The following is a 72,089-nucleotide window of genomic DNA, read 5'->3' as shown; positions in this document are numbered from 1 at the left end:
TCATTTCCCTACAGAGTGGGCTAAGGTGGGATTTATAGTGTCTCTTCTATCGGACAGGGCGTTGCAGTGGGCTACGCCGCTATGGGAGCGTAGCGATCATGTGGTGCAGAGTGCTCCGTTGTTTCTGAGCACTCTGAAACAGGTCTTTTTAGGACCTCGTGTCACCCATAATACGGCGCTCCAATTGTTGGCATTGACTCAGGGCTCGTCCTTGGTCAGTCATTTTGCCGCCCACTTCCGCACCTTAGCATCTGAGCTGGAGTGGTCGGATAAAGCCCTCATTCCAATATTTTGGAGGGGGCTGGCTGACCACGTTAAGGACGCCCTGGCCACTAGGGAGATTCCCACCACACTGGAGGAATTAATAACTTTATCCACTCGTATTGATCTCCGTTTTCACGAGCGGAGGTTAGAGCGAGCCCAGTGTAGGCAGAGGTTTCGGCTGGCTCCCACCTTCGCCAAACCTTTGGAATCTCCAGACCAGGCTCCTGAGCCCCATGAGCCTGTGGTAGAGTCACGAGCGGGATTTAAGTCCCGGACCGCTCGTGCACTCCAGATTTGTCATCTTTGCCAACAGACAGGACATCTTGCCTCCAGATGTCTCCAGCGGTCGAGGAAACGTCAGCGTCTAGTGGTAGTTGGTGGAGGTGCACTAGACACGGCGACGTTTGCCTCCAAATTGACCTTTAAGGGGACAATAACATTGGGCTCATCCTCTCACTCGGTAGAACTCTGCGTGGATTCTGGGGCGGAGGGCAATTTTATGTCTTCAGCCTTCGCCCAACGTCACGCAATTCCTCTGGTCATGCTATCTCAACCAATAACGGTACGAGTGGTGAATGGGTCGACACTGCCCGCACAGATTACACATCAAATTATCCCTTTTACTCTGTCCATGTCACCATCTCATCAGGAGATTATATCTCTACTCGTCATTCCTGAGGGAATTGATGAGGTTCTCTTGGGGATACCTTGGTTATGGTACCACTCTCCTCACATCGAGTGGTCCTCAGGCAGAATTCTGGGATGGGGTGAATCTTGTGGGAACAGGTGTCATCGAGAGTGCGTTCAGGTTGCTACTACAGAGGTACCCGCAGATCTATCCTCTCTCCCCAAGCAATATTGGTCTTATGCAGACGTGTTCTCCAAAAAGGCGGCGGAGACCCTTCCGCCCCTTCGCCCCTATGACTGTCCTATTGATCTCTTGGCTGGTGCTGAGCCTCCCCGGGGTCGAGTCTATCCATTATCTCTCCCGGAAACGGAGGCAATGTCTCAGTATATTCAAGAGAATCTGGCAAGAGGGTTCATCAGGAAGTCAGTGTCACCTGCTGGGGAAGGGTTCTCTTTCGTGCAGAAGAAGAATGGAGAACTACGTCCATGCATAGACTACAGGGGTCTTAATGCTATCACAGTTAAGAACAAGTACCCTTTGCCTTTGATATCTGAGCTTTTCGATAGGCTTCGGGGAACTAGAGTGTTTACTAAACTAGATCTGCGGGGTGCTTATAACCTGATTCGCATCCGTGAGGGGGACGAATGGAAAACAGCATTTAATCCTGTGGTCTATCGTTTGGCCCTTCCGCCACGCCTGGGTATCACCGACACCTTTCATGTGACCCTCTTGAAACCCGTGTATATGTCCCGGTTTTCCGAGTCATCTGCTGGGACATCGGGTTCGTCTACGGACGATTATGAGGTGAACGCTATTTTGGGGTTCAAGGTGGTACGTGGAAAAAAATTTTATTTGGTAGACTGGAAGCGTTATGGCCCCGAGGACAGGTCCTGGGAGCCTGTTGAGCACATTCGGGCCCCGCAGCTCATTGCTGCCTTCGAACGTAGCGAGGCCCAAGGAGGGGGGGCCTATTAGGGGGGGTAATGTTAGGAGTCGAGTTTCCTCTGCTGCACAGGGGGAATCTCGATCCGTCTCTGCTGTGGTCTCCCATTCTTCTCCAGCCGCAGTGGAGTCTGCTCAGCAGGGACGTCGATCCCAGCGTCTCGCTCAGTCTGACTCTGTGCGAAGAGTTACTGCTGCTTTTCCTGCTTCTGCCATTGAAGCCAGTGCTGGGCAGCGGCGAGTGGACGTTTCTGGATCTAAGTCCTGCTTTTCTTTGTCTGAGCATGCCCAGGGCAGGATCTCCCGTTGGAGATCGAGGGTCACATGCTCAGGTACTGCAGCACATCCCATTGGTCCTTTTGGCAGGTCCTGAAAGGGCAAAACTTCTGTAGCTGTTTCCTGTGCTGCAGCTATATAAACTGCGCATGACCGCACGGCCATGCGCTAGTATTGTCTTGTAAATATGTGTGTGTGTTGTGAGTGAAAGTCGCTCTTTAAATAACCCTCCCTATTGAATGATTGTTCGCGGAAAGTGTATGTTTGCTATCTAGCGCCCGACTTATCCAACAGCACGTAACACACATTACAGCTACCTATTGCTGTGTCCGCCTGTACGGCGCCTTGCGCTTGCTCTGCGCTTTCCTGACCCAAGCCTGGGTGCTTAGTGGCGTCCGTCAGGGCGGCACCGCACGCACTCTTGTGCCTTTATATTATTATTTAGTTTCCTTACACACCCAGTTGCGGTGTTCTGCCAGCAAGTGTCTAATCGGACTTCAATCCTAGTTGGGGTTGAGTTCGCTGACTTCTTGCTCGCGCTCTATGTGCGGTACCGCGGTCCTGTGACGCAACAGGATCGCTTCCTTCACGCAGGGTGAAGTTAACCCGTGCGTGTATACTTATAGTACCGCCATATAGTCCGTCTTACTAGCAGCAGGGTTTTTACCTGCACAGTGGACCTCGGACTGCGAACGCACCTAGTTCCATTTCATCTTGTACTTGGTGTGTTCCGCCAGTCCTTAACAATATGTTAGTGGTTTTTCATGTTTTGGTATATTTGAGGTGGTTCCCTCCAACTGGTGGCATATTTTGCAATAATTTTGAGAGGCCTACCTCGAACATTCTTTGAAATATACTGTATGTACTGTATACCCCCCAGGGGTAAATGTTTTTCAGCGCATGCACAAGTCTTGGATACCCACTCATTAATAATGGGAAAAAAATGTTTTCGGAGGCCCCTCCTCTACATCTCTTCAAAGGGGTATTGGAGTGTGACCTCCTAATTTTTGGCCTCCCTTGAACTTATTAAATACGCTTTACCAGTCTAGGAAATCCACCCCTTAGTAATTGGAAAAAAATCTTTTATGAGGCTCCACCTTCTAGTTGAGGGAACATTTTAAGAAACCAAAAGTGCCAGTGGGTTCTATTAGTATATGATCCAGTGCCTTGTTTTGGGCTGTCAAGTGGTCATCATAGCATATGGACAAGAGCCTTTGTACAGTAAGTAAAGAAGATCCTGGTCTCCTGCATTTTAGGCTGAGTAGACACGAAATGCTCCACTATATCCATAGGGTTGATGAAATAACAGTCCTTGATGCTGCTACATTAGACTAATAGCTTTTTTTCCAGGGCTAATTAAAATAGATTATATTCTCTAATAAAACTGCTCACCAGCAAATTCGTGTAGAGCGAGCTGTTGCAGTAAGGATACCGTATTACAGGCATCTAGTCATGGATTATAGCCTTATAAATTATAATTTTTACTGCTGTAAACAAAACAAATTAAGGCAACAACTATTCTATTCCCTATTAACACCACTGTTTGCTGTGTTTAGTATAGGGATAGGTGCTTGGTATTATCTGCTGGAAATTAGTGTATGGCAATGAGAGTTCATCCTTGTTCTCAGTTTCTGCCCTGTCTCCCCTACATACAGACTCCCAGTTGGACATTTAGTACATATAATTAGGTACACCACATTAGAAGTGACGCAGCTGAAAGTACCTGGTATCTTGTAGTCCTGATGTGAATTGGGGATCTTTATCTTGTCCGTGGTCATTATAAATGGACAGGTTTTACATTTTTTCTGGTTGCAAAGAAAGGTTCCTGCAGCTGTTGGAGAGGACAGTGAGCTTCTGTCAATGATGCTTCTTAGATTTGGGGGCTGCCTAAAACACAGTAGTGGGGGGTCTGGAAAAATGGATTGTAATCGGGGATCTTTTTGTAGTAAAGCTTGTAATTTCCTACAGATACCAGGTACTTTCTGCTGCGTCACTTCTAATTTGGTGTGCTTCATTATTTGTGCTAAATGTCCAACTGGGGGTCTATATTTAGGGGAGACAGGGCAGAAACTGAGAACAAGGATGAACTCTCATTCCCATACAACAAGAGAAAAAAGAATACATTTTTGTCTCCCCAATCATAGCATTATGGACATGAAATTACTTGTATTAAAAGGTAGCTTCAAATCTCAGAGACGCAGAAGAGTATGGGAATATAAGCTGATGATGACCTTTGACACTTTCAGTGCAGGAATGAATGTGTCGCATGGATTTATGTATTTTTACATTAACTAAGGAATTTGCTCCTCAGACCATGTGGGGTTATCATAACAGAACTAGACCCCAATCAGAGGCCAATAAAACATTTCTTATCTATAAACTCTTCCAATATTTATGGACATAACTGTTTATAACTCACATAATGGTAATTCTGCTTCACGTCAACTGTCTTATCTATGGCATTTTTCTGTGCTGTGTTGTGCAGAAATATGTGATTCTTCAGAATGTCTTTTAGTCTATGCCTGATGAAGAGACCTGAGTAGTTTCGAAAGCTTGCAATTTGTTACCATCTTTTCAGTTGGCCATTAAAAGGTATCAACCACAGAGGACTCTCAATTCTACGTATTTTTCTACCCACTGGCTAACACGGTACCAAGATTTATATCTTTCCTGTTACAGGCATCTAGTTAGGGATTGCTGCCTTATAAATTATAATCCTTGCTGATGCAACCTAAAAACGATTATCAAGGTAACTTGTATTGTATTCCTAATTAATACCGAAGTTACCTGCATTTAGTATAGCAATAGGCACTAGGTATCATCTGCTGGAAATGAGTGTTCATTCTGATCACACACATCTCTTTCACAGTCTATAGATTGATTGCTTTTTTCCCATACACTCATTGATGATTCATGTTTTCTATTGTGATCTGTACTCAGAAATTCATCAAAGCAAGCAAATTTAACTGATTTAACCCCTTTAACCCCAAGAGTGGTTTGCACGTTAATGATGGGCCAATTTTTACAATTCTGACCACTGTCCCTTTATGAAGCTATAACTCTGGAACGTTTCAACGGATCCTAGTAATTTTGACAATGTTTTTTTGTAACATATTGCACTTCATGATAGTGGTAACATTTCTTTGATATTACCTGCGTTTATTTGTGAAAAAAACAGAAATTTGGAAAAAAAAATTGAAAGTTTCGCAATTTTCCAACTTTGAATTTTTATGCCCTTAAATCACAGAGATATGTCACACAAAATAATAAGTAACATTTCCCACATGTCTACTTTACATCAGCACAATTTTGGAACCAAAATTTTTTTGTTAGGGAGTTATAAGGGTTAAAAGTTGACCAGCAATTTCTCATTTTTACAACACCATTTTTTTAGGGACCACATCACATTTGAAGTCACTTTGATGTGTCTATATGATAGAAAATACCCAAGTGTGACAACATTCTAAAAACTGCACCCCTCAAGATGCTCAAAAGCATATTCAATAAGATTATTAACCCTTCTGGTATTTCACAGGAATTTTTGGAATGTTTAAAAAAAAGTGAACATTTAACTTTTTTCACAAAAAATTTACTTTAGCTCCAATTTGTTTTATTTTAGCAAGAGTAACAGGAGAAATTGGACCCAAAAGTTGTTGGACAATTTGTTCTGAGTATGCGGATACCCCATATGTGGGGGTAAACTACTGTTTGAGCGCATGGCAGAACTCGGAAGGGAAGGCGTGCCATTTGACTTTCCAATGCAAAATTGACGGGAATTGAGATGGGACGCCACGTCGCGATTGAAGAGCCCCTGATGTGCCTAAAGATTGAAACCTCCCAAGTAGACCCCTAAGGAACTTATCTAGATGTGTGGTGAGCACTTTAAAGCCCAGGTGTTTACCTGCAGTTTCCCTGCAGAGCCGTGAAAATAAAAAAAAATTTTTTTCCTCAAAAATTATTTTTAAGCTCCCAGTATTTTCCCAAGAGTAACAAGAGACTCCAAAAGTTGTTGTCCAATTTGTCCTGTGTATGCTGATACCCCATATGTGGGAGAAAACCACTGTTTGGTCGCATGGCAGAGCTTGGAAAGGAAGGAGCGCCGTTTGGAATGCAGACTTAGATCGAATGGTCTGCAGGCGTCACATTGCATTTGCAGAGCTACCTAAACAGTAGAAACCCCCCACAAGTGACCCTATATTGTAAACTAGACCCCCCAAGGAACTAATCTAGATGTGTTGTGAGAACTTTGAACCCCCAAATGTTTCACTGCAGTTTATAACGCAGAGCCGTGAAAATAAAAAATAATTTTTTTCCCACAAAAATTATTTTTTAGCCCCCCAAATTTTTATTTTCCCAAGGGTAACCAGAGAAATTGCACCCCAAATGTTGTCCAATTTGTTCTGAGTACGCTAATACTCCATATGTGCCTAAACAGTGGAAACCCCCAATTCTAACTGAAACCCTAGCCCAAACACACCCCTAACCCTAATCATACCCCTAACCCGAACATGCCCCTAACCCTAATCCCAACCACATCCCTAACCCCAACATACCCCTATCCCTAATCCCAACCCTAACCACACCCCTAACTCCAACACACCCCTAACCCCAACCATAACCCTAACCACACCCCTAACCCTGACACACCCCTAACCCTTATCCCAACCCTAACCACACCCCTAGCTCCAACACACCCTTAACCCCAACCATAACCCTAACCACAAACCTAACCCTGACACACCCTAATCCCAACCGTAAATGTAATCCAAACCTTAACCCTAACTTTAGCCCCAACCCTTACCCTAACTGTAGCCCTAACCCTAACCCTAATGGGAAAATGGAAATAAATCATTTGTTTAATTTTATTATTTTTCCCTAACTAAGGGGGTGATGAAGGGGGGTTTGATTTACTTTTATAGCGGATTTTTTAGCTGATTATTATGATTGGCAGCTGTCACACACTAAAAGATACTTTTTATTGCAAAAAATAGTTTTTGCGTCTCCACATTTTGAGAGCTATAATTTTTCCATATTTTGGTCCACAGAGTCATGTGAGGTCTTGTTTTTTGCAGAACGAGTTGGCATTTTTATTGATACCAATTTCGGGAATGTGACTTTTTTTGATTGCTTTTTATTCTGATTTTTGTGAGGCAGAATGAACAAAAATCAGCAATTTGTGAATTTCTTTTTGGGGGGCGTTTATACCGCTCCGTGTTTGATAAAATTGATAAAGCAATTTTATTCTTCGGGTTAGTTAGATTACAGCGATACCTAATTTTTATCATTTTGTTATGTTTTGGCACTTTTATACGCTAAAATCTATTTTTCATAAAAATTAATTATTTTTGCATAGCTTTATTCTGAGGACTATAACTTTATTATTTTTTCACTGATGATGCTATATGGTGGCTCGTTTTTTTGCGAGACAAGATGACGTTTTCAGCGGTACCATGCTTTATTATATGCCTCTTTTTGATCGCGTGTTATTCCACTTTTTGTTCGGCAGTATGATAATGAAGCGTTTTTTGCCTCGATTTTTTCTTACGGTGATCACTGAAGGGGTTAACTAGTGGGACAGTTTTATAGGTCGGGTCGTTACGGACGCGGCGTTGCTAAATATGTGTACTATTATTGTTTTTTTTTTATTTAGACAAAGAAATGTATTTATTGGAACAATATATTTCTTTCTTTATTTTTTTTGTAACTTTTTTACATTGCCCCAGGGGGGACATCATACTATAGTGTCAGTTTGCTGATCTGACACTTTGCAGTGCACTGTGTCAGATCAGCGATCACACAGGCACTGAAGGACGCTTACCGGCGCCAGCTCTGAGCAGGCGCTTGCAAGCCACCTCCCTGCAGGACCCGGAAGGCCCCCATGGCCATTTTGGATCCGGGCCTGCAGGGAGGAGGTAGGAGACATCGCGTTGCTCCGAGGGTCTCAGGGAAGCACGCAGAGAGCCCCCTCCCTGTGCGATGCTTCCCTGTGCTACCGGAACGCTGTGGTCCTGTTTGATCGTGGTGTCCAGGGGGTTAATGTGCCGGGAGCAGTCCGTGACCTCTCCTGGCACATAGTGCCGGATATCAGCTGCGATAGTCAGCCGTGAGTGCGGCTGATCGGTGATGATGTACTATCCCATTGGTGGTCATACAGGCCCATACCACCTCGACGGGATAGTACATCAGATGTCAGAAAGGGGTTAATGTGTCTATTTGCAGTTTCTCTGAAGCATCTATATGTAAAAGGTAGTGGTGGGAGACTACGTTACTGGAGCGGGACTTACCACTTCTGAACTCTCCAGTGCTTTGTTTCCATCCATTTCTGCTCATTTCTTGAAGTACGTTTGGGGTCATTGTCCTACTGTAAGAACCATGACCTAGGATACAAACCCAGCTTTCTGACCCCGGGCACTCCATTGCGACCCAAAACCCTTTGTGAATCTTCACATTTCATGATGCCTTGCACAGAGTCAAGGCACTCAGTGCCAGAGGCTGCAAACAACCCCAAAATATCTTTGAACCGCTGCCATATTTGACTGTAATTACTGTGTTCTTTTATTTGTAGGCCTCATTCCATTCATAGTAAACTGTGAATGAAAGTGGCGTAATACTCTGATAACATTGTTCCCACCTTGGATTCAGAGATGCTTCCCATGCTGTTCCCATGCCATTTCTATCGATTTGAGCAATTTTTAGACCCCTCCAGACCTCTAGAGTGGGACGGGGCGCTGGAAGAATGCTCAAGTTTCCCATTGACTTCCATTATACTCGCTACTCGGGTTGAGCACCCGATCATTATGATTTGCTCCACTCGAGTAACGAGCACTCGAGCATTTTAGTAACATGAAACACATTGATGTCACAGAGAGTTCAGAGAAAATAAACACATTGATGTCATAGTACAGAGACAAAAAACAGTGATGTCACAGTACAGAGATAAAAACAGTGATGTCATGGTACAGACATAATAAATACAGTGACATAATAGTATATAAACAGTGATGTAAAAGTGCAGGTTTAATAAACAGTAAAGTAACGGTGGTACAGTAATGTCATAGTACAGAAAAAAACAAAGTGATTTCAAGGTAGAAGATAGTATTCTGCTACAGATGGATCTGGATAAGTTGGAAACTTGGGCTGAAAGGTGGCAGATGAGGTTTAACAATGATAAATGTAAGGTTATACACATGGGAAGAAGGAATCAATATCACCATTACACACTGAACGGGAAACCACTGGGTAAATCTGACAGGGAGAAGGACTTGGGGATCCTAGTTAATGATAAACTTACCTGGAGCAGCCAGTGCCAGGCAGCAGCTGCCAAGGCAAACAGGATCATGGGGTGCATTAAAAGAGGTCTGGATACACATGATGAGAGCATTATACTGCCTCTGTACAAATCCCTAGTTAGACCGCACATGGAGTACTGTGTCTAGTTTTGGGCACCGGTGCTCAGGAAGGATATAATGGAACTAGAGAGAGTACAAAGGAGGGCAACAAAATTAATAAAGGGGATGGGAGAACTACAATACCCAGATAGATTAGCGAAATTAGGATTATTTAGTCTAGAAAAAAGACGACTGAGGGGCGATCTAATAACCATGTATAAGTATATAAGGGGACAATACAAATATCTCGCTGAGGATCTGTTTATACCAAGGAAGGTGACGGGCACAAGGGGGCATTCTTTGCGTCTGGAGGAGAGAAGGTTTTTCCACCAACATAGAAGAGGATTCTTTACTGTTAGGGCAGTGAGAATCTGGAATTGCTTGCCTGAGGAGGTGGTGATGGCGAACTCAGTCGAGGGGTTCAAGAGAGGCCTGGATGTCTTCCTGGAGCAGAACAATATTGTATCATACAATTATTAGGTTCTGTAGAAGGACGTAGATCTGGGGATTTATTATGATGGAATATAGGCTGAACTGGATGGACAAATGTCTTTTTTCAGCCTTACTAACTATGTTACTATGTTAAGGTACAAAAATAATAAACACTGATGTCACAATACAGGGATAAGAAACACAGTGATATCATAGCACAGAGATAATACAAACAGTGATATCACAGTACTGGGGTAAAATACAGTGATGTCACAGTATAAGCACAGTTATTTCAGTGCACAAGAAGCCTAAACACAGTGATGTCACACTACAAGGTGTTGTGCAGCTGTGTTCACACTGTGCGACAGATAGGCAGAGACCCCAGAAAATTCAACACAAAATGTCTTCATTCCAGAAAACTCACAAAAAAACAGCTAAGCGATATCCTCCGATTCGCAGCCGGATCCTCAAAACGTGTCCATACCCCGCCGTATCCCTTGGGTGCGTCAGCCGTTTTGAAGTCCCTGGCTTTGTATAAGGCCGGGATCACATATGCATGAAATACAGCCGAGTCTCGCATGTTAATACCCGGTACTGCCGCTGGCACTTGGGAGGGGAGCGTGCGGCTGCATGTACTGCTATGCAGCCGCACACTCCACTCCTGAATGCCGACGGCAGTACCAGGTATTAACATGCGAGACTCGTCCGTATTTCTCGCATGTGTGATCACGGCCTTAACTTCACACTTGCCTGGGTTGCACAGAGCCTTCTGCTCTGCAGATTGCAAAACAAAACTGACACACCCAAGACAAGGGAGAGAGTCTAAATGGGAGTCGTGGACATAGAGCCACTCCCAAAACTCGTAGTGGAGGGAGGGATTTGCCCCACTAGCAAACGTTGCAAATCCCTCCAAAAATGAAAGCCCCTGTCGGGGTTTCCTAAAATCTAACTTTGTCAACTGCTTCGACGAAGTCCAAATGGACTTTTACTCTGCCTTAGGGCTCATTTCCACTTGTGTGAGAAAAAAACGGTCCGATTTACGGACCGAAAAAACGGATATAACGTGTGCGATTGTCATGCGAGTGTAATGTGATTTTTAATCGCATCATCCGTTTTTTACATCCGTATGCAATCCATTTTTTTTCTCTGCAACTATTTTTATACAGTCATTTACAGGACTATTTACAGTGTTCTGTGCCACAGAATGGTAAGGTATCCGTAAAAAACGGATGGAATACGGATGGTCCGTATTCCATGCGTTTTTTTTCTCGCACCCATTGACTTGCATTGGCGAGTCTCGTCCGAGACTCGCAGCAAATCGCAGCATGCTGCGATTTTTTTCTCAGCTGACACAGAGTTTTCTCAGTCCGATTTCGGCTGATAAAAAAATCGCAAATGGAATGTCACCTATTGATTAACATTGGTCCGAGTGCAATCCGATTTTTTATCGGATTGCACTTGTCCGTTTTTCTCACAAGTGGAAAGGGGCCCTTATAATCACAAGACATTCTGCTGAAATCACAATGTGCTCCAGCGGCCGTCGTATATGATCCCCTTCGCTGCCTTACAAAGGACAATAAACAGTGATGTCACTGTACAGAGATAATTAACACAGCAATATTGTAGAATATGGATAAAACTCACAGTGATATCATAGAACAGTGACCTCACAATGTTGGAATAACAAATATCCTGATATCACAGCTCAAGAATTAGGTATACAATGAAGTTACAGTAAGAAAGCACATAAAATGTAGTATTATACTGTACGTATTGGCCTTCTATTTTATGTGCATCTCCTCCCACATTCCTTCCTCTCTGAATATATGGCAGAAAGGACAAAGTTCTTCCTATAAAAACAAAGCAGCCATTAGATTGGACAAGAAGAAAGATTAAGGAGCTCATAACAATGAGATGTTTGATTTCTAGTCTAACGATCAGCAGAAGTCATCTGTGGACCACGTCACATCGTGCTGCGGATATAAAACCGCACACAGGATTACCAGTGCCTAAGGTAAGAAAAAAATACACAGAAAACTATATCACCCCACAATATTGTACAGTATAGTAATTTCATTTGAAAGTATCATATGTATCATGTCATCTGCAATACTGTCAGCCAAGCTGAGTATCTAAGACTATCATGTATGATACAATCTGTGAATCTTTTGTATCTAAGCCTATCATGTGTGATACTATCTATGAATCTGGTGTATCTAAGCCTATCATGTATAATATTGTTTGTGGAGCTCAGTATCTAATCCTATCATGTGTGATACTGTTGTGGAGCTGAGTATCTAAGCATATAATGGGTGATACAGTTGTGGAGCTGAGTATCTAAGCATACAATGTGTGATACTGTTGTGGAGCTGAGTATCTAAGCATACAATGTGAGATACTGTTGTTGAGCTGAGTATCTAAGCATATAATGTGTGATACTGTCTGCTGATCTGTGTATCTTAGGCTGGTTTCACATTTGCAGTTGTGTCCGCAGCGTTTGTGCCGCAATTTTTCGCATGCGTCGTGTATTCCTATCTTTAACATTAGGGACGCAGGTGTCTGCGATTGGTTGCGTTTTGCCTCGTTTGACAACGCATGCATCGTTTCGTTGTCTGTGGCTTGGCGCGGTAAACACTACATGTAGTAAATTTAGAGGCGTCAATTTGCCGCCTAGAAACGTATGCGGTTGTTAGCACAAGCAATGCGGCAAAAAACGCATTACTGTCTATGGGAACGCATGTGTACACATGTCTTTGTGTACGCATGCGTTTGATGCGCTTGCGTACTTCGGACGCAATGGTATATGCTTCTGCTTCCCACTGATCATCAAGTTTGTGCGTTCTCCTTTTTACGCTTTAACACTTGTTCACCTGGTGACAAGGGAACTGCGGGAGCACGTTGGTTCTAGTCTCTCTCTTGTTTTTGTCTGGCTTGAGATAGACTTCTTTCAACACATTCTTGTACTTGACGGTACTTTTGCTGTCTTTCTGCATCCCAATCCACATCTGGTGAGGTATTTTCTGGGGTTAGGACCCCCATGTCTAGATCAACAGGCAGTTTAATGGATCTTCCTCTCATCAAGTATGCTGGAGTACAGTTGGTGGAATTCACTGGAATGTGATTGTACAAATCTACCAAGTCTGGCAACTTTTCTGGCAATAAGTTCCTTTCCTGTATAGGTAAGGTCTTCAGTAGGTCAATCACTACTTGGTTCATCTTTTCACACATTCCGTTGGTTTGTGGGGTGGTACGGTGTTGTTCTGATCTTTTTGCATCCGTACAGGTTACAGAACTCTTGAAACACTTCCGCTTCAAAGGCTGGACCTTAATCAGTAAGGACCTTCTCTGGGTATCTGTGTGGTCTACAGAAGTGCTGTTGGAAGGCCTTGGCTGCTGTTCTTGCCATCCGATCATTGACAGGTACAACTACCAGGAATCTTGAGTAGTGATGCACGATGGTCAGAGCGTAGACATAGCCTGACCTGCTTGGTGTTAGCTTTACGTGGTCTAAGGCCACCAGTTCAAGCGGCTGTTTGGTGACTATGGGCTGTAGGGGAGCCCTCTGACTGTCACGGTCCCTCCTGCGTAGGCTACATGGGCCACACTCCCGGATGGCTTTTCTCATGCCAACCCAATAGAACCTTCCACGAAGTAGACTCTCCAACTTCTTCCATCCGAAGTGTCCTGCTCCATCGTGGTACGCTTTCAGAACCATTGGCGCATCTTGTCTTCGGACCACTATCTGCCAAACTAACTCATGAGTGCGTGGGTCGATGTTTCTCTGGCACAGCTTACCATCGTAGATCATAATAGTTTGCCTTTCTCCCTCCACAGTTGTTCCGTCTCTTGTGGATCATCTGGACCAGGATGTGCACCTGCCTGCGTCAGGAGTTCTTTCACCAGACGGACCGCGGGGTCACTGTCCTGGGTCTCTGCCCATCCATGGCGGGGCAGGGGATTCAGCGTGGCTTCTGGCTTGTTTCTGTGCCGGTTCCTCACATGATGAGAATACTGAGTTGCCTTGGGGTGATGGAAAGCTGGCAATTCTATTTCTTCGACTGTTTCTGAATCTTCTCCCATCTCTGACAAGTTGGGCATTCTGGACAATGCACCAGCATTCGCATTCTTGTGCCCTGCGCGGTACTTAATGGTGAAATCATAATTGGACAACCGGGTCATCCACCATTGCTCCAGGGCACCAAGTTTTGCTGTGTCATTGGATTGTTATCCGTGAAGATGGTGAATCTTGCCAAGGCTAGGTAGTGCTTGAATCTCTCCGTCACTGCCCAGACGATGGCGAGGAACTCCAGCTTAACGGAACTGTAGTTTTCAGGGTTCCTTTCAGTGTGACGAAGTTTCCTGCTGGCGTAGGCGATTACCCTTTCTTTGCCTATCTGGACCCGGGACAACACGGCTCCTAGTCCCATGTTACTGGCGTCCGTGTACAGCACAAACGGTTGGTCACATTCAGGGTAAACCAGCACCTCATCTCCCATCAGAGCCAACTTCAAATGAGTGAAGGATCTCTCCAGCCCGTCGTCCCAGTCAAATGGGGTATTCTTACACTTGGTTTTCTTGGATTGGCCCACTAACAGGTCTTGTAGTGGCGCGGCTTTCTTGGTGAAGTCTTTGATAAATCTTCGGTAGTAGCCGACCAACCCGAGGAACTGTCGGACTTCATGGAGGTTGCTGAGCTTCGGCCAGTCTCTGATCACAGTTACCTTGTCAGGGTCTTGGGCCACTCCTTCGGCACTCACTACATGGCCCAGGTACTGCACTTTGGGCTTTAACAGATGGCATTTGGATGGTTTTACCTTTAGGCTAAAGTTGGACTGGGCTTCGAACACCTCTGCCAGGTGCTTCCGGTGGTCCTCATAAATCTTGGAGAAGACGATGACATCGTCTAGATACAGCAGGACGGTTTCAAAATTCTTGTGTCCAAGACAGCACTCCATCATCCTCTGAAACGTTCCTGGGGCGTTGCACAGTCTGAACAGCATGTAGTTGAATTCACAGAGACCCATCGGTGTGGTGAAGGCCGTCTTTTCCTTATCCGCCTTTGCTACGGGAACCTGCCAGTACCCACTGGTGAGATCCAAGGTAGAGAAGTAGTTAGCAGATTTTAAAGCAGCTAATGACTCTTCTATTCTGGGCAGTGGGTATGCATCTTTGTGTGTAATGCGGTTTATCTGCCTATAATCAACACACATTCTCATTGTGCCGTCCTTTTTCCTGATGAGGACTAATGGAGCTGCCCAGGGGCTACAACTGTCTCTAACTACCCCAGCCTCCTTCATCTCTCACAACATGTCCTTGGCACACTGATAATGAGCTGGAGGTACAGGACGGTATCTCTCTTTAATGGGCGGATGATCTCCCGTGGGGATATGCTGTGTAATCCTTTTTACCTGCCCAAAATTTAGTGCGTGTTTGCTGAATACTCTCTTATACTAATGGACCACCCTGTAAGCCCCTTGTTTTTGGTGTGATGGTGTAGAATCAGTGCCCACGTGTAATTTCTGACACCAATCTTCCATTTGCCCTGCAGAGCCATTGTCCTCCGCCTGGTTGGATGGGACCAAGGGTTCTGTTGCCTGTATCACATTATTATCAACAGTAAACAGTTTGGCAAGTGTGGCATATTTGGTTAGGTGGACCTCTTTCTCTCCACAGTTAAGGACACGTACTGGCACCCTCCCCTTAGGGACTTCAACCACCCCTCTGGCTGTCAGGATTGTGGGCCTACTATCTGAATACACAGGTTATACCAGGGCTTGGTAGTCTTTACCTCTGAGGCCTATTGCTGCCTGACACCATATTAACATTTCGCTCCTGGGGGGTATTGCAATGGGGATTGAATCACTCACTGTGGCATGGCCAATTTCTCCACCAGATAGTTTTACCTGCTGTCTCTGTACCAGAGCTCTGATTTCTTTCTGCAAAACACGTTGCTCACTGGAACCAGCAGTTTCGCCCACCTGTTGTAATAAGACAATAACCTCAGCAAGACAATTTTCTATGACATTAGTACCAATGGTCATCATAGCGTTACATTCACGGCGATCAATATCAACAACCACTATCCCTTGGGATTTCAACTCTACCCGCCCCACTTTAATGGTGACCTCTTTGTATCCCACTTGTGGTAATGGCTGACCGTTACTGGCTACTATGGTGAAATCATCATCAGGGCTACGAGTAATATCTGTGTCAGCCCAATAACGTTTATAAAGGATGTAAATGCAAGTGGAGGAGGTGCGGAGACACCATCACGTGTTTCTCAACGCAGGCAGTGAATAGCCAGGCCTTTCCCCGGGAAGGAACAACCAAGGGAAGGGCAGCATCCAATAAAGGAAAACATCCAATAAAGGAAAACCACCTATGCCAAGCATGGTATCCATCCACAGACAGCTGTTTCTTTTTTTTCTTTTTCCCCTCAGATGGGAAAATCCACAGTCCAGAAATCCAAGACCAAAGAAAAATCCCAAACAGCTGCGTCAAATCCAAAACACAAAAGCTGTTCCCATCATCATCGGAAAATTTCAGTTTAATACAACATCAGAAAAAGCAAGTCAAGACATATTTACAAGGTATCTCCACTTCTTCACCTTCCAAATCCCTTCGGCATCCACCTCCCCCCTTCTTCTTTTATCCCATAGAAAACACACATACATCTTCCCCAAAATCACTTTTAGACTATTCTTTACTACAATTTCCTTTCTCTTAAAAACATACACATTCCTCACATCCCATAATACTTCTTTTATACATGCAACTATTAACCACAACACTCTCTCCTTCACTCCATCACACATTCCCAAGCCAAACATGAACAACTCGAATGATGACAAGCTCACACCACACAATTCTTTACACAATGGTCCCATTCTTCCAATCACCTCCCTAGCATAATGACAATTCCAAAACACATGTATTACACTTTCCCTTCCACCACACCCACCTCTCGGACACATATCATTTCTCCCCAACCCACGATTCTTCTGAAATTCCCTAACTGGTAACACTCCATGCAAAGACTGCCACACAATCTCACTCTGCCTATTCGTCATACCGTCTAACCGCACTTTCTTCCATACTTTTTCTATATCATTCCCTCTTACCATGTTTATTCCACACTCTGTCTCTCTACATTCAATCATCCTATATACAGCCTTCTTATTACTCAACAACCTAACATCCACATCACATAGCTCATACTTCACCAAAAATTTATAAACCCACACATACCATCTAGGCACGTCAAAAGCAACCGGATACCTCAGATCCCTCTCTCGCCACTTCAAACGAAATAAATACGCCCCAAACAAAAACCTACACAGACAAGAAAACTTGCCATCCATCCTAATCACCCTCAACACAAAAACCACAATATTTACACCAAAAAACACCTCAAGGTTTGGAAAACCCAACCCACCTTTTTCTAAACGTTTCACCAAAACCTCCCTCCTAGCCCTCTCCATTCTAGAATTCCACAAAAACACAAACAGAATCCTATTTAACCCCCTCATACACATATACCCCGGCGGAAAGACCACTGCAATATATAAGAAAATAGGCAAAATCACACTTTTAATAACTAAGATTTTTCCAAAAAACGAAAGACTTCTCATCTTCCAAAAACATAACTTCCGCTCAACCTTTCCTTTTGCATCATCCCAACTTTCTTTCCCATCCAAACTCTCTGAAAATTTCACACCCAAAACCTTAATAGACCCAGTCACCTCATTCACTCCTACATCCTTACTTAAAACCCCTCCCCCAAAAACCTTACACTCACTCTTCTCCCAATTCACCTTAAATGCTGACGCACCACAAAAAATAGACGCTAATAACTTCACCCGCCTCACAGAATACTCTGAATCACACAACACACACACGTCGTCCATATAAGCACTAACCTTCCATTCCCTCCCTCCACCTCCTGGCACTTGTACTCCTCTAATCACTTTATCTTTCCTCAACATACAAAGCAACGGTTCAATCGCACAAATAAAAACCACAGGAGACAAAGGACAACCTTGTCGCACACCTGAAAAAACATTCACTCTTCTACCCACAGAACCATTCATCAAAACATAACTATAAATGTCTTTATATAAGCTCCTCACCCTCCAAACAAAATCAGGCGGAAACCCCATTCTCAATAATACCCGGAACAAAAAACTATGTGATAACCGATCATACGCCTTCTCAAAGTCCAAACTCAAAACAAATACACTCTTCTTCCGACTCATACAGTCCCACAAACAATCTCTCAACATACACACACACTCATGTATACGTCTCCCAGGCACCGCACAACACTGTTCATCCCCAATCACACTCTCTATCACATCACGCATCCTATTCGCCATTACTTTCGCATAGATCTTATAATCGCAATTCAACAACGTTATCGGTCTCCAATTTTTTAAACTCTTCAAATCTCCATTTTTAGGTATTAACACAACCATCCCTGCACGCATACTCTCAGCCACCTCCATACTAGACCACATATACTTACACACATCCACAAAATCCTTACCAATCACATGCCACATCACCCTATAAAACTCTATAGGAAGTCCATCCTCTCCTGGAGTCTTATTTAACGCCATGCTATTCATTACCTTCCATACCTCATCACCTGTCACCTCACCCATCACTCTCTCTCTCTCTCCATCTCACTCAATTTATTTTCTAATACACTTAGTACATCCTCCTCCAAAGCCTCATCCCTCCACTTCACTGCATACAGCTCCTCATAAAACTTAGCCACATGTTCACACATATCCTCCCCACTTACCTCTCTTCCATCCTCTGCATTCAAAACACCCATACTCTGCTTTTTCCCAAAAACCTTTTTAAAGAAAAACCTCGAACACCTTTCATCTTGCTCCATTCTATCAATTTTTGCCCTAAAAATAATACTCTTCCCTTTCTCTTCCAAAAACTCTTTAATTTCTTTTTTAACCTTTTTTATCCCCTCCTCCACCTCCATTCCTCCTTCCCTCAATTTATACAATAAACATAAATGGGCATTCAACTTAACAAACTTTTCCCTCTTAATTGCCGCAAATTCATACCCTACACTTTTAAAAAACTTTTTTGTCTGCCTCTTAGCCCAATCCCACCACTCACAAACATTCCCAAAACTTTCCTTACTTTTACACCACTGTTCATACTTTCTCACATACTCCTTCCTCACAGCTTCATTTTCCAACAATTTCACATTTAATTTCCACAAACCCTTTCCAAACACACCACTAACATTAATATCTAACTCGCACAACACACAAACATGGTCCGAAAAAACGACCCTATCCTGCTTATATCCAACAGGAATAATATTTTTAGAAATAAAACAATAATCCAACCTGGACTGTGCTCTTCCACTATCAGAAAAAAAGGTATCTAACAAAGGGTTAACCTTACACACACGCTGCATATCACTCAAATCAAAGTCAGTAACTAACTCCAGCAAAACTTTTCCAGACACATCCACATTCACTCCCCCCACATCACAATTCATATCACCCACAATCACCACAGGCACTCTTCCTGGAACAAAAAGCTTCACTTTTTCAAATAATAACTTACGCTCATTTTTTTCTACTGGCGCATAAATATTGATAACACAAAACTTAGCATTTTTATATTCAAAATTTGCTAAGATACACCTCCCCACCTCCACCACCAAATAATTATTCAAAACAACCTCCTGCCCCTTAACTAAAATACCCACACCATCATTTCTATTATTTGCACTACCAGACCATACAGACGCACCATAAGACCACTCATCCCCTTTCACACCATCCACAATCCCACATTCTTGCAAACAAAAAATAGATGCACTCTGCATAGCTAAAAAATCCAAAATTGCTGCTCTCCTCCTCGCTTTCTTAAAAACTCTCACATTTTGAGAAACTATAGAAAAACCCATACTATAAAAACAAAAAACAATGCAAAAATTACCACAAAACTACACACATTACACAAAAAGCCCTTGACAAAGGTCAAGACTCACAGAAAGGAGAGAAAAAAAAACAACAGATCCACTGAGCTTTCATTTTACCCAGTATCACCATTGTCCTCCTCTGCCATTTGGACTGAACAGCAAGTCTCTGAACCACTAACCCCTTCGTGCTCACTCCATTTTTTTTTAGCTGGCCCAATTTTCCTCTTAGGCATACTACTGCATGCCTCATCACTTTCCCCATCCTCCTCCCTCTGACACTTATTCGCACCCCTGTCCTGATCTGAAGAAAGCCCTCTAATATTCTGAGGATCTGAGGGGTGCACAGGGCTCTCAGCTTCAGAAATACGCACGTCTTCCTCCGTTGCATCCATTGCTTCCTCAAAAGAAAACATTTCAGGCACAGTAGAGTCATCATCTTCTTCCTCATCTTCTTCCTGATCTTCCTTATTAAACCCCTTCTCTACTTTTTTTGCCGCCAACCAAAACTCCTTATCTTCCTTCTGTGCATCACTCATAGCACCACGGGGTGCTAGCACAATGTCATCTGGAGTCACAGAGCGTCTTTCCCTCTCCCTCTCCCTCCTTTCCTCTCTCTCCATTCTTTCAGTTTCCTTCCTGATAGTCGCCAACCTCCTCCTTCTCTCCTCCTCCTCTCTCCATTCACTCTCTGAGCGTCTAGGCGCCCTCCACGGACAATCCTTATACATGTGGTCACTACTACCACACACGTCACAGGTCTTAGCCATTGGGCAATCACCAGCCATATGCCCCTCCTTCTTGCAGTTTCGGCAACACTGCCCCTTCTGGCAGTCTGCCTGGACATGTCCAAAAGAGAAACATCTCCTGCAAAACAGAGGCTGCCCAGGGTACGTGAGGAAACCCCTATGCCCTGCCACAGAGAAGTTCGCCGGAGGGTGTCTGAACCCACCCACACTGCCAGGATCTCTTCTGAACCTTACACGATATTTGTATCGACAATTGAAGATTCCTAAACAGTTCACTTGCTTCTCTCCCTTTGAAACAAAGTCACAATACTGTGAGAGGAAGCTCTCCAACAATGCAGGTTCAGTAAAGGGGTTATAGACAGTGATAGTCACCTGCCTTTCCTGAAGACCAAACAGTGGTTCACATTTGACTCCCTTCAAACAGGGATCTCCGGCATGATTCCGAAACCACTCATAGACATTCAGGCAATAATGCTCCGACATAAAAGTAACATCGTAGTTACCTTGATTAGGGAACTCATTGATGCTATAGATGTTCTCCCGCTTTCCTCCAGCCTTTTCCTCAATAAGGTCACGTACAATAAAGACCACGCTGTTCCTTGCCCGGATAGATGGCTCCAACGTCACTCGGATGGTGTTCTTCACATAACTCATCTTCAAAGCTGTCGGTACAAACGACCACAGAAAAAAACAGAATTCTCTGCAAAAGGGTCTGGATTGCTCCAGAAAACCTCACTCCAGACAGCTGTTTTGGGGTTTTTGCCCCTCATCAGTGTGGAGTAGGAAACTGGCTATCAGGAGCAGTGCCTAGTAGAAAGTCTATAAAGGCACGGATGATTGACCTCGTGGAGACCAAAACATCCAACACCTTGGAGACACCATCATATCTTTCTCAACGCAGTGATCCAGAACACTGCCCCCAAATATGCAAATGCAAGTAAAGGAGCTGCGGAGACACCATCACGTGTTTCTCAACGCAGGCAGTGAATAGCCAGGCCTTTCCCCGGGAAGGAACAACCAAGGGAAGGGCAGCATCCAATAAAGGAAAACATCCAATAAAGGAAAACCAGCTATGCCAAGCATGGTATCCATCCACAGACAGCTGTTTCGGGGTTTTTGCCCCTCATCAGTGTGGCAGTGGCGGCAGTGTTCTGGATCACTGCGTTGAGAAACACGTGATGGTGTCTCCGCGGTGTTGGAAGTTTTGGTCTCCACGAGGTCAATCATCCGTGCCTTTATAGACTTTCTACTAGGCACTACTCCTGATAGCCAGTTTCCTACTCCACACTGATGAGGGGCAAATACCCCGAAACAGCTGTCTGTGGATGGATACCATGCTTGGCATAGGTGGTTTTCCTTTATTGGATGTTTTCCTTTATTGGATGCTGCCCTTCCCTTGGTTGTTCCTTCCCGGGGAAAGGCCTGGCTATTCACTGCCTGCGTTGAGAAACACGTGATGGTGTCTCCGCAGCTCCTCTACTTGCATTTGCATATTTGGGGGCAGTGTTCTGGATCACTGCGTTGAGAAACACGTGATGGTGTCTCCGTGGTGTTGGATGTTTTGGTCTCCACGAGGTCAATCATCCGTGCCTTTATATAAAGGATGTAAGGCATAGTTGTCACCTGAGAACCGGTGTCCAACAGAGCGTTCATGGGGATATGGTCGTCCTCCAATGTACTTGGCTCTCCAGTTTTGTGGGCCTGGTCGTCCTACTCCTGGGGATTGGCCCTCTGCCCCAGAAGTCACTCGTTTAAATGACTGTACCTTGCAATGTGGCCTGCCTGATTACAGCGGCGGCAGATGGGTCGTCCGTCCTGATGATAGCGATCGTCGTCTCTTCCTCTGGTCGGCGGGATCCTCTTCTGTCGTCACCAGGGAACATCCTCCGGTCTGGAAGCCAGCTTGATCTTCTCCTTGAGGGCCTCCTGTAGGGACTGCATGGTCCAGGCTAGCACAGCAAAGTTCTTGGTCAGCTCCTGCAGCTGGAAGCGTAGTCCTGCGGGAGAATCATCTTCAAGGATCTGGGCATCGGCCTCAGCAGGGACTTGAGGATCTGATGCCACCTCCTGGTGGTACATATGTGAGGGCTTGACGCCTAGGGGGTACTGCATGGCTGGGCTTCCATTCCTGTAGCACCTGGATGGCCTTGTCCTTGAATTGCGCAAAGGCTAGGTCCAGGTTCTGCATGGCCAGGAGGTGCAGTTGGGCCCTTTGGTTATTACACAGGAGTCTCTCAATGAACCGCTCTTTTAAGAGTTTGTCTTCATCTTGTACGCTGTTAGGATCAACCTGCCTGTTTGCCTGAAGTGCTTCCTGGAGATTAAGGGCTTAGTCCCATAGGCTATCCTGCGGCCTCTGCTTGCACCCATAAAACTTTAATTTGATTTCTGTAGCGGTGCGGGTGTCAAAGGTGGCTTTAAGCTTAGCAAAGATCTGCTGCACAGTCCCTTTATCCGCAGCTGGCCAGGATTTCACCTCCCTCAGGGCCGTTCCAAACAGTTGGCCCGTTATAATGTGAACTTTCTGATACTCTGTCAGGGGATAAACTTCAAGCAGGCGGCAGAGTTTTTCTTTAAAGTCAGCTAACGTATGCTAACGTAGACTGGGACAATATCCTCAGAATTAAGAATACAGATAATAAATGGAAAATGTTTAAGAACATCCTAAATAGGCACTGTAAGTGGTTTATACCTTGTTGGAATAAAAGGACTAGAAATAGGAAAAACCCAATGTGGCTAAACAAAGAAGTAAGACAGGCAATTAACAGTAAAAAGAAAGCATTTGCCCTACTAAAGCAGGATGGCACCATTGAAGCTCTAAAAAACTATAGGGAGAAAAATAAGGAGAGTAAAACTAATCCCAAACTGTTCTTCAACTATATAAATAGTAAAAGAATAAAAACTGAAAATGTAGGCCCCTTAAAAAATAGTGAGGAAAGAATGGTTGTAGATGACGAGGAAAAAGCTAACATATTAAACACCTTCTTCTCCACGGCATTCACAGTGGAAAATGAAATGCTAGGTGAAATCCCAAGAAACAATGAAAACCCTATATTAAGGGTCACCAATCTAACCCAAGAAGAGGTGCGAAACCGGCTAAATAAGATTAAAATAGATAAATCTCCGGGTCCGGATGGCATACACCCACGAGTACTAAGAGAACTAAGTAATGTAATAGATAAACCATTATTTCTTATTTTTAGGGACTCTATATCGACGGGGTCTGTTCCGCAGGACTGGCGCATAGCAAATGTGGTGCCAATATTCAAAAAGGGCTCTAAAAGTGAACCTGGAAATTATAGGCCAGTAAGTCTAACCTCTATTGTTGGTAAAATATTTGAAGGGTTTCTGAGGGATGTTATTCTGGATTATCTCAATGAGAATAACTGTTTAACTCCATATCAGCATGGGTTTATGAGAAATCGCTCCTGTCAAGCCAATCTAATCAGTTTTTATGAAGAGGTAAGCTATAGGCTGGACCACGGTGAGTCATTGGACGTGGTATATCTCGATTTTTCCAAAGCGTTTGATACCGTGCCGCACAAGAGGTTTGTACACAAAATAAGAATGCTTGGTCTGGGGGAAAATGTGTGTAAATGGGTTAGTAACTGGCTTAGTGATAGAAAGCAGAGGGTGGTTATAAATGGTATAGTCTCTAACTGGGTCGCTGTGACCAATAGGGTACCGCAGGGGTCAGTATTGGGAACTGTTCTCTTCAACATATTCATTAATGATCTGGTAGAAGGTTTACACAGTAAAATATCGATATTTGCAGATGATACAAAACTATGTAAAGCAGTTAATACAAGAGAAGATAGTATTCTGCTACAGATGGATCTGGATAAGTTGGAAACTTGGGCTGAAAGGTGGCAGATGAGGTTTAACAATGATAAATGTAAGGTTATACACATGGGAAGAAGGAATCAATATCACCATTACACACTGAACGGGAAACCACTGGGTAAATCTGACAGGGAGAAGGACTTGGGGATCCTAGTTAATGATAAACTTACCTGGAGCAGCCAGTGCCAGGCAGCAGCTGCCAAGGCAAACAGGATCATGGGGTGCATTAAAAGAGGTCTGGATACACATGATGAGAGCATTATACTGCCTCTGTACAAATCCCTAGTTAGACCGCACATGGAGTACTGTGTCCAGTTTTGGGCACCGGTGCTCAGGAAGGATATAATGGAACTAGAGAGAGTACAAAGGAGGGCAACAAAATTAATAAAGGGGATGGGAGAACTACAATACCCAGATAGATTAGCGAAATTAGGATTATTTAGTCTAGAAAAAAGACGACTGAGGGGCGATCTATTAACCATGTATAAGTATATAAGGGGACAATACAAATATCTCGCTGAGGATCTGTTTATACCAAGGAAGGTGACGGGCACAAGGGGGCATTCTTTGCGTCTGGAGGAGAGAAGGTTTTTCCACCAACATAGAAGAGGATTCTTTACTGTTAGGGCAGTGAGAATCTGGAATTGCTTGCCTGAGAAGGTGGTGATGGCGAACTCAGTCGAGGGGTTCAAGAGAGGCCTGGATGTCTTCCTGGAGCAGAACAATATTGTATCATACAATTATTAGGTTCTGTAGAAGGACGTAGATCTGGGGATTTATTATGATGGAATATAGGCTGAACTGGATGGACAAATGTCTTTTTTCGGCCTTACTAACTATGTTACTATGTATGTTACTATGTTACTATGTATGCGATTCTTCAGAATATTGCGGGAGCCAGGCTGCTCCAGGTATGTACGGCATGGAGAGGGGCATGATGGCCGCTGTAGCTGGGGCGGTGCCCGCCTGGCTGATGGGAGCAGCGGGCCCTGCGGGACCTGGCAGCGGTACAAGGCCTGCGGCTGCGTCTATCGCGGGGCCTGCGGGCACGTCCGTGGCGAGGCCTAGGGGTGTTATTAGGTCTGCGGCTGCGACTGCTGCCAACTCCCCTCCCGGGTTAGACATTGTTTTTCCTCCTCGCTAACCTGGCGGAAGTCAGGGCTCCTCTCCGGAATCAGCAGCGGTTCCTCTGGTGCTCCGCTCTTTGCAGCATCTCTTCTTTTGGCTCCGCTGCACGATGTCTTCACTTCTGGCGTTCCAGGCAGCAGCGCGGCACCTGTTCTTCCTGCTTCGCGCTCTTTTTGGCTAGCTCCGCCCACAAAGGTATGTCTCCTCCCCTCGCGCTCCACGCGGTGCGGCAATGGCGTATTTTGGAGGCAATTTTTGGTGGCAATGCGCAATGCACAGTCTTTTAGCACAAATCACGGTTAGGCACAGGCTTTTAGGCGCACATGACCCAATTTTCAGGCTGCAGCAGATCCTGTTCGCCAAAGTTGGATCGCCCCCAAGGGCAGCGGGGTACTCGGTACCGGGCCCTTCGGTTCACAGGGGAATGTCATGGTGACTGACCCAGTCCGTGGCCCTGGGACATCCGTGTAAAAGGGAAAGGTCTTTAAAGGGGAAATATTCGTGACGCCTCCTGTGGTATTCGGTCACGATGACTGACGCTGCTTTAAGGGGTCCGCTGGGGTGATGTTATGGCAGCTAGATGATATACCTTCCCACAAGTGAAGTATGTCCCCAGGGCTTCCCAGTGTGTAGATGGTGGATGGAGAGAGGCGCAGTGAAGAATGAGGACACAAGGTTGCAGCCTCTTTACCTTTACTGAAGGCTTCAGCATCCACAGTCCAGGGTACCAGACCACAGGGCAGGCAGAGTCCAGCCGGTTTGGAGGCAAGTCCAGAGTCCCCTTATCCAGGTGGAAATCAGTAGCTTCCTTTGCGCTGCAGTGTTGTAGTCCCTTACTGCTAAGCTTCTCATAAGGTCCTCAAAACTGTGGTAGATGTTATGTCTCTCTCTCTGTCCCCCAGATAGGATAGGACAAACCCGTATGATTGGTGGCTTGAGGGACTCTAGCATGCCCCAGCCTCTGGGAGTTGCCACCGTGCCTCCTTGGTATAGATCGGACAGGTACCATAGAAATAGCTGTCCTGACGATCTCTGAAGTAAAGCGTAAAGAGATCCTTACTCCCTCGGTTTTCCAGCCACCGGATTTCTGCGCCTCAGAAGGAAGCAGCCTGCTCCTGGCTGATCTCCCTCTGATATCCTCTCCTTTGCTTTGTTTCCTTCACGCTTGCTGCAATATGTTCTGCTTTCTATCCGTCTGTTTCCTAGGAGCTGCAGCACTTCAGGCCACAGGGCTCCTCTGCCTCCTTTCCCTCTCTCTTTCTGACAGGAACTGAACCCTTTCCCCCCAGATCAGGATGTTCTTATAGGGGAGTTCACCTTAAACAGGCTTAGAGCTCCCCCTTCTGGTCTGGAGTGTGAACATGTTGCATGCATTGTGTTACCTGACAAAGAGTTCTCCTTCATTGCTTCCAAACGTAGCATCACTCTCCTCGAAAGGAAAGCAATACCACTGTGATGACCAGGACCCTGGGGCACCGCATATGCATATTAGGCACATATCATGCTACAGCGCAGACGCCGCCGCCATTTGGATGAAGTTGAATTTTTTTGTGTAACCCCACAATATTCTTTGCAGTATATAAAATAGGAGGCAGGTCACTGAGGGATCAGTGACCTGTCATAAGCCCATACAGATGCATATGTAAGCAGAGCACCACATAAAGCCCTGCCCATAGCTCCTCCCAGAGCCTCACCCATAGCCCTGTCCACAGGCCAACCTGAAGCACGAGAATCTCATTAACTAAAAACTACAAATTAAGATGAAACAACAACCACAAAGCGGACTTCAGCAACCCAGGTATCATTTAATCAGTATAACGGCACCGACCTGACACTGTCTGTAGGTTACTATGCACCATCCTGCTGACAGGTTCCCTTTAAATTTCATAGCTATATCACACATAGTAGTTAATAAATCACATTTCTCCTATGTTTATTTAACATCGACATCATTTTTTAACATTGTTTTTTTTCTTAGGAGGGTTAAAAGCATATCAGCAATTTTCCATTTTTTCCAACAAAATTTGCAAAACCTATTTTTTAGGGACCACAGAACATTTAATGTGACTTTGCGGGGCCTAGCTGCACCCCTTGATGTGAGCAAAACCATATTCAAGAAGTAAACTAACCCTTTAGCTGCATCACAGCAATTAAAACAATGTTTAAGTGAAAAAATAAACATTTTACTTTTTCCCACAATAAATATTGCTTTAGCCCAAGAATTTTCTTTTTCACAAGGGCAACAGCAGGAAATGGACCATACAATTTGTTGTGCAATATATCCTGAGCGCGCTGATACCCCATATGTTGGGGTAAACCACTGTTTCGGCGCACGGCAGGGCTCGGAAGGGAAGGAGTGCCATTTGACTTTTCAATGCAAAATTGCCTAGAAAAGAGAGCTGACAGCATGTTGCGTTTGCAGAGCCTAAACAGTGGAACCCCCCACAAGAGACCCCATTGTGGAAACTACAACCCTCAAGGAATTTATATAGATGTGTGGTGAGCACCTTGAACCCAAAGGTGCTTCATTGAATTTTATAACATCAAGCTGTAAAGATGGAAAAATATATTTTTCCCATAAAAATTTTGCTTTAGCCTCAAATTTTTTTATTTTCATAAGGTTAATAGGAGAAAATTGACCATATTATTTGTGCAATTTCTCCTGAGAACGCCGATACCCCGTATGTGGTGGAAAAGTATTGTTTGAGTGCACGGCAGGGTCGAAAAGGAAGGAGCGTCATTTGATATCGGGAGAGCAAAATTATCTGGAATAGATAGCGGATGCCAGGACACATTTGTAGAGCCCCTGTTGTGCCAAATCAAGTGGAAATGGAGCGCCCCCAGACACAGGGCCACGAGTTCTCGGTACCGGGCTAGACTCAGTCCGCGACGCTGCTAAGGGGCGTCCAATAAAGGTGGTAAGAGTCTGTCAGGGATTCGTGACGCCACCTTTGGTGTTCGGTCAGGGTGACCGACGCTGCTGTGGGGTCCGCTGGGGTGATGGAATGGCAGCTGGATGGTATACCTTCCCACAGGTGAAGTATGTCCCCAGGGCTTCCCAGTAAGGTGGATGGTGATGGTGTGAGGTGCAGTCAATAACCGAGGACACAAGGTTGCAGTCTCTTTACCTCTTTACTGAAGATTTCAGGGTCCTCAATCCAGAGCACGCTTAACAGGGCTATCTGAGACCGGCCGGTCCGATGGGCACATCCAGAGTTCCCTTTGCAGGTGGAAATCAGTGCCTACCACTAGCGCCTGTGTGTTGTAGTGCTACCCTGCTGAGCATTCGGAATAGTCCTCACAACTTCTGTTCTCGTTCGTTCATTCTTTCTAATTCTCTTTCGCTTGTTCCAGATGTTACTAGTTTCTCGTCCCCCAGGTATGTTATGGCTAGGATGCACCCGTATGACGGGAAGGCTCGGAGCTCTTCCGGGACCCTAGAGACGCCCCTCTCCACGCGTTGCCCCCTATGTCTTCGTAGGAAATTTAAGGTTGACAGCCAACCTATAATTAACTGTCCTGTGGAGTTCGAAGTAAGGCCTAGAGTCAGTTACTCCCGCGGTGTTCCGGCCACCGGCTACGCGCCTCAGTAGGATGTTGCCTCGGTCTCACGGCACGACTCCTACTGGTTCTCCTTTGTGCTTGATCTTGTATCTCACTGTTCCACAATATCCTTCCCCTCGTGTCACTTTCTTAGGATACCGCCGCGGGGTGTGCAGGCGCGGTTCCGTAACGTTCTGCTCTGTTCGCTAGGCACTTGCCAGATTCCCACGCCCGGCAGGGACCCCCCTGTGTCTTCTCCCTGCAACACCCCCTGCCACGGGATGTTGCCTGAATCCAACCTAGTCAGCTTCTGACTAACTTCCTATCCAACCCCTAGTTTTACCAGTGTGAGGAGTGGCCCAATAAATAAAGCCTTTTTCTCCCCCTAGTGGCCGGAGTGTGAAGTGTAATGTGTGCTTGGTGATACCTGGTCAGTAGAATTCCTTCAGTGCCATCAGACGTACCATCACTCCCCTTAGTGGCAGAGTGTCATACTGCAACGACCAGATCTCTGGGGCGCTGCAGAAACCCCCCACAAGTTACCCCATTTTGGAAACTACACCCCTCAATGAATTTATCTAGAGGTATGGTGAGCATCTTGAAACCCACAGGTGCTCGGCTGAATTTTAAAAGGAACAGAATGTTTACATTCTGTTTTTAATACTTATTTAAAAAAATAATTTTATTTACAAAGTACTATTGTGGGGATCAGTTCTTTACACCAGCTGATCACCATACAGTGAAAGTCATGGTATTTAATAGTACTGTACCCATAAGGTGATGGGTTAATTACTCTGGGCATCTTGATGTGAATACATATATATATAGACAGAAACATGATGATTGAATACTCTGCAGTAAATAGCATAGTGCAAGAAAATAACATAGGCTACTTAGTTAACATGTTGGCACAATTGTTAGAAAATGTGAGAAACATAGATTGACTGTCAATCTTCCTCAGTCTGGGCCTCCATGCAAGATCTCACCTCATAGGGTAAGGATAATTCTGAGAAAGGTCAAGAATCAGGCCAGAACTACACAGGAGGACCTGGTCAATGACCTGAAGAGAGCTGGGACCACAGTCTTAAACATTACTGTTAGTAACACACTACACCGTCATGGATTAGAATCCTGCAGGGCACGCAAGGTTCCCCTGCTTACACCAGCACATGTCCAGGCCCGTTTGAAGTTCACCAATGGCCATCTGAACGATCCACTGGAGGCATGGGAGAAGGTCATGTGGTCAGATGAGACCAAAATATAAATTTTTGGTATCAATTTCACTTGCCGTGTTTGGAAAAAAAGGAAGGATGAGTAAAACCCCAAGAACACTGTCACAACCGTGAAGCATGGTGGGGGAAACATCATACTTTGGGGGTGCTATTTTGCCAAGGGGACAGGATGACTGCACCGTATTGCAGGGAGGATGGATGGAGTCATGTATCGCAAGATTTTGGCTCCTTCCCTCAGTAAGAGCATTGAAAATGGGATGTGGTGGCGTCTTCCAGCATGACAATGACCTGAGACACACAGCCAGGGCAACTAAGAAGTGGCCCTGTAAGAAGCATTTCAAGGTCCTGAAGTGGCCTAGCCAGTCTCCAGTCCTGAACCCAATAGAGAATCTTTGGAGGGAGCTGAAACTCAATGTTGCCCAGTGACAGCCCTGAAACCTGAAAGATCTGGAAAAGATCTGTATGGAGGAGTGGGCGAAAATCCCTGCTGCAGTGTGTGCAAACCTGGTCAAGAACTACAGGAAACGTCTGACCTCTGTAAGTGCAAACAAAGGTTTTTGTACCAAATACTAAAGTGAACCTGTCAGCAGGATCATTTTAATCAGTTTAACACTGCCAACCTGACAATACCTGTAGTTTACTTAGCAAAATCCTGCTGGTTTGCTTTAAGTTCTGTTTTTCTATTGCATCAAATACTTGTTTATGCAATAAAATGCAAATTAATTACGCAAAAATCCTACAATGTTTTGTATTTTTTTTTAAAATAGATTCTGCCTCTCACAGGTGAAGTGTACCCATGATAAAAAATGTAGACCTCTTTATTCTTTGTAGGTGGCAAAACTTGCAAAGTCGGCAGTGTTTCAAATACTTATTTTCCCCACTGTAATTTTTTGTGCAATTTTCCTGAGCATAGGGATACCCCATATGTGCTCTGAAACTCCTTGGAGGTCTTGGAAGGGAAGTAGCACTATTTAATTTTTGGAGTGCATCATTGTCTGTAATAAATTGTGGATGTCATGTTGAATTTGGAGAACCACCAAGGTTCCAGAAACCCTCAAAAGTTACCCCATTTTTGAAACTGCACCTCTCGAAGACTTCCTTTAGGGGTGTAGTGAGTATTTAAACCCTCAGGCATTTCACAGAATTGTATAACATTGGGTTATGAAAATGAAAATGTACATTATTTGCATTAAAATGTTGTTTCAGCCCTAAGTTTTTTGATTTTCAAATGGGTTAACAGGAAAAAATGGACCACAAAATGTGTTGCACATTGTCTTCTGAGTATGACAATGCCCAATATGTGGTCAAAAACTACTTTTTAGGCACAGTGCAAAGCTCAGAAAGGTAGGTGCACCAAATTGGAGTGCAGATATGCCTGGATTGGTTTGAGGGTGATATGTCACTTTGGCAGAGCCTCTGAGGTGTCGTGACAGCAGAACCCCCCTCAATTTACTCCAATATGGAAATTACACCCATCTTGGAAATCTTCTACACGTATAATGATGATTTAGCATTTTCACTTCACTTTTAGAAGTGAAAATGGAAATATGCCATTGTAGTGCCCAGTACGTTGTAATGCCCAGTACGTTGTAATGCCCAGTACATTGTACTCAGCTTGTGCTCCTGAAGACATGCACCCCACAAATTAAGTGGGCTCTCATCACTAAAGCAATGCCAAACATTTGGAGGCTGACTGCGGATTAGACACACTGTGAGGCTCTGGAGGAGGGGAACATTTTGATTTGGGAGGCGAGATTTCAATGGATTTCATTTGGTGGGAACCATGTCACTTTTCCAGGACCTTTGTGCTAACAGTAATGTGGACATCCCCTATATTTCTGTTAACAGATGATGAACCTGAGTGATGATTTGTTTTTTTATCTCATTTATCCTGCACTCTCCGCTGAGCAATTATTATGGGGCTTTTATCTAAAGCTACAAAATACATGATTCAGATGAAACTCGAATTGACTGACTGACGGATCGACTGACCGATTACAGTGATCAGAGAGCGAGGACCGCTGAAATGGGTCCCTGCATCTCTGGCTGTCAGTGACAGCTGTCGGCACGGAGCTGTCACTGTATGTTTTATTTGTTATATGCCTTATTTGTGATTTTATTGCTGCAGGTTGTCCTAGAATATATAAGTGGCTATATGCCAAAAAAACTTATTTTTATTACAATTTAAGAATATTCCTGTTATCCTTTTCTAAAGTACAAGAAGTAAGTAACATAAAGACACAAAACAATCCAATAAAAAACCTAACATTATTTGCTCATCGCACAAAAAAATATATAATTTACCTAGGTGAAAACAGCTTGGAAGTGGAGTTAATGTTGACTTGCACTAGAATGGTTAATGTTCAACAGGAATAAGGTTCTACAATATAGTAAACCTCCCCCCCTCTTACTCTCGATGACAAGTTCATATTTAATGATAATTCTTAAAAAATATGTTTTCGAAAAGATAAAATCAGTGGTCGAATCCAAATACACAGTATACTGTACACAGTGCCGGCTAGACAATATTTAAGACGTAGCCCTAGGAACACCCCAAAACTCACTTTTGGGCATGGCATGGTAAACCCCAACTCTTTTGTAGCCCAAGATCCATCAATTGTTTTAGTAAAATCGGAAATGTTGACACGTATGCAACAGCCCAGTACATGTCACACTTTTACATTGTAGTACAACAGCATAAACCGAAAGCAGCATCTCGGAGTTCAGTGTCCAGAGAATCCACTAGGGCACGGCCAATAGAGGTGCAAAGTTGATTTCACAGTAATTGAACAGTATCTTAACTAAAGGCATGCTGTATATCATGGTGTCTTAAGGTGATAAATAGTGATGGGCGAAGCCCCCCGATTATCGGGATCGGCGGTTCGCCTGACTTTTTTTGTAAAGTTTGAGCTCAGGGACCGAGATAACGCAAACTTGCTTCTAAACCCCGAGCTTGGACTTTATTCACAGATATGGAATGGGGCGGGGGGCTGTAAAGCAAAGCATAAAATCAATAATAAACATTATAATTATACTTACCGGTCCAGCAACGCGTCCTCCCATCCCGCTGTCTCCTGGTGGCCTCTGCTTCCAGGGCCGCTCATTAACTTCAGGTGGTATTCACTGCACTCGGCAGTCTTTGGCTTTTTCCGGCACTTGTGACCGTTCGGTACGGGTCCAGAACTTTACAATTCTGGTTCACCCATCCCTAGTGATAAAGTCAATTTCTAATGTTTAATACCATGATGTTTTACATTTTTTAGAATTTTGTACAGATAAAAATTGTTGGTACCCTTCTGTTACAGTATGAAAAAGCCCCAATGGTCACTGAAAAAACTTAAAGCTGACAAAAGTAATTTTTGTTTTAAATTTTCCTTATTATACTATATTAATATCAACTAGTGAAAGTAAGACATTGCTATTGAAATGTGGTTCAACAGAAATAGAAAAAAAACAAGCAAATGAAGATGGTCTAAAAACTATTTTATGGAAAAAATAATTATTTTTGCATCGCTTTATTCTGAGGGCTATAACTTTTTTATTTTTTTTGCTGATGATGCAGTATGGCGGCTTTTTTTTTTTGCGGGACAAGATGACATTTTTCGGCGGTACCATTTCTAATTTTTCTGACAAAATTTACAAAACCATTTTTAGGGACCACATAACATTTGAAGTGACTTTGATGGGCCTATATGACAGAATATACCCAAAAGTGACACCATTCTAAAACCAGCTGTACTCTATTAACCCTTCAGGTGCTACATAGCAAATAATGGAATGTGGAAGGAAAAAATTAACATTTAACTTTTCTTTACATTTTACTTCAACCCCTTAACCCCCAAGGGTGGTTTGCACGTTAATGACCAGGACAATTTTTACAATTCTGACCACTGTCCTTTTATGAGGTTATAACTCTGGAACACTTCAATGGATCCCGGTGATTCTGACATTGTTTTCTTGTGATATATGTTACTTCATGATAGTTGTAAAATTTCTTTGATATCACTTGCATTTATTTGTGAAATTTGGCAAAAATTTTGAAAATTTCGCAATTTTCCAACTTTGAATTTTCATGCCTTTAAATCACAGAGATATGTCACACAAAATACTTAAAAAGTAACATTTCCCACATGTCTACTTTACATCAGCCCAATTTTGGAACCAAATTTTTTTCGTTTGGGAGTTATAAGGGTTAAATTTGACCAGCAATTTCTCATTTTTACAACACCAATTTTGTAATTTCCCAAGGGTATCTGGAGAAATTGGACCCCAAAAGTTGTTGTGCAATTTGTCCTGAGTATGCTGATACCCCATATGTTGGAAAAAACTACTGTTTGGGCGCATGGCAGAGCTCGGAAGGGAAGAAATGGCGGTTTGGAATGCAGACTTTGATGGAATGGTCTGCGGGCGTCACATTGCATTTGCTAAGCCACTAATGTATCTAAACAGTAGAAACCCCCTACAAGAGACCCCATATTGGAAACTAGACCCCCCAAGGAACTTATCTAGATGTTTTGTGAGAACTTTAAACCCCCAAGTGTTTCACTAAAGTTTATAACGCAGAGCCATGAAAATAAAAATCTTTTTTTTCCACAAAAATGTTTTAGCCCCCAGTTTTGTATTTTCCCAAGGGTAACAGGAGAAATTGGACCCCAAAAGTTGTTGTCCAATTTGTCCTGTGTACGCTCATACCCCATATGTGGGGGAAAACCACTTTTTGGGCACACAGGACAGAGCTCGGAAGGGAAGGAGCACCATTTTACTTTTTCAACGCAGAATTGGATGGATTTGAGATTGGACGTCATGTTGCATTTGGAGGCCTCTGGTGTGCCTAAACAGTGGAAACCCCAATCCAAACCCTAACCCCAACTCTAGCCTCAACTCTAGCTTTAGCCCCAACCCTAAATTTAGCCCCAACCCTATCCCTAACTTTAGCCCCAACCCTAACTTTAGCCCCCAGCCTAAATTTAGCCCCAACCCTAACCTTAATGGAAAAATGGAAATAAGGCGGTGATAAAGGGGGGTTTGATTTACTATTTATAGAGGGGTTTTATCTTTGGCAGCTGTCACACACTAAAAGATGCTTTTTATTGCAAAAATATTTTTTGCGTTACCACATTCTGAGAGCTATAATGTGAGTCATGTTAGGTCTTGTTTTTTGCGGGATGAGTTGACGTTTTTATTGATACCATTTCCGGGCACATGACATTTTTTGATCGCGTTTTATTCTGATTTTTGCTAGGCAGAATGAACAAAAACCAGCAACTTGTGAATTTCTTTTGGGGGGTGCGTTTATACCTTTCCACATTTGGTAAAATTGATAAAGCAGTTTTATTCTTCCTGTCAGTACGATTACAGTGATACCTCATTTATAGCTTTTTTTTATGTTTTGATTCGCTTTTATGCAATAAAAACTATTTTATAGAAAAAAATAATTATTTTTGCATCGCTTTGTTCTGAGGGCTATAACTTTTTAATTTTTTTGATGATGCAGCATGGCAGCTCTTTTTTTGCAGGACAACATTACATTTTCGGCGGTACCATGGTACCATACTAAACGTGTACTTTTATTGTTTTTTTTTATTTACATGAAGAAATGTATTTATTGGAACAATATTTTTTTCTATTATTTATTTAGGTTTTTTTTACACATGATAATATTTTTTTTTTTACTTTGTCCCAGGGTGGGACATCACTGTATAATGTCAGATTGCTGTTATGAAAGGTAATTCAGTACCACAATGGACATAGAGGTCAGTTCACATACAGTGACCTGGCAATAACCCAAAAAACAAGAACGAGCTCTGAGACGTGGGAACTCTGTTGACCGCAATCCCTAATCCTCTCCAACACACTAAAGGCAGCCGTGGATTGCGCCTAACGCTCCCTATGCAACTCGGCACGGCCTGAGAAACTAGCTAGCCTGAAGATAGAAAATAAGCCTACCTTGCCTCAGAGAAATACCCCAAAGGTAGCCCCCACATATAATGACTGTGAGTTAAGATGAAAAGACAAACGTAGAGATGAAATAGATTTAGCAAAGTGAGGCCCAACTTTCTGAACAGAGCGAGGATAGGAAAGGTAACTTTGCGGTCAACACAAAACCCTACAAATACCACGCAAAGGGGGCAAAAAGACTCTCCGTACCGAACTAATGGCACGGAGGTACACCCTCTGCGTCCCAGAGCTTCCAGCAAGCAGAAAAAAAACAAATTGACAAGCTGGACAGAAAAAAACAGCAAACAAATAGCAAAGAGGAACTTAGCTATGCAGAGCAGCAGGCCACAGGAACGATCCAGGAGGAAACAGGTCCAATACTAGAACATTGACTGGAGGCCAGGATCAAAGCACTAGGTGGAGTTAAATAGAGCAGCACCTAACGACTTCACCACATCACCTGAGGAAGGAAACTCAGAAGCCGCAGTACCACTTTCCTCCACCAACGGAAGCTCACAGAGAGAACCAGCCGAAGTACCACTTGTGACCACAGGAGGGAGCTCTGCCACAGAATTCACAACAGTACCCCCCCCTTGAGGAGGGGTCACTGAACCCTCACCAGAGCTCCCAGGACGACCAGGATGAGCCATATGAAAGGCACGAACAAGATCGGGAGCATGGACATCAGAGGCAAAGACCCAGGAATTATCTTCCTGAGCATAACCCTTCCACTTAACCAGATACTGGAGTTTCAGCCTTGAAACACGAGAATCCAAAATCTTCTCCACAATATACTCCAACTCCCCCTCCACCAAAACCGGGGCAGGAGGATCAACAGATGGAACCATAGGTGTCACGTATCTCCGCAACAATGACCTATGGAATACGTTATGTATGGAAAAAGAATCTGGAAGGGTCAGACGAAAAGACACAGGATTAAGAACCTCAGAAATCCTATACGGACCAATAAAACGAGGTTTAAACTTAGGAGAGGAAACCTTCATAGGAATATGATGAGAAGATAACCAAACCAAGTCCCCAACCCGAAGTCGGGGACCCACACAGCGTCTGCGATTAGCGAAACGTTGAGCCTTCTCCTGGGACAAAGTCAAATTGTCCACTACATGAGTCCAAATCTGCTGCAACCTGTCCACCACAGTATCCACACCAGGACAGTCCGAAGACTCAACCTGCCCTGAAGAGTAACAAGGATGGAACCCAGAGTTGCAGAAAAACGGTGAAGCCAAGGTAGCCGAGCTGGCCCGATTATTAAGGGCGAACTCAGCCAAAGGCAAAAAGGACACCCAGTCATCCTGATCAGCAGAAACAAAGCATCTCAGATATGTTTCCAAGGTCTGATTGGTTCGTTCGGTCTGGCCATTAGTCTGAGGATGGAAAGCCGAGGAAAAAGACAAGTCAATGCCCATCCTACCACAAAAGGCTCGCCAAAACCTCGAAACAAACTGGGAACCTCTGTCAGAAACGATATTCTCTGGAATGCCATGTAAACGAACCACATGCTGGAAAAACAATGGCACCAAATCAGAGGAGGAAGGCAATTTAGACAAGGGTACCAAATGGACCATCTTAGAGATGCGATCACAGACCACCCAAATGACTGACATCTTTTGAGAGACGGGAAGATCTGAAATAAAATCCATAGAGATATGTGTCCAAGGCCTCTTCGGGACCGGCAAGGGCAAAAGCAACCCACTGGCACGAGAACAGCAGGGCTTAGCCCGAGCACAAATCCCACAGGACTGCACAAAAGTACGCACATCCCGCGACAGAGATGGCCACCAAAAGGATCTAGCCACTAACTCTCTGGTACCAAAGATTCCAGGATGACCAGCCAACACCGAACAATGAACCTCAGAGATAACTTTATTCGTCCACCTATCAGGGACAAACAGTTTCTCCGCTGGGCAACGATCAGGTTTATTAGCCTGAAATTTTTGCAGCACCCGCCGCAAATCAGGGGAGATGGCAGACACAATTACTCCCTCTTTGAGGATACCCGCCGGCTCAGATACACCCGGAGAGTCGGGCACAAAACTCCTAGACAGAGCATCCGCCTTCACATTTTTAGAGCCCGGAAGGTATGAAATCACAAAGTCAAAACGGGCAAAAAACAACGACCAACGAGCTTGTCTAGGATTCAACCGCTTAACGGACTCGAGATAAGTCAAGTTCTTATGATCAGTCAAGACCACCACGCGATGCTTAGCTCCTTCAAGCCAATGACGCCACTCCTCGAATGCCCACTTCATGGCCAGCAACTCTCGATTGCCCACATCATAATTTCGCTCAGCAGGCGAAAACTTCCTGGAAAAGAAGGCGCATGGCTTCATCACCAAGCAACCAGAACCTCTCTGCGACAAAACAGCCCCTGCTCCAATCTCAGAAGCATCAACCTCGACCTGGAACGGAAGCGAAACATCTGGTTGACACAACACAGGGGCAGAAGAAAAACGACGCTTCACCTCTTGAAAAGCTTCCACAGCAGCAGAAGACCAATTGACCAAATCAGCACCTTTCTTGGTCAAATCGGTCAATGGTTTAGCAATACTAGAAAAATTGCAGATGAAGCGACGATAAAAATTAGCAAAGCCCAGGAACTTTTGCAGACTTTTCAGAGATGTCGGCTGAGTCCAATTATGGATGGCTTGGACCTTAACAGAGTCCATCTCGATAGTAGAAGGGGAAAAGATGAACCCCAAAAATGAAACCTTCTGAACACCAAAGAGACACTTTGATCCCTTCACAAACAAAGAATTAGCACGCAGGACCTGAAACACCGTTCTGACCTGCCTCACATGAGATTCCCAATCATCCGAGAAGATCAAAATGTCATCTAAGTACACAATCAGGAATTTATCCAGGTACTCTCGGAAGATGTCATGCATAAAGGACTGAAACACTGATGGAGCATTGGCAAGTCCGAATGGCATTACTAGATACTCAAAATGGCCCTCGGGCATATTAAATGCAGTTTTCCACTCATCGCCTCGCTTAATACGCACAAGATTATACGCACCACGAAGATCTATCTTGGTGAACCAACTAGCCCCCTTAATCCGAGCAAACAAATCAGATAACAATGGCAAGGGGTACTGAAATTTAACCGTGATCTTATTTAGAAGGCGGTAATCTATACAAGGTCTCAGTGAACCATCCTTCTTGGCTACAAAAAAGAACCCTGCTCCTAATGGCGACGATGACGGGCGAATATGCCCCTTCTCCAAAGACTCCTTCACATAACTCCGCATTGCGGCGTGCTCAGGCACAGATAAATTAAACAGTCGACCTTTTGGGAATTTACTACCAGGAATCAAATCAATAGCACAATCACAATCCCTATGCGGAGGTAGGGTATCGGACTTGGGCTCATCAAATAAATCCCGGTAATCAGACAAGAACTCAGGAACCTCAGAAGGGGTGGATGACGAAATAGTCAGAAATGGGACATCACCATGTACCCCCTGACAACCCCAGCTGGACACAGACATGGATTTCCAATCTAATACTGGATTATGGACTTGTAGCCATGGCAACCCCAACACGACCACATCATGCAGATTATGCAACACCAGAAAGCGAATAACCTCCTGATGTGCAGGAGCCATGCACATGGTCAGCTGGGTCCAGTATTGAGGCTTATTCTTGGCCAAAGGCGTAGCATCAATTCCTCTCAATGGAATAGGACACTGCAAGGGCTCCAAGAAAAACCAACAACGCCTAGCATACTCCAAGTCCATCAAATTCAGAGCAGCGCCTGAGTCCACAAATGCCATGACAGAATACGATGACAAAGAGCAGATCAAGGTAACAGACAGAAGAAATTTTGACTGTACCGTACCAATGGTGGCAGACCTAGCGAACCGCTTAGTGCGCTTAGGACAATCAGAGATAGCATGAGTGGAATCACCACAGTAGAAACACAGCCCATTCAGACGTCTGTGTTCTTGCCGTTCAACTCTGGTCAAAGTCCTATCGCACTGCATAGGCTCAGGTTTAAGCTCAGGTAATACCGCCAAATGGTGCACAGATTTACGCTCGCGCAAGCGTCGACCGATCTGAATGGCCAAAGACATAGACTCATTCAGACCAGCAGGCATAGGAAATCCCACCATGACATCCTTAAGGGCTTCAGAGAGACCTTTTCTGAAAATAGCTGCGAGCACACCTTCATTCCACTGAGTGAGTACGGACCACTTTCTAAATTTCTGACAATATACCTCTATTTCATCCTGACCCTGACACAGAGCCAGCAAATTCTTCTCTGCCTGATCCACAGAATTAGGCTCATCGTACAGCAATCCGAGCGCCAGGAAAAATGCATCGATATTACTTAATGCAGGATCTCCTGACGCAAGAGAAAATGCCCAGTCCTGAGGGTTGCCACGCAAAAAAGAAATAACGATCCTAACTTGTTGAACTGGGTCACCAGAGGAGCGAGGTTTCAAAGCCAGAAATAGTTTACAATTATTTTTGAAACTCAGAAATTTAGTTCTATCTCCAAAAAACAAATCAGGAATAGGAATTCTCGGTTCTAACATAGAATTCTGAACCACAAAGTCTTGAATAGTTTGTACTCTTGCCGTGAGCTGATCCACACATGAAGACAGACCTTTAATGTCCATTGCTACACCTGTGTCCTGAACCACCCAAATGTCTAGGGGAAAAAAAAGGCAAAACACAGTGCAAAGAAAAAAAAATGGTCTCAGAACTTCTTTTTTCCCTCTATTGGGAATCATTAGTACTTTTGTCCTCCAGTACTGTTATGAAAGGTAATTCAGTACCACAATGGACATAGAGGTCAGTGCACATACAGTGACCTGGCAATAACCCAAAAAACAAGAACGAGCTCTGAGACGTGGGAACTCTGTTGACCGCAATCCCTAATCCTCTCCAACACACTAAAGGCAGCCGTGGATTGCGCCTAACGCTCCCTATGCAACTCGGCACGGCCTGAGAAACTAGCTAGCCTGAAGATAGAAAATAAGCCTACCTTGCCTCAGAGAAATACCCCAAAGGTAGCCCCCACATATAATGACTGTGAGTTAAGATGAAAAGACAAACGTAGAGATGAAATAGATTTAGCAAAGTGAGGCCCAACTTTCTGAACAGAGCGAGGATAGGAAAGGTAACTTTGCGGTCAACACAAAACCCTACAAATACCACGCAAAGGGGGCAAAAAGACTCTCCGTACCGAACTAATGGCACGGAGGTACACCCTCTGCGTCCCAGAGCTTCCAGCAAGCAGAAAAAAAACAAATTGACAAGCTGGACAGAAAAAAACAGCAAACAAATAGCAAAGAGGAACTTAGCTATGCAGAGCAGCAGGCCACAGGAACGATCCAGGAGGAAACAGGTCCAATACTAGAACATTGACTGGAGGCCAGGATCAAAGCACTAGGTGGAGTTAAATAGAGCAGCACCTAACGACTTCACCACATCACCTGAGGAAGGAAACTCAGAAGCCGCAGTACCACTTTCCTCCACCAACGGAAGCTCACAGAGAGAACCAGCCGAAGTACCACTTGTGACCACAGGAGGGAGCTCTGCCACAGAATTCACAACAGATCGCTGATCTGACACTTTGCACAGCACTGTGTCAGATCAGCGATCTGACAGGCAGTGCTTCAGGCTTGGCGGCACCTGCTCTCAGCAGGCACTTGCAAGCCATCTCCCTGCAGGACCCGGAAGGAGCCCCGTGGCCATCTTGGATCCGGGGCCTGCAGGGAGGAGACGCTCGGAACAACGCGATCACATCACGTTGTTCCTAGGGTCTCAGAGAAGCACGCAGGGAGCCCCCGATGCTTCTCTATGCCACCGGAACACTGCAATCTTGTTTGATTGTAATAATCAGCTGACACCCGGCCGCGCTTTCCCCGTGAGCACAGCCGATCGCCTATGGTGACGTACTATCCAGTCCCTGGTAATTAAGTCCCAGGTCACCTCGACAGGATAGTATGTCAAATGGCAGAAAGGGCTTAAACCCGAGGTTTTTTTCACAAGGGTAACAGGTGAAAATGGACACAAAATTGGCTGGAATCGAGAGCGAATGTCATGTTGCATTTGGAGAGCCCCTGATGTGCGTAAACAGTGGAAACCCCAAAATGGGATTGCATTTTGGAAAGACCCCTTAAGGAACTTATCTACATGTGTGATGAGCAGCTTGAATCCTCAGATGCTTTACAGAAATTTATAACGTTGAGCAGTGAAAATAATAAATTCAATTTCTTCATTAAAAGTGTTCTTTTAGCCTCAATTTTTTTTATTTTTACAAGGGTAACAGGAGAAATTGCACAATACAATTTGTCATGCAATTTCTCCTTGGTACACTGATACCCCATATGTACTCGAAAACTGCTTTGCAGGCACAGTGCAAAGCTCATAAAGGATTTTGGGGATCTACTGGATAAGAAAAATGAGGTGGGAGGAAAAGAGGGGAGTGCTAGCTAAGTGCAGTATATGTGATGTGGTATAGGGAAAGGAAAAGGTTTTATATTGTACTCACTTGAATCAGTTGTGCTGTACAGGCACAACACTGGACATGATTTTTAAAAGGACCGGAATCCCTCATGCGGCATACAGCTCATCCAATAGTGTGGCAGTGTTCTTTCCAGCCCAGAAGACACAAATACAAAGGTAGGTAAGTCTCTGATAGCACTTCCATTTAACTCTTTCCGACATTGGGCGTAATAGTACACCGATGTCGGACTCCCCATGTTTGGTGCAGGATCCGGCACTGAGCCCGCACCTTTCCGGGCACATGAAAGCTGATATATACAGCTGACGTGTGCCCGCAACAGCCGCAGGGTGGAATCACGATCCACCCACGGCTGTTAACTAGTTAAATGCTGCTGTCAATCTCTGACAGGGGCATTTACCTCATGCTCACCGGAAGATCATCACTAAACCCGCCTATCGGTAACCCCATCATGTGATCGCGAGTCACCGAAGGGATGGCATAAAAACAAGAGATCTCCAGCAGACCACTATGGTTGTCATAGCCAGTTTGCTATGAGCGGCGCAAGGCGGTCGTCAACCATAGCAACTGAGCATTTTTGCTACATAAAGGCGATCTGATCATCGCCCATGCGTAGTAAAAGCAATCAGACAACTGCAGCTTCTAGTCTCCTAAAAATAAATGTTTTTAAAAATGTTAAAAATTAAAAAAATATAAAATTTCAAATCACCCCCTTTCCCCCCTTTCAAGGCAAAACAATAAAAAAAATTAAATATACACATATTTGGTAACACTTCATTCAGAATCGCCTGATCTATCAATATAAAAAATAATTAACCTGATTGTTAAACAGTGTAACGGGAAAAAAGTCAGAACGCCAGAATTATGTTTTTTGGTCAACGCAACATTGCATTAAAATGCATTAACAGGTGATCAAAAAATTGTATCTGCACCAAAATGGTATGACTAAAAACATCAACTCGGCATGCAAAAAATAAGCCCTCTCCCAATTCCAGATCACGAAAAATGGAGATGTTATGGGTATTGGAAAATGGTGCGTTTTTTTTTTAAATTTTAACAAAGTTTGGAATTTTTTTCACCACTTAAATAAAAAAAAGAACCTAGACATGTTTAGTGTCTATGAACTCAGCATGACCTGGGGAATCATAATGGCAGGTCCATTCTAGCATTTAGTGAATATGGTAAAAAAAAAAAAACAACAACTATGGGATTGCACTTTTTTTGCAATTTCCCCGCTCTTGGAATTTTTTTCCATTTTCCAGTACATGATATGTTAAAATCAATGGTGTCATTCAAAAGGCCAACTCGTCCCACAAAAGCAAGCCCTTACAGTAGGTACGGAAAGTATTCAGACCCCTTTCAATTTTTCACTCTTTGTTTCACTCCAGCCATTTGGTAAATTCAAAAAATGTCATTGTTTTCTCATTAATGTACACTCTGCACCGCATCTTGACTGAAAAAAAACGAAATGTAGAAATTTTAGCAAATTTAATAAAAAAAGAAAAACTGAAATATCACATGGTCATAAGTAGTGATGAGCAAGCATACTCGGTAATGCTCTTTACTCACCTGAGCATCGCTGTACTCGCGGTGCTCGGCGAGCACCTAGTGTTTCCAAGATAATTCGGCAGGAGCTCAGGTCCCTGCCCTGCATGTTTGGTACTCTTTAGAGCGCCAATCAACATGCAGGGATTGTGTGCCACGTACTGTAATGCTGCAGCCATGTTGGTTGTAGCATTACAATGATTGGCTGACCGCACAGCGTCATCAGGTCTATACCAGACCTGGCGCCGCCCTGCTCATCACAGTCAACTCCGGAATCTCCAGAGTAGGGAGAGTTGCTGCAGCGATAGGGACAGAATAGTTGGGGTATAAAGTTACTGTGGGTATACCATAATTGAATGCACAAATCCAGCTAAACCAACAGTCCTTCTAAGGACAAATTACGGGGTATATAGATTGCAGTGCTAGGTAGGAAGAGAGCCACTAGACGGTCAGATTGTAGATATAATAAGTTGTGTGCAAGGTCAGGGTTACAGCCGTGTCAGTAACCAGAGGTTCCAAAGATGGTGGAGGGCACCAGGAGTGCAGTGAGGGCGCAGGCCAGTGCTATGGTCGATGAGGAGGTGGTGGTGGACGGTACTGTTCAAGGCGAGGGGGAGCTCAGCCCAGACTCCCCAAGGAGCCAGCCACGCATGCTTAGTCCGGCAAGGGACTACCCACCACCTACCCGCCCCAGCCTGTCCACATCAGAGGCCCTTTTTGCAGCGGCAGTGGCACGTCTCGAGGCGGGTAATGAAGACGCCTATATGAGACTCATGGCAGCTGCAGAGAAAGCAGTGGAGGCCGAGCGTGCAGAACACCGTGAAGCAGCGGAGTGAGCAGAGAAAATGGCAGAGCAAGAGCGTGCAGAACGCCGTGAAGCCGCGGAGTGGGCAGAGAAAGCTGCAGAGCGGGCAGCGGAGCAAGCAGCGGCAGAGAGAGCAGCGGAACGCCAGCACCGACTGGAGATGGCTCAACACAGGCTCCCGCTGGACGCCCCAGCACCACCAGAGTCCAGGGCTTCCAAAGTCTGGGCCGAGGACTTTCCTCTGCTTGAGAAGGATGGAGACCTGGATTCCTTCTTGCTGGCCTTTGAAAGGACCTGCCTTCAACACCATCTGGCCCCGGATCAGTGGGCAAGATACCTGACCCCTCGTTTGAGTGGTAAGTCCCTGGAAGTTTTTGGGGACTTACCTGCTGGGGCGGAGCAGGACTACAGCAGCATCAAGCGGGCCCTGATCCAGCTCTAGAACCTCACCCCGAGTCCTAGCGCAAGAAGTTCCGGAGCCCCAGCGAATGTGAAGGATTACCTGTTCCTCCCACATCACCAATCCGTGACATCACTACACAGGCCCAGCTCTCCGGCACCCCTTTGTCTCTCAGGTCAGTAAGGGAACTGGACCTAGAGCAAATGGCCGCCGAGGAGAGCCACGATCACATGAAGGCGACAGTGGGAACGTGACACAAGAGGTGGACGATGATGAGACACAATTACCAGAAGGTGAGGAGGAGGACTAGGGTGCAGAAGTGGAAGACGAGGTGGTGGATGGTATAGTAACTGACCCAACCTGGCAGGAGGACATGCAGAGTGAGGATAGCAGCACACAGCGGGAGGGAGGCATAGTATCCCAACAGGCAGAAAGAAGCATTGCGTTGGCTGCAGACAGAAGACAGGCAACCGTTCCCCGTAACACAAACACGACGGAAGCTGCCAGTACAAGAGTTAGGTCTTCTCGAGTCTGGTTGTGTTTTAAAGACTCTGCTAATAACCCCAAAAAGGCCATTTGCATCACCTGCCAGGCCCGCATCAGCTGGGGTAGCAAAATTAACACCCTGACCACCACCAGCATGATCAGGCACATGGCAGCAAAGCACCCAACTTTGTCGGCTGAACCACAGGGTCAAGGAACAGTGTCTGCAGGTGACACCACAGCTTCTTCCACTGTTGTGCGTGCAAGACAATCTCCTGTCCATGGTGGCTGCGAAGATGCCTCCTGCTCTACACCTCTTGTTGCACACACTCAACTAGCACCATCAGCAAGCACATCCACGTCCTTGTCCCAGTGCAGTGTTCAGATGTCCATACCACAGTCCTTGGAATGCAAGCGGAAATATGCAGTCAACGCACCACAGGCCACACTACTAAATTCACACATTTCTCTTCTGCTTGAGCTCGAAATTTTGCCTTTCAGGGTCATGGAGATGAAAGTTTTCTGCAACCTGATGGTGGTGGCCATCCCAAGGTACTCAGTTCCCAGCCACCACAATTTCTCCAGGTGTGTCATCCCTGCATTACACAAGTACGTGTCCGACAACATTAATGCCCTCAACAATGCTGTTACTGCGAAAGTCCACCTAACCACGGACATATGGACAAGTGCTTGTGGACAGGGATGCTACATCTCGTTGATGGCACACTGGGTTAACATGGAGGAAGCCAGGACCCAGTCGGACCTTGGGATGGAACACGTACTCCCAATGCCGAAGATTGTGGCCCTATGTCAATCAGGGTTGCCCCCCACAGTCTACAGCTCCTGCACCTCCTTCTCCTCTTCAGCCTCCATCTCCCAAATCACCACATCAGTTAAAAGCTAGAAGCACTGCAGCACTGCCTCATCCAAGCATCAACAGGCTGTACTGAAGCTAATATGCTTAGGTGACAAACCACACAATGCTGAAAAGTTGTGGACAACTCTGAAAGAGCAGGCAGATCTATAGCTGACACCGCTGAACCTACAGCCAGGCATGGTCGTGTGTGACAATGGCCGGAACTTGGTGGCGGCTCTGAGGTGAGGTGAGCTCACACACGTACCAATTTTAGTACACCTCTCTGCCTCTGGCAGAAAAGAGTGAAAATTCTCCTTGTAGCATGGGTCTAGAATTGTCACCAACCAGTAATGAGTGTCACCAAAAATTTATATAATGCGAGGTTCACGTGAGCATAAAGTCAGCCATGCGTGCCAGACTGCTAAGAGGACAACTGACCATGCTGTCCTCCTCCTCCTCATTCTCCTCCTCCGTCCTCAGGCCATTCCCGCTGAACAGACGGTATGACAGTATGCACAGAGGCAAGGGGTGCTGTCACAAGAAGTGCAATGTTTAGAAATATGTTGAGGGAGTACCTTGCAGATTGTACAAACATCCTCGGTGCCTTTTAATTATTGAGTATCCAAGCTGGGCACGTGGCATGAACTGGCTCTTTACGCCTTGGAGTTCCTGGCCTGCCCTGCTGCTAGTATTCTTTCAGAGCGAGTTTTTAATGATGCTGGAGGAATTATAACTAGTGTTGAGCGATACATTCCGATATTCGGAAATATCGGTATCGGATTGGATCAGCCGATATCCCAAAAATATCGGATATCACCGATACCGATACCCGATACCAATGCAAGTCAATGGAACAAAAATATCGGAATTAAAATAAACCCTTTCTTTCCTTGTAGGTTAATTCTACATGAAGGAAAACAACTAAGAATAATGAGGGATGTATTGGTGGTGCGGAGTAGACATTCAAGGCATAGAAGTTTAGCCCAATCAAATGGAATAGCAGGAATTTTTTTTTTTTAAGACGTTCGGAGTTACAAAGATATTGACTATGTTAAGATTTTTTATATTTTGTCAGATATTTGTGTTTCACTACTTCCATGCTCTTCACCTTCTTTTTTACTTCTCCTTCACCTTATTCATCTTCTTCTTCACCTTCTTCCTATTATTCTTTTTTTACATTCTTCATATTCTTTTTATTCAACTATTATTCTTCTTCACATTCTACTTCTTCATCTTCTTCATATTCTTCTTCTTCATCATATTCTTATTTGTGACAGGCATTCCTGTAGTTGTTATCTATAAAAGTTTGAAGATTACACCTTCCGTTCTGCCTGTCAGAAAAGATTTACAACAGGATTTGTCCCCGTTCAGTTTGGCCTGCAGCAGGTTTTTTCCAGGGGCACCGCGAGGAGGAATGGACTCACCCCGATACACTGCTTAGTCTTCTTCTGCTTATAATTTAGATAATATCTTTTGCTCTGATTTTTAGTCTTATGCTTAATGTTCTTCTGCTTTTTGTTCTGCACCTTCTTGTTCTTCTGTTTCTTGGTCTTCAAGATCGTTGTCTCCAGGGTCGTCATCTCCGAGGTCGTCGTCTTCTTCGGGGTGGTCTTCAGGGTCGTCTACAGGGTCGTCGTCTCCGGGGTCGTCATCTCCGGGGTCGTCGTCTTCTTCGGGGTGGTCTTCAGGGTCATCGTCTTTAGGGTCGTCGTCATGGAGATCCAGAGTGATTAGCAAAAACCATTTCCAGAAGCTTGAACTTGGAAATGTAGCAGAAGGTACAAGAAGGCTGACGTTACTCAACTCCAAAACAGTGGAGCATGTGTTGACTGTGCAGACGGCACTTCCGATCAGCAACTGGCAGTGTTGGAGCTCAGGGTCAATGCTAGAAACTGAGCGGAGAAATTGCCCCACATACAGCAGGGGAGCAGCTGACGTTACTGAACCCCAGAAGCGCTCATCAGCGTGAAACGGCCGTCGTCCGTCATCCTCCACTCCCCTCCCTGCTAAGTTTGTCCATGCTTGAATAAAGGATTGGATTTTACCTGATCGGTGAGTGTGTTCCTCTCTCTTCTTCTGCATCCAGAGCTGCAACCAGATTTCTGCCATTGTCACACACTACCATGACTGGCTGGAGATTCACTGGCACAAACCACACGTCGCTCTGCTGCTGGATAGCATTCCAGAGCTCCTGCGCTGAGTGGCTTCGATTCCCAAAAGAAATTAATTTCAATACGGCTTGTTGACGTTTGGCCACGCTGTGCTGATATCGGTCATAACAGGTAAGTGTTCACGGGTCCATGTGGAGGTGGACTGTGACGGCTCCTGCGGTGCTGATTCAGAGGAACTGGAGAATGAAGAGGAGTCAATGTGTACAGACTGGATTCCTGCAATCCTTGGAGTTGGTAGAACATGTACAGTGCCACTCTCAAGATCTGTACCCAGCTCCACAACATTTACCCAATGGGCAGTGAGGGAAAGGTATCGCCCCTGTCCATGGTGACTGGTCCATGCATTGGTGGTGAGGTGGACCTTGCTACTGACGGCGTTTAGTAGCGCATGTTTAATGTTTCCCTCCACATGCTTTTGCAGGGCTGGGATGGCTTGCCTGCTAAAATAAAAGCGGCTGGGCACGTTGTATTGTGGGACTGCCAATGCCATCAAGTTACGGAAGGTGTCTGTCTCCACCAGCCTGAATGACAGCATTTCAAGGGACAGTAGTTTTGCAATGCCAGCATTCAAAGCCTGTGCTCGAGGGTGGTTTGCCGAGAATGGCTGCCTTTTCTCCCATGCCTGTGCTACCGATGGCTGTAGACTGGGCTGGGAATGTGAGGATGACAGGGAACGTGGTGCTGTGGGTGGAATTACACTATGTCTCTGTACAACAGTGCCAGAGGTTCTTTCATGGCGATCCTGTGAGGAAGCCGATCCAGCTGTGTGTGAGCTGGAGGAAGAGGCTACAACACGAGCTGAAGAGGTGGTAGGTGCCACTGTAGGTTGGCCTACGTCTTCTGTAGGCTTTAGTAACTCCACCACGTGCTTGGTTCGCACATGTTTCCACATATTTGTGGTATTGAGGTTGCTGACACTTTTCCCTCTCTTGACTTTCTGATGACACAGCTTGCATTTGACAAAGCAAATGTCATCTGCAACTGTGTTAAGAAAGGACCAGGCACTGCAAGTCTTGGGAGTGGCCGTTTTGGCTTTTGGAAGAGGCATGCTCCTAATGGGTGCCAAAGTAGAGGCTACAGGCAACACAGTCTTCCCCCTCCCTCTCCCTCTTTGGTCCGATCGGGGAATCTCTTCCTCAGAGCTGCTCCCACCACCTTCCTGTACCTCACGCCATGATGGGTCAAGGACCTCATCATCTACACTACCCTCTTCCAACAACTGCTTCACCTGGGTAGTCTCGGCAGCACAGTACGCACCAGAAAGTGGCACCTGAGTCTCATCATCAGATGTGTACTGAGGTGTGGTGACCGTAGGCACTGGACCACCCACCTCTCCAGATTCAGAGACACAAAGCTGTTGCGCATCACTGCATACTACCTCTTCAGATTCTAGAATGCTGCTTGGCTGGCCCCCTCTTTCCAAGCCAAGAGATTCAGAGAACAGAAGTAGAGATGGCTCCTGTACTGGGCTCTCTGACTGCCTGGGCAATTTGGCAGGTGTGAAGAGACAGATGAGTGCTCTTCAGTGCTCTGTGCCTGAGAGGATGTGGCACTAATTGAAGTCGATGCGTTAGCTGCCATCCATCTGACAACGGCTTCAATTTGTTCATCCCGCAGCAGCGGGGTACGGCGAGCTCCTACAAATCTGCGCATGAAGGACTATTCCCTGGTAAAACTCGGTGATGATGAGTCACCGGTGCCCGCAGCAGGCACAGAATCCCCACGTCCTCTCCCTGCTCCACGCCCACGTGCCTTACTCCCTACCTTCTTCATCTTGGTAGACTGATAAAGATAGGCAGAAAAGTACTAAGGGCTTAGTGTGCTTATTCCTGAACAGCTGCTAACAGGTATAAGAAACAATAATTTTACAAAGTGTGAACTATACTTTAATATGAGCTAATGTGGGCTACACGACTGTAAAGTGGAGTGTTTGGTGAACTTTTTGTTTTTTTGTGCACAACAGACTACAGTGTGAGCTGAAGTCACACAGAGACCTTGCAGACAGCTGTGAACAGCACTGCCTAAAAAAGCTCCTCTATGTACTCCTATATAGTGTTTTTCCACAATCTAGCAGGATACGGATGGAAACCCACTAATAGGATAAATCAGAGTCAGGACAAAATGTGCAGCAGGCAGCACTAATTGTAAAAAGGAACAATGGAACATTATGAGGCAGCGATGCACATTGAGCTGTCTACAACCAGCTGTGGCTGCAGAACAGACTACAGAGGCAGACTACAGAGTGAGCTGAAATCACACAGAGACCTTGCAGACAGCTGTGAACGGCGCTGCAAGGCCTAAAAAAGCTCCTCTATGTACTCCTATATAGTGTTTTCCCACAATCAAGCAGGATACGGTTGGAAATCCACTAATAGGACAAATCAGATTCAGGACAAAATGTGCAGCAGTCAGCACTAATTGAAAAAAGGGACAATGGAATTTATGAGGCAATGACGCACACTGAGCTGTCTACAACCGACTGTGGCTGCAGAACAGACTACAGAGTGAGTTGCACTGACACAGAGACCTTGCAGACAGCTGTGAACAGCCCTGCAAGGCAAAAACAAGGTTCTCAGACAGCGGTTGCTAAATTAGCCTGGATAAAGCACAATGAAGCAAATCGCTATCTCAAACTGGCCCCCAGTCAGAGCACAGCGTCCTGCCCCTAACTGAATTCACAGCAGAGTGAACCCAGAATGGCGGCGGCAACCTTTGTAGTGCATCATGACATCATTTCAGCAGCCAATCACAGCCATGCCAGTAGTTACATGACTAACATGCATAACAGGATGTGCCCACACTTCTTAGGACTCCTCATTGGCTGAATTAAAATAAACTGGCTCATTGAATTATGGGAACTTCTGATTCCGGTATCCAATATTGAGAAAGTATCTGAACTCAGTTTTGGAATTCCGATACCGCGAATATCTTCCGATACCCGATACTTGCAGTATCGGAATGCTCAACACTAGTTATCATCTAACCGTCATAACATCACCCCAGAGGACCCTTTTAAGTGACGTCGGTCCTCACTGACCGAACACCACGGGTGGCATTACGAACAAAGGACTTTATTTCCAAATACCCCTTAAAGACCTTTCCCATTTTATTGTTTTATTGGGCGCCCAGGGCTAATGACCGTGACATCCCCCTTAAGTGCGACCGGACCTGTACCAAGTATCCCACGGCCCTGGTGGGTGACTCAGAAGCACTGCAGCACTGCCACAGCCAGGCAGCAACAGGCTGTGCTGAAGCTAATCTGCTTAGGTGACAAACCGCACAATGCTGAAGAGATGTGGACAGCGTGGAAAGAGCAGTCAGATTTTTGTCTGACACCGCTGAACCTACAGCCAGGCATGGTCATGTGGGACAATGGCTGGAACCTGATGGTGGTTCTGAGGCAAGGTGAGCTCACACACGTACCATGCCTGGCCCATGTACTTAACCTCATTGTTCAACGGTTTCTCACAAGCTACCCGATTTTACCAGAGGACCCGTGTAGCGGAATTACTTAGAAAATTCCCATGTGAGAACGCTGTCAGTAGATGTCAGAGTTTGTTGTACAACCAAGGAGTCCAAGCGAAAGAAACAGAAGTACAATCCAGCTCAGGCAGGGGAACAATGGCAAAGTTCTGGGACAGTTTTCTCAGACCCTCCCATCGTGCCGGCACAGAGGCAAGGGGTGCTGTCACAAGAAGTGCAATGTTTGGGAAGATGTTGATGTAGTACCTTGCAGATCGTACAAACGTCCTCCGTGATTCCTCTGTGCCTTTTAATTATTGGGTATCCAAGCTGGACACGTGGCATGAACTGGTACTCTATGCCTTGGAGGTCCTGGCCTGCCCTGCTTCTAGCGTTTTGTCAGAGCGGGTTTTTAGTGCCGCTGGTGGAATTATAACAGATAAGCACATCCGTCTGTCAACTGAAAATGCTGACAGGCTGACTCTTATAAAAATGAACAAAGACTGGATTGGGCAAGACTTCTGTACACCACCAAGTGAAAACAGCGAAATATAACCTCTAATACATTGTCTTTTTTGTGGAGGCGCATTGTCATGCACCTCTCCCCAACCATACATGGGAATCCACTTCCTGATTTGGTCTGTTTGGTGTTATCCTCCTCCTTATTCTCATCCTCATCATCTACAACCAGTACAACACCAGGTTGAACGTATTCCGTGATGCAAAAGTCACTCAATTTTTGTGCAAGGGTGTTTTTCTGATGCCCTCTACTAATTAGAAACCAAAGTAAACTCCCCCAGGGGGAACTGTCATCAAAATGAGATGTATGTATATTTTTCCCATTTACTCTTATATATTCCAGTTTTAATATCTCTGGAACATCCTTTTATGACCTAGTGTATACCTCTACAATATGAAAATATTGAAATACTATTACAGTATATTTTTTGTATCCCTGTCTCTCAGCTGTTGCTAGGGACAAACATATCTCATCGGACACAATCTGGCATCATATACAGTATACGAACCTGTGTTCGCCCCTCTGTTTTGTTATTTACTTTCATTGGTGGATTCACATTCTTTATTTTTTGTTTGATTTCAGTATGATTTATCTTGGTCTCCTCATTCTCCACCACTAGATCACCACTTTTAACGTGTTCTGTGCTGCTACAGGCAGTCCAATTTTTGGCACGGGTGTCTATGATGCCCATAGCATATTTTTAAAAATGTATCCCCCTTGGGGAAATGTCAATCAATGCACTGCGTGTATGGGCATTACAAGTCTAGGAGACACACTCCTTTACATTGGGCCTAGTTTTTAATGAGGCCTTCAGCAATGTCTCCTCATTCTCCACCACTAGATCACCACGCTTAACGTGTTCTGTGCTGCTACAGCCTCAGGCAGTCCAAATTTTGCCAAGCTTGTCTATGATGTCCATAAATTTTTTTTTAAAAAAAGGTATTCCCCATGGGGAAATGTTTCTCAACCCATGCATTTAGTGTATGGGCGTTACAATTCTAGTAGACCGGCTCCTTAACATTGGGCCTAGTTTTTAATTTTGCTAATTGGGCAGGGGAGTCTATGTGCACTTATCCACATCACTGCAAAGCTTGCAGGCACTGTATGTGAGTCTATAGATCTCCCTGCATACATCAAAGGGCTCCATTTCTGTCTGCTGCTGCATATTTTATACATACCTAGCTGCAGTTATCCGTGGCAATTTCTTTTTTTGCTTTTTAAAGTTATATCTGCTCGTTTTATTATAAAGCAATCCATAGCCCCCTTATTTCAACATTAATTTGCTTGGTCACGCTGATTTAATTTTTTTACCTTTTTTTTGGGGCCCAGGTATCAGATGTGAGTGGGTCTAAAAATCTGTCCTTTTTGGGGGGCACTATGTAATATTTTGTAGTGTCTTACAACATTTTTGGACTCAATTTTGCTGCCCCAAAAAACTTTAGCTGGCACCAAAAAAAAATAGCTACAGTTGTTTATATCACATTTGTGATATTTATCACTGTGAGTTGTACGCCACACGCATCGCATATCATTGCACTAAATATCTTAAAATTTTAGTACTCCAATTTTATTTTTGGGTGTCATAGCCAACTTTTTGACACAATTTTGGTGTGCCAAAAATAACAAGGCCACATTTTGATCAGTCTGTCAAAATCCGTGCTTTGCAGGCATACATTGCATTCTTCTGTCTGCTACCTTTGGACTACTCAGTATTTATTGTTTTAAAAAATGAAAAAAAAAATTATATAGTCTGTTATCTCCGTCACATGCCTGATGTATCTTTGGTGTCAAAATCTTCTGTTCGCAGGCACACGTTGCATTGTTGTGTCTGCTAGCCTTGCTGTACTCAGTATTTATTGTTTCACAAAAAAAATTTAAGAAAATGTATACAGTCTGTTATGTCAGGCTGAGGCCTGGTGTATCTGTGGTGGAAAAATCGTAGCTTCGCAGGTATAAGTTGCATAGTTCTGTCTGCTAGCCTTGTTCTACTCTTTTTTTCAAAAGTTCACCAAAACCCCTCCAAAAAAGGCCTTGACTTCAACCAACACTGCCCGGTTCATCTTGATGCACATTTGCTGTGTGATCTTGAACATGTTCTGCAGAAGATCGTTCGCCGCGTCCTAATTTTTCCAGGTGTAATAGAGCAGCCAATTATTCATATCTTGGGGGCTGATCAGGACGGGACCCCTCAGCTCTAGCAATCAATCAGCAAACTGTGGCTTATATTCAGCAGATTTGTCTTTTTGCAGGATTTTTTTCTGGAGGTGCGATTCTCCCTTTGAACTGTAGTAGTTCGGTATCGAAATTCAGCCCCCAGTCACGTAGCTCTTTCAGAACGCTCTCATCCTTGTGTATGTAGTTCATGAACTTCCCAACGTGCCGCTCCCTCTGTTCTGGTGGTAAGCAGGTGTGAACGGCCAGGTCTTTCATGATGTTGAAGTAGTTTCTCATTTTGTCTGTCAGACCTGTTAGGTTTCAGAACTCTGGCACCAGTAATAATAATAATAATAATTTTTATTTATATAGCGCCAACATATTCCGCAGCGCTTTACAAATTATAGAGGGGACTTGTACAGACAATAGACATTACAGCATAACAGAAATACAGTTCAAAACAGATACCAGGAGGAATGAGGGCCCTGCTCGCAAGCTTACAAACTATGGGGAAAAGGGGAGACACGAGAGGTGGATCCGTCTTTGGCTCCTGGCTGGGGTCTCCGGGGGATGTTCACGATTAACGGCTGGATCACGTCTTTCACTTGTTCTTTGCATTGGTTCTTATAGTAGTCTACAAAGCTGATCTCGCTACTGTCTGCCTTCTTGAAGGTGGACACTGTAGTCATGTTCCAGGCGATCTCGTCTATATAGTAGGTTTTAGTGTTGTACTTGGTGAGACGATCTGTCCGATCAGCTCCTTGCAGCAGGCATCCTGGAACCTCTGAGGGCCACACGAGGAGTTTCTACTCTACTCTAATCTCTGCTCATGATGTCATGCACAGTCTCGTTTCTAAGGACTTTATGGCTGACATCAATGCTCAACATGATGCTGGACTCGTACTGGAGGATGGAGGTGGAAAACACCTGGCAGATGGGCTCTGACTTCGGCGGCGGCGCTAGGGTTGTAATAGTTGCATCCTTCACATCCATTATCTTCAGGAGTCTTCGGAAAATTATGTTATAGAAATGGAAGCAGGTGGGCAAGGTCGTTGGAAGCTCGTTGGTCAGGGTGATTGTTGTCCGCTTGTTTTCTCAATTTCGAGTGTGGCTGAACACCTCTGTGACCTTTGTTTTGGTAAAAACAACACAGTTCCATCAAATGCCTGCACCTTCCCGATGGTTTCTTCATGCTGGTACAGGAGGCCATACCGCAAATGCTTGGACTCCATGGCGGGGTTGAAGTCAACGTGATACTGGTACAGGGCCCACTGTGGTTGGGACACCAGCTTGATGTGGTTGGTCACAAGAGCAATCTTGGTTCCAGAGGTGCCAGCTTTTGATTTTTGGATGTGTTCGATAATCTGCCGGTTGTTCACCCCGGCATCATGGAATTCATGCCTATGGCCGCACCGTTCCCCTATAGACACTTCTGCAAGTCCTGCTGACACCTGCAGAACCTCGGACGATGGTCTCTCTGCTGCCACTGCTGGCGGCCCTCTCAGGTTCTCTCTTCCGACGAGCAAAGGCTCAGGCGCTGGCTGCTGAGATCTGACTGCTGGCCGGGGTCCTTGGGGCTGCTGTACCTGTCCAGGTGGTCTTTGTGGGGCCTGCTCCTGCACACGAGCTCGGTCGCAGACCACGGATCTTGCTCGTCAGCTCATTTTTTACTCCATACACAAACCACGCACTAGTGTGTATTGTGCCTAGTTTTTAATGAGGCCTTCATCAATGTTTCCTCATTCTCCACCACTAGATCACCATGGTGAACATGTTGTATGCTGCTATAGCCAGTCAATTTTTGGGTAAGGGTGTCTATGATACCCATAAATATTTTTTTAAAAACTGTAACTCCCATGGGGAAATGTTTGTCAGCCTGTGCATTTCTTGTATGTGCATTACAAGTCTAGGAGACACGCTCCTTTACATTTTTTAATAAGGCCTTCATCAATGTTTACTCATTTTCCACCACTAGATCACCAGGATTAAGATTTTCTGTGCTGATAAACCAGTGCAATTTTTGGCAAAAGTGTCTATATGATGGCCATTACCATCATGTACGTATCTTCTTCTCATTTATTATTATATTTTCCATTTTTCATAGCTCTGGACAGTCCTCTAATGAGGTAGTGTATACTATTACTAGGGAGAAACATATCTCGTTGGACACATTCTGGCTTCAAATTTATGAACCTGTGTTCACTTTTTTCATTTTCTTTCATAGGTGGAGTCACATTTTTTATTTATTTCTTTTATTTCAGTATGATTTATCTTATGTCTCCTCATTCTCCAACAATAGATCACCAGGGTTAACTGGTTTTGTGCTGCTACAGCCAGTCCAATTTTTGCCAAGGGTGTCTATGATGGCCATAAAGATTTTTTTAAAATTTAACCCCCATGGGGAAATGTTTGGAAAATTTTAGTACTCCAAATGTTTTATTTTAGTGTCATAGCCTACTTATGGACACATTTTTCGTGGGCCAAAAAAAAACAAGAACACATTTTAATCACTCTGTTATCTCCATCAGATGCACAGTGTATTTGTGGTGTCCAAATCCTTCCTTTGCAGGCATGCATTGCATTTTTTGGGTCTGCTAGACTGCTACCCTTGGTGTATACAGTATTTTACATCCCACAAACATCCCACATATTGAAACAGTCTGTTATCTCAGTCACACGTCTGGTCTATGTGTGGTCTTCAAATCTTGGCTTTTCCACCATACATTCCAGTTTTTTGTCTGATACCTTTGCTGTAGACAGTATTTTGTGTTTTTTTTTTATTTTAAAAAATACATCCCACAAATTGAAACAGTCGGTTATCTCAGTCAGCAAAGAAAATGTTCAGCACAGCCTATAAGTGGAGGTGCCTCTAAAGTGGGTTCCCAAACCTTGAGTACTAGTATAGTACTAGTATAGTATAAACTTTTAGCAGTGTCCACCGCACCGCCATATCTGACTTGCGATGGATACTGTGTCTTTGCCTCTCTCCCTAGTCTTTCACCGGCTTCAACTGGCCATTATCCAGCCCTCCAACATATCAGCAATTACTCTATTGATGCAAATACCTTTTTCTCCACGGGTTAAACCATCCATACCTCATTCCTGCTATTTATAGTACACTGATGAAGGTCCTTGCAGACCGAAACGTTTGTGACTACTGTATGTATTACATTAAATACCACTTTTGCATCATACCCACTGGAGTGTGCTAAAATTATATACTATACTGTTATCTCAGTCACACGTCTGGTCTATGTGTGGTCTTCAAATATTGGCTTTTCAGACATACATTCCAGTTTTTGGTCTGATACCCTTGCTGTAGATAGTATTTTTTTTTTTTTTTTAATTTAAAAAAAATACATCACTCATATTGAAACAGTCTGTTATCTCAGTCACACGTCTGGTCTATCAGTGGTGTTCAAATCTTGTCTTTTCAGACATGCATTCCATTTTTTAAAAATACAGGCCACATATTGAAACAGTCTGTTATCTCCGTTTGATGGCCATTTTATGGGTGGTCTATAAATAATTTTTTTTCATGCATACATTCCAATTATTGGTCTGTCTAATACCCTAGATCTATACACTATCTTGGTTAAAACAAAAAAAAATGTTACAGTGTGGTAGTTCCGTGACACGCCTCATCTATCTGTGGGCTGCAAAGTGTGCTTTTGAGGCTTCCTTTATCCTTTTATTGCTGTGTGTGTTACCCTAGCTCAAAACAGTAAACACTATTTTGTCATGAATTTTTTTTTTAAATTTACCCCCCATGGGGAAATGTTGGTCAGCCTATACACTTAGTGTATGGGCAGTACAAGTCTAGGAAACACGCTCCTTGGTAATGGGACAGTTTTGTTTAGGAGGCACTCTTCCATGTTTCTTCCAAGGGGGATTGGTGTGCGTGCAAATTTGGGTAAAGGCGGCCCTTGCATTGAATGCATAAGGAACCTGTATGGCAGGACCAACTGAAGACTGTGAAGTGGATTTACCTGTGGCCATCCAGTATCTGGGTTCAAAGGCTTATTGGGGTGCATATGACTTGATAGCAGGGCAAGCCTTGCATTCAATGCAACATTTTTCCAAGTGAATGCATTTGTGTTGGTTGAAAGCAATGTTAAAGTTGAAAAACGCATCAAAAACACTGAGTGTGAACATAGCCCAAGTGGTGGAGGAATATTTTGGTCTTGGGTAAATTATTTTGCCTTACGTACAAGTCATTACCCTGGAAAGGATGTACCTTAACATATTTACCAGCAAAACCCATTTTGGTTTCGGTTTTGTATGTTTTTAGGTGCACCTGTAAAAATGACGTGAAACTGACAATATTGCTTACAGCTGTGACCTAGGAGTCTGAAATGCTTCCAAGGGCTATCCTCATGATGTTCCTGTGTCATTTGAGCAGAGTTTCCATAATTTTCAGACGTTTTTACACCTTAAAAGGACCCCGGGGGGATCGCGGTAAAAATACTCAGACTTACATTGGGCTCGTTGCTCGGGTCGAGTACCTGAGTATTCCAACTTGCTCGACCCGAGTATTGTAGTGCTCGCCCATCACTATTCCTAAGCCTAAGTGTATGACATTGCATATATCTGCAATAAACTTTAATTACCATTTGTCAGCACAAGCCTCCAGATGGCATGAATCCCATGGTAATATTCAACTTTCCTTTTCTGTTTGGATTTCTTTGCAGAGTTTAGTATCAACTGCAAATATTATTGAAATTCTGCTAGCCATGGTCATTAATAAAGATGTGTATGTTGGCAGATAGAACTATTTTGCACTAGTCATTATTATGTACATGTTAGCAGTAGTGTAACTGGAAACTCATGGGCCTCCATGTAAAATTTCAAACAATTTTCCAAACTAATATAAATCCTTCAGGTCTGCTGCATGTTGAGTGTGGTTTTATGTAGTGGGCTCAGGAGCTCAGGGCTGATCTCACACAATACTGGCAGATTCTTGCTGTATTAGACCAGTCTCACATGTCGAGATAATTCTGGTACCGGAAAAATCGGTACCGGAATTATCCGTGTCCGTGTGTCCGTGATCTCACGTAGGCCATCCGTGTGGCACACGTGCGGCACACGTGTGCCACGCGTGTGCCGACTGGGTACCACACGGAGCGTGCAGGAGACAGCGCCAGAGATAAGCGCTGTCCCCTGCATCTGGTACTGAATCTGCCATTCATATCTTCTCTCTCCAGCAGCGTTCGCTGGATAGAAGATATGAAAAATCTTTTTTTTTCTTTCTCGTGTTTAAAATAAAGATCCCTGTCCCCAACCCCCTCCCACCCCCTGTGCGCCCGCCCGCTGTTATTTAAATACTCACCCGGCTCCCTCGCAGCGTCCTGTCCTCGCTGCACCTTCTCCTGTATGAGCGGTCACGTGGTGCCGCCCATTACAGTGATGAATATGCGGCTCCACCCCTATGGGAGGTGGAGCCGCATATTCATGACTGTAATGGGCAGCACCATGTGACCGCTCATACAGGAGAAGCTGCGGCAAGGACAGGACGCTGCGAGGGAGCCGGGTGAGTATTTTATTGGTAATTCAAACTATTTTTTTTTTAACAAATTATAGGATTTTTTTTAAACCCCCGAAGCAATGGTGAAATTGCATTTTTTTCTCATTTCCACTGCATTTTAAATGTTTCTCCCATTTTCCAGGGCATTGTATGTTAAAATGAATCATCTATTTTTTTTTAACCTGCAACTCATCCTGCAGAAAACAGTTGTGGCTCTTGGAAGAAGAGCAAGGAAAAAAAAAGCGCCAACAAAAAAAATTGGTGGCAGTAGAAGTTAACAGTGTTGATCTTTGGGCTCATTCAGACATCTGTGATTTTTCATTAATGTTTGAATGCAAGAATCAGCATTGGAAAACTCAGAGAAAACCTTAAATTGAAAGATTGACGCCTGTTCTGTGTTTTGGAGACACTTTTAGCTTTAGCATACATATTCTGATGAAAAATCACTGAGGTTTGAATGAACCCTAAAATAGTTTTTTGCATAAGTTCCAAGGGGTTCGATTGCAACCACTGGATCCACTCTAGTTATGCCCCTCCATGTTATTACCAGAGATAATGTTAACTGTTGAAATTTACTGTCTAATTTTTTTTTTATAATTTTTGTTTCATTGTTACAGAAATCTTGGTGAGATCTGCATCTTTGGAAGCAAAATGAATGGCCGAATCTACTTTCAGAAATTTCGTACCTTATTCTTCTTGACCCTTATTTTAATGTCCGGGTATTTACTCTGCTACAAAATAAAAATGATGAACAAATGGATTCAAGATTCTGTAAAATTACAAGAAAGACAGAAACCTGTGAATAATTTGACTTACCCGGCGTTCCAGCACCCCTTGGCTCCTCCGTACCCTTTTCCGTACAAGTTCATCACTAACCAGCCGGACAAGTGCAAGAACCGAAAGCCTTTTCTTGTTATAATGGTGATTGTAGAGTGCCAGGATTTTGAGTCTAGACACGCAATTCGAGAAACATGGGGTAATGAAAGTATTTATGGTATGGAGGTGGTCAGGATTTTTCTGGTGGGTCTACCTAAGATCTTTCCTGATCGAACCCAGAATGTGTTGGAAGAGGAAAGTGTGACCTTTGGGGACATCGTACAACAAGACTTCATGGACACCTATTACAATTTGACCTTGAAATCCTTAATGGGTATGGAATGGGTGACCAAATTCTGTCCTTCTGCCAGTTATGTCATGAAGATAGACAGTGACATGTTTCTTAATGTAGACTACTTAATTCATAACGTTCTTTATCCAAACTTACCAGTTCGTGCAAATTACTTCACTGGAGACCTAGTTACAAATACTGGACCTTTGAGGAGTAAAGCTTATAAATGGTACGTACCAAAGGAAATCTATCCAAACAATACATACCCACCCTATTGCTCTGGTCCTGGATATCTTTTTTCTGCTGACATGGCAAAGAAAATTTATGATGTGGCCCAAGAGATTACAGTCATCCCTATGGAAGATGCTTTTATGGGAATTTGCTTGCATGAGCTCCATATTCCACCCAGTAAACCCCCTAGAGGTGCCTTTAATGGATTCAAGCTTCATTACGACCATTGCAAGTTTAGGAAAGTTGTCACAGTGCACCACTATCATGGACAAGAGCTGCGGAATATATGGGCAGACTTTTGGGCTAAGAGATCTCAAAAGTGCTAAGAAAATAGAAACAAAAAATAGACTGGAGAAAACATCATATTTGAGGAGAACAAACCATTTCGAAGACACTTTTTAAAAAAAAAATGTACACACATGTCCATTAGTCTGGTAGGATTTATACAATAAATCCTAGATATTTTGTATTTATTTAATGGCCATAGACACATTAGCACTGATGTTTTAATTACTATTTAGTGTAAATGCAAAATTAAGAGATCTGATCAATCTACATAGTTACATAGTTATTAAGGTTGAAGGAATTTAAGTAATGAATCACTCATTACAACATCATACGGCAGAGAGTTCCATAGTCTCACTGCTCTTACAGTAAAGAATCCGCGTCTGTTATTATGCTTAAACCTTTTTTCCTCCAACCGCAGAGGATGCCCCCTTGTCCCTGTTTCAGGTCTATGATTAAAAAGATCATCAGAAAGGTCTTTGTACTGTCCGCTCATATATTTATACATTAAAATAAGATCACCCCTTAGTCTTCGTTTTTCCAAACTAAATAGCCCCAAGTGTAATAACCTATCTTGGTATTGCAGACCCCCCAGTCCTCTAATAACCTTGGTCGCTCTTCTCTGCACCCGCTCCAGTTCAGCTATGTCTTTCTTAAACACCGGAGACCAGAACTGTGCACAGTATTCTAAGTGTGGTCGAACTAGTGACTTGTATAGAGGTAAAATTATGTTCTCCTCATGAGCATCTATGCCTCTTTTAATGCATCCCATTATTTTATTTGCCTTTGTAGCAGCTGCCTGACACTGGCCACTGAATATGAGTTTGTCATCCACCCATACACCCAGGTCTTTTTCATTGACGGTTTTGCCCAGAGTTTTAGAATTAAGCACATAATTATACATCTTATTACTTCTACCCAAGTGCATGACCTTACATTTATCCCCATTAAAGCTCATTTGCCATTTATCAGCCCAAGCTTCTAGTTTACATAAATCATCCTGTAATATAAAATTGTCCTCCTCTGTATTGATTACCCTGCAGAGTTTAGTGTCATCTGCAAATATTGAAATTCTACTCTGAATGCCCCCTACAAGGTCATTAATAAATATGTTAAAAAGTAGAGGGCCCAATACTGACCCCTGTGGTACCCCACTGCTAACCGCTACCCAGTCCGAGTGTGTTCCATTAATTACCACCCTTTGTTTCCTATCCCTGAGCCAGCTCTCAACCCACTTGCACATATTTTCCCCTATCCCCATTATTCTCATTTTATGTATCAACCTTTTGTGTGGCACCGTATCAAAAGCTTTTGAAAAGTCCATATACACTACATCCACTGGGTTCCCTTGGTCCAATCTGGAACTTACCTCTTCATAGAAACTGATCAAATTAGTCTGACATGAACGGTCCCTAGTAAACCCGTGCTGATACTGGGTCATGAGGTTATTCCTCTTCAGATACTCCAGTATAGCGTCCCTTAGAATGCCCTCCAGGATTTTACCCACAGTAGAGGTTAAGCTTACTGGCCTATAATTTCCGAGTTCAGTTTTTGTTCCCTTTTTGAATATTGGCACCACATTTGCTATACGCCAGTCCTGCGGCACAGACCCTGTTATTATGGAGTCTTTAAAGATTAAAAATAATGGTCTATCAATGACTGTACTTAATTCCTGCAGTACTCGAGGGTGTATCCCATCCGGGCCCGGAGATTTGTCAATTTTAGTGATTTTTAGACGCCGCCGCACTTCCTGCTGGGTTAAGCAGGTGACATTTAATTGGGAATTTTTATCACTAGACATTTTGTCTGCCATGGGATTTTCTTGTGTAAATACTGATGAAAAAAAGTCATTTAGCATATTGGCTTTTTCCTCATCCTCATCCACCATCTCACCCAGACTATTTTTAAGGGGGCCAACACTATCATTTTTTAGTTTCTTACTATTTATGTAGTTAAAGAATATTTTAGGATTATTTTTACTCTCTCTGGCAATGAGTCTCTCTGTCTCAATCTTTGCTGCCTTGATTTGCTTTTTACAGAATTTATTTAATTTTTTGTATTTATTTAATGCCTCATCACTACCTACTTCCTTTAATTCTCTAAATGCTTTATTTTTGTCACTTATTGCGCCCCTTACAGCTCTATTTAGCCATATTGGTTTCCTCCTATTTCTAGTATGTTTATTCCCATACGGTATATACTGTGCACAGGTCCTATCCAGGATGCTAATAAACGTCTCCCATTTTCTTTGTGTATTTTTGTGTCTCAGGATATCGTCCCAGTTAATTGCACCAAGATCCTCTCTCATCCGTTGGACATTTGCCCTCCTGAAGTTTAGTGTCCTTGTAACCCCTCTACTACACATCTTTTTAAAGGATACATGAAAACTTATTATTTTGTGATCGCTATTTCCCAAGTGACCCCCAACCCTTATATTTGATATGCGGTCTGGCCTGTTGGTTAATATTAGGTCTAGCAGTGCCCCCCTTCTTGTTGGGTCCTGAACCAGTTGTGAAAGGTAATTGTCTCTCATAATTGTCAAAAACCGATTACCTTTGCTGGAACTGCAGGTTTCTGTTCCCCAATCTATTTCAGGGTAGTTGAAGTCCCCCATAATAATGACTTCTCCTTGAGTCGCAGCTTCATCTATTTGCTTTACGAGGATATTCTCCATTGCTTCCATTACTTTTGGAGATTTATAACAAACCCCTATCAGTAATTTATTATTTTTTCCCCCTCCCCTTATCTCCACCCACAGGGATTCTACATTTTCATTAAATTCACCTATATTATCGCGCAGGATGGGTTTTAAGGATGATTTTACATATAGACACACCCCTCCCCCTCGCTTATCTGTACGGTCATTTCTGAACAGGCTATAGCCCTCAAATTAACAGCCCAGTCATGGCTCTCATCCAGCCACGCTTCAGATATCCCCACCATGTCATAATTATGCTCCAACAACATTAGTTCTAATTCGTCCATTTTGTTGGCGAGGCTTCTGTCATTAGTATACATGCACTTTATGTTCCTCTCTGTACTTCTATTTCTTAAATTATTAACTGTTCTGACCCCACCCCCCATGCCACCGCCACCCCCAACTTCCTTATTTGTGCCCAGGTCTCTATCTGCACTATCTTCCCCTCCTATAAAATGAATACCCTCCTCCCCAATTCCTAGTTTAAACACTCCTCCAACCTTCTAGCCATTTTCTCCCCCAGCACAGCTGCACCCTCCCCATTGAGGTGCAGCCCGTCCCTAGCGTAGAGCCTGTAGCCAACTGAGAAGTCGGCCCAGTTCTGCAGGAACCCAAACCCCTCTTTCCTACACCAATTCTTGAGCCACTTATTAACCTCCCTAATCTCCCGTTGCCTCTCTGGCGTGGCACGTGGTACCGGCAGTATTTCGGAAAATACCACGTTGGAGGTCCTTGCTTTCAGCTTGCAGCCTAATTCCCTGAAATCATCTTTAAGGACCTTCCACCTACCTCTAACTTTGTCATTAGTGCCAATGTGCACCATGACCGCTGGGTCCTCACCAGCCCCTCCCAATAATCTGTCTACCCGATCAGAGATGTGTCGGACTCTAAGAAGAGAAGTCCTACTGTCATGACAAACTTCCAAAGCTTTCCCTCTATTCTCTCTTGGAAACAGGTGTTCACGGGTGGGTGTTCACGTAACCACTTGTATGCAAATTGCAAAGTTCTGGTCTGGTGTTAACTAGACTCTCCTCTGCTTTTTATTGTTCTAGATGGAACTCAAGGAAATTATGTCAATGTGTGCCTCGGAGTGTCATGATTCGGCACACACATAGCATGGTTGCAGACATTTCTTCTTACACTGGAAAACGCTTTAAGCAACTTTCAAAATAAAAAATTTTAAAAAAATTGTGTTGCTGCACCTGTGCACCTGCTTCACACATCTGACTTTCCTGTTGCTCATGACATAGATTAGGAACTCCTGGCTGTGTCATCTTTCTCTGCTCTCACTATTCCTTCACTCAGAGTTAGGGATAGCAGCAGGTGGAGGTGTAGACAATAAATCCCAATATGAAGAGCATAGATGGCATTCAAGTTTTCAAGAAGTTTAGATCACACAGGCAATGGATAGGGTGGAAAGCATACACAAAGAATACTGCAGGTGTGGGGACGTACATGAGTATTGAGTGACTGCAGAAAATATTATTATTATTATTTATTATTATAGCGCCATTTTTTCCATGGCGCTTTACATGTGAGGAGGGGTGTACATAATAAAACAAGTACAATAATCTTGAACAATACAAGTCATAACTGGTACAGGAGGAGAGAGGACCCTGCCCGCGAGGGCTTACAATCTACAAGGGATGGGTGAGAATACAGTAGGTGAGGGTAGAACTGGTCGTGCAGCGGTTTGGTTGATCGGTGGTTACTGCAGGTTGTAGGCTTGTCTGAAGAGGTGGGTCTTCAGGTTCTTTTTGAAGGTTTCGATGGTAGGCGAGAGTCTGATGTGTTGTGGTAGAGGGTTCCAGAGTAGGGGTGATGTGAGAGAAATCTTGTATACGATTGTGGGAAGAGGAGATAAGAGGGGAGTAGAGAAGGAGATCTTGTGAGGATCGGAGGTTGCGTGCAGGAAAGTACCGGGAGACGAGGTCACGGATGTATGGAGGAGAAAATACTAGTCAGATCTGCAGAAGGAAAAAGAAGTGCAGGAATAAAGCTTTTCTGATACATGAGAGATAGTGAATGTATCAGCATCCTGACCATACCATACTCACATCCAGCACATAATACTGAGAGGGACATGATTAAATGAGTAAAGTAGAAAAACTACCGGTAGGTTGTAAACTGCATATCAAAGGGTCTGAAAACGGATGAAAAGTAATTGAGACTGGAGTCTGAAATTTAGTGCACCTTTTAAAGTCAAGATGAGATTCTCTACCATAGATATCAAAAGTATTTAATCCCTTCCTGACATGAGACATAATAGTACATCTTATTCCATGGAAACTCGACGTATCTGATAGTCAAGCACCTGCACTAAAAGTCAAGCCCAATGTCAAAGAACGAACTAAGCCACGTATGGCAGCCTGTTAGGCCCATAAGCAGAGTCTAACATGCCTCCTATCAACGTAATACTGACAGTTCTAATACCCTGCAGTACATTAGAGCAGTATTGTACGGTATTCAACAAGCAATCAAACACTTTAAAGTTGAAGTAAAAAAAAGTTGTAAAAATATGAAAAAAGTATACAGTATGGAATGTAAATATATTTTATTTAAATATAGTTTTATCCATCATACTTATCCATCATACTGCTGTACAAAAAGTGGAATAAAACAGTCACATAGCCATTTGTAAAGAAAAATGGTATCACAGAAAGGGACCTCGTATTTGCCAACTGAGCCATGTGAAGGTTTGATCAACCTTCACATGGCTCAGTTGGCAAAAACATAAATAAATTACACTCAAAGATGTATAGTTTCCGAAATGGGGTCAGTTCTGGGGCAGTTCTGATGTCTTCCTGACACCTAAGGATCTCTGCAAATTAACTATTCTAGGAAAACATGCACTCCAAGAGTCAACTAGCGCTACTTCCTTCCGAGCCCCCTCGAGCACCCAAGCATTAGTTTCCAACCAAATATAAGGTACTGTGAGAGAAATTGGGCAATCAATTTTGGATCTATTTTTACCTCCTCCTGGGGAAAATTAAAAAAAACACTAAAACAACTAAAAATTGTAGTAAAAAAAATACCCTACAAGGAAGAGAAGCTTAGGCCCAACTCAATATCATAAGACAATTTTCTTTTTTAGTGCACAAAAAATGCATAAAAACATTTTAAAAATATGGGAAAACAAAAGCAAAAATAACTACACATATGAAGAATATTGATAAACAACCCTTCAAATTAATCTACCCTCAAAAGTGGGTGATACGCAGAGGACACCCAGTAACGTAAGTAGTTGTTCAATCCAGAGGGGCACAAGGCCTTTATTGATTGCAGTTCCACTTATAATTTTGTTGATGCTTGATTTACTATTAGGGATGGGCGGACACGTGGATGTTCGGGTTCATCAGGTTCGGACAAACTTCAGTCCAAAATTTGGTTTGAATACCAGAACTTGACTCGAACTTGACTCTGAACCCGAACCACACAAAAATCAATGGGGACCCGAACTTTGGTATGGTAAAATGGCTGTAAATTGGTCATAGTAAGAGCCTAGAGGCTGCAAAAGGAAGCAAAAATGATGGTTAGAGCAGGACAACTGTTCTGCAAACAAATGTGGATAGGGAGATTGCTTAAATTAACATTGAATTAAAAAACCTAAAATATAATAATCTTGAACAAGTAGGTGGATGTCCAAATGTAGGAGTGGAGCAGTACCTTGCATGTGTAGTTTACTGCACTTGTTAGTAAATAAATAAATGAAAAAAATGACATGGTTTCCCTATATTTTTAATAACCTGCCAAGGGAAAGCAGACAGCTGTGAGCTGGTCTTTTTATGCTGCGAAAAAGAAAATATCCATGGAGCTTCCCAGCCTATCCCAGACTCTTGACTTACATATGTTGTCTTAGGTGGCAAACTGGCTGTTAGGCATCAGGATTCTCCCGCTGCACAGGATAGATCCCAAGCATTATCTGCTACTGTGGTCTCTCATTCAGGTCCGGCCATTGTGATTGCTGCTCAGCACGGACGTCGGTCCCAGCGTCTTCCTCAGGCTTGTGGTATTAGTCTTTTTACTGCTGGCTATTCAGCCAAGTCTATGGTAATCAGTGATATGCAGGTGCAGCCTTCCACTCTGGAGCCTAAGTCCAGAGATCACCTTACTGAGCATATCCCTGATGTAGCATCTTCTTATTGATGGTCGGACGTTAGCTGCTCTGGTGATGTAGTAGCACTGGATTGGCTAATGAGCGATGACTCGACCAACTGGGCATGAGTGATTGGGGTGGAGCCTAGTGTATAAAAGGCACATGTGGGCCTGCTAGTGACATTTATGTTTTGGTGTAAGTGGGTGATTACTCTACCACTCTGTCTGCACGTTTGTGTGTGTCTGTCTATGCTAAAAGACTGTACATGTTGGCAGGCAGGTAGCACACTTATGCAGTTTCGTACCCATGGCTCTATGCCTGAGTCTCTAGTCTGCTACTTGCTTAGGGTGCCGGTCAGGCACAAGTTCAGTAGCATCAGGACTGGGGTAACTAACAGCTTGGCTTAGCATCTGTTTCATTCATGTGTGCGGTTAGCACAGTTCAGTTACATAGTAACATAGTCATTAAGGTTGAAGGAAGACTTTAAGTCCATCTAGTTCAACCCATAGCCTAACCTAACATGCCCTAACATGTTGATCCTTAGGAAGGCAAAAAAAAAAAAAACACGTGGCAAAGAGTAAGCTGCACATTGGGAAAAATATTCCTTCCCTTCCTTACAGAGCAAGCTCAACCCATATCCTTGCTCCCAGTGAAGGCAACAGGGTATTGTACCTAGCACCATAAGGGTTCCATCTCTTAGCACAGCATCTGCTTCATTCGTATGTGCGGTTAGCATAGTTTAGTTGCAGAGCAACCTCAATCCACGTACTAACATCCCTGTGACGTTAAGAGGGTATAGCACTTAGCATTCTTCTTCACAGTACCTCTCTGTGAAGTAACTGAGCTTGGTACTCAGTGTTCCATTCACACGGTGTGGCGTTAACACAGTGTGTTTAAGGTAATGCTAGCTGCTTTGTTCCTTCATTGCTCACACTAGCAGCAGGTTAATTTCTGCACAGTGGAACCTGGGTTGCGATTGCATTTTATTTAATATTTTATTTAGTGCAATCCACCATAGCTGTGTTTGTTATTTTCAAATAAAAAAGTAAAACTGTTTGTTTTTTTTATTTCAACTACAAGACTTAATTCTGGCTGTGTGTTTATTTACAATATGACTATAGGATTAGTAATTCATAGGCATCTTATAGACGCTTCTCCATTACTATCCCGTAGACTTGATGTCATCTGACAATAGAAAAGTGACTGTTTTCAAACAAATCTGATAAGAAAGTCACAGTCACCCCCAAGAAGAAGCAATAGCAGTGAAACGCGCGTTGGGGTTAAGAGGAGCACAAACCAAATCACACATCTCCACTCCCTACGGCTAGTTTCACATTTGTATTCATGTGCGCTGCGGATGGCAGCGTACTTCTTCCTTGCTTCCTCCATGTAGCTCCGCCCAGGCTCCGCCTACTACCACCTGCGTCCTGCACTTCCCTGCATACATATCTTTAACATTGGGTATGCAGGGACATGCATTGTATGCGGATGCGTCTGCATGCGGCAATTTGAGTTGTGCGGCGACCGCAAAGAAAAGTCAAAATGGCACCCACCAACATAGGAAAATTTTCCTGTTGGTTCATTTTGATCACTGTGATAGACCCTATCACAGTGATCAAAATAAAACAATAGTAACTAAAACCCCCCTTTATCACTCCCTTAGTAAGGGAAAAATAATAACATAAAAAATGTATTTATTTCCATTTTTCCATTAGGGTTAGAGTTGGGCTGAAGTTACAGTTGGGCTAAAGTTAGGGTTGGGCTAAAGTTAGGGTTGGGCTAAAGTTAGGGCTAGGGTTGGGCTAGGGTTAAGGTTGGGCTAGAGTTAATGTTGGGGCTAGGGTTAGGGTTGGGCTAAAGTTAGGGTTGGGCTAAAGTTAGGGTTGGGGCTAAAATTAGGGTTGGAGTTAAAGTTAGGGTTGGGTGTTATGATCAGGTGGCCTTGGAGCAGCATGAAAACTTTCTCTGGAGTAGGTGGTAACTATACGGACCGCAAACCCTGATATTAACACCGCAACTAGAAGCAGCCTTGGGGTGTGCCTAACAAAACCTAGACACCTCGACACAGCCGGAGAAATAAATACCCCTAAAGATGGAAATAGGAAAACTATCTTGAGTAGACCCCCAAAGGATAGGCAGCCCCCTACAAATAATGACTGTGAGTTGGAGAGGAAAAGACACACGCAGGCAGAAAACAGGCTTAGCAAAGGAGGCCACTTCTAGCTAAATAGAAAAGGACAGGACAGGATACTAAGCGGTCAGCATAAAAATACTACAAAAATATCCACAGCAGAAAATACAAAACTCCACCACCTAACTAAAGATGTGGAGAGTATAACTGCAACTCCAGAGAATCCAACCAGACAGAGAAAAGCAACTGACACAGTCAAAGCTGGAGCAAATAGAAACAAAAGATCAGCACTGAAAATAAGCACACAGCAAGTGTGCTTCAGAAAAAGAAATAAACACTTATCTTTGCTGAACTGGCAGCTAGGCAGGTGAGGCCAGGCAGAGATCCAATACTTCCAAAGAAACATTGACTACTGGCCAGGGCTAATGAATCCTGCACACTTAAATATCCCAGTCAGAACAGCAATTAGCAGATACACCTGGCCAGGACTGTGACTAGGAGACAACTACATTCCCAGCTACAACCACTGGAGGGAACCCAAGAGCAGAATTCACAACAGTACCCCCACCCCTTGAGGAGGGGTCACCGAACCCTCACCAGGACCTCCAGGATGATCAGGATGAGCCAGATGAAAGGCACGGACCAAATCAGCAGCATGGACATCAGAGGCGAAAACCCAAGAATTATCCTCCTGGCCATAACCCTTCCATTTGACAAGGTACTGAAGCCTCCACCTCGAAAAACGAGAATCCAAAATCTTCTCAACAACATATTCCAACTCCCCATCAACCAACACAGGGGCCG

The 72,089-nt window shown here is 44.1% G+C and overlaps 1 protein-coding gene and 1 pseudogene across 1 annotated transcript; one reads left to right on the top strand and one right to left on the bottom strand.

The window, feature by feature from the left end:
* The first annotated feature begins 11,866 nt into the window (after positions 1 to 11,866).
* Positions 11,867 to 66,291, top strand: LOC138677187 (beta-1,3-galactosyltransferase 1-like). Its single transcript, XM_069767115.1, has 2 exons — positions 11,867 to 11,944; positions 61,354 to 66,291. The coding sequence occupies exon 2, from the start codon at positions 61,388 to 61,390 to the stop codon at positions 62,399 to 62,401; it is 1,014 nt and encodes a 337-aa protein (XP_069623216.1). The 5' UTR covers positions 11,867 to 11,944; positions 61,354 to 61,387; the 3' UTR covers positions 62,402 to 66,291.
* Positions 55,056 to 57,269, bottom strand: LOC138674666 (piwi-like protein 1 pseudogene; annotated as a pseudogene).
* Positions 66,292 to 72,089: the final 5,798 nt, after the last annotated feature.

The sequence above is a fragment of the Ranitomeya imitator genome, chromosome 4, assembly GCF_032444005.1.
Source record: "Ranitomeya imitator isolate aRanImi1 chromosome 4, aRanImi1.pri, whole genome shotgun sequence".
Lineage (NCBI taxonomy): Eukaryota > Metazoa > Chordata > Amphibia > Anura > Dendrobatidae > Ranitomeya > Ranitomeya imitator.
The sequence above is the reverse complement of the archived record's forward strand: the minus strand, read 5'-3'. Positions and strand labels throughout refer to the sequence as shown.

Coding starts and splice junctions, on each gene's coding strand:
- LOC138677187 (XM_069767115.1), top strand. CDS start 61,388: ATGAATGGCCGAATCTACTTTCAGAAATTTCGTACCTTATTCTTCTTG.